We start from the raw sequence: 71024 nt of genomic DNA, 5'->3' as shown, positions 1-71024 counted from the left end.
CACCAGAGGTTTTTATCAGCCGCAGATGGCAATGGGGGACAGTTTGTTTGGATGTTGCCATCATTCTGTTTGGTTTTTTTTTAATCATCTCGATTTGACAGAGGCTTAGGGGTGTGAAATGGAAATTGGGGATAGAGAGTGGGGTGAGGTGGGGGGGGGGGGGTTGGGGAGCATGTTCTTGTTCTTTCTCAGTTGGGGAAAGCCCCCCCTACCCTACCCTAAGGCTCTGCTCGTACGGTCCGCGGTCTGCTTGATGTCAGCTGGATGTAACTGACAGTTCCAGCGGCTCTGTTCCTGAGCCCCCGAACTGCGCAACACGCGTCAAAACAAGACACGCTGTTCCTGAAAAGAAACCAGGCACGGTTTTCTCTTTTCTCCCCTCTCTTTCTCTCTCCTCCCTCTCTCTCTCTCTCTCCTCCCCTCCTCTCTCTCTCCCCTCTCTCTCTCCTTCTCTCTCCCTCTCTCCCTCTCTCTCTCCTCTCCTTTCTCTCTCCCTCCTCTCCCTCTCTCTCTCTCTCCTCCTCTCTCCCTCTCTCCTCCCTCCTCTCCTCTCTCTCTCCTCCTCCTCTCTCCCTCTCTCCTCCTCCTCCTTCGGCAGTGAGCTCAGAGGACCAGCTCGCGTTCCCAGGCGCAGAGCGAGCGCCCGCTTCCAGCACGCTAAGAGACCCCCCCCCCCGTCACCCGTGCTTTTGCACTCCTGCATGCGGGTGTGTGGGCGCATGCAGGCACATGCAGGCACACGCGCTTTTCGCCCCACTGGGGTTCACGGCTGGAAGGGGTGTTCCCCGAGCTGCGCGCACCCCGATTCCTCACACAAAGCCTCACCGCTGCTCAGACAGAGGTGTTTGGCACGGGGACGGGCCTCCTGCACACACGCTCACACACACATTCATTAATGGCTCTGTCTGCCGCTGAGATCATTTTCATATCGCAGAACCAACACTTATCAGAAGGTGTGCGCACCTCTAAGAGGACTGAGGCATTCAAAACTTTCTGCAGCAAAGCCCAGACACACACACACACACACACACGCATGCGTGCGTGCACGTACACACATCCCCTCGCAGCACCAAAGAAGCACTGTTCTGCTCCGGTCTCCTGGTAAAAGGTTATTGTGCTTTAGGGTCCTTCTCTCTCCTGTTTACAGTGCAGCTGCTTATTGCAGGAATGGTGAAACATCTTTTATCTCCATGTTTATTTATTCATTTATTTTACTGATGTTTTTATTGCTGGCACTTAAGGAACCTCCCCCAGTGCTGTGTCCCTCAGCCAGTTTTTGCTCTTGTCTTTCTGGGTTCTACATGTGGTTTCGTAAGCAATGGTTTTTTTTTTTCTTTAATACATGCTGATTAAAATACATGACATGGATGCAAATAAATAAACAAATAAATAAATAAATAAATATATAAATAAACTGGAGGGCAAATCCTTTTCTTTTTTTAAAATGAAATTACACGTCATGACACAATCTGTCCATTCCGTTAATAGTGCTTCATAAACATGCCTTATTCAAACAATGCCTTTGCAAAATCACATCATTTCAGAATAAAAATTCATTTCATTTCCGTCAGGGAACAAAAAAAAAAATTTACACTTAACCGAATCCTCCGCAACCCACAGCCCCCCCCACATCCAAACCCCTAACCACCTCCCATCCCTCTGCTGAGAAGATAAATAAATCTAGCTTTATATATTTCTGAGCTAAAGCATTAAATGATATACAGTAAAGTGAATGGCACAAACTCTCTCGCAAAAAAATAAATAAAAATATTGTGGGTGATATTGTAATAAAAAGTAAATGAAATTGTTTCTCTGCTGCGGTATGAGGGAAAGATTGAGGGTGGGATTAACCTCATCTGTGCACTTCTGACAAATCTGACTCGCACGAGAGAGAGAAATAAGAGAAGAAGTGAGGTGAGAGAGAGAGAGAGAAGAGAAGAGAAGATGAGAGGAGAGAGGAAAGATGAGAGAGGAGAGATGAGAGATTCATTGGAGAGCAGAAAGAGACGAGAGAGAGAGAGGAGAGGAGAGAGAGGGAGAGAGGGAGAGAGAGAGAGAGGGAGAGAGAGGAGAGAGAGAGAGAGAGAGAGAGAGAGGAGAGAGAGGAAGAGAGAGAGAGGAGAGAGAGAGAGAGAGAGAGAGAGAGAGAGAGAGAGAGAGAGAGAGAGAGGAGAGAGAGAGAGAGAGGAGAGAGGAGGAGAGAGAGCGAGAGGAGAGAGAGATGAGGAGGAGAGGGGAGAGAAGAGAGAGAGAGAGAGGAGGAGGGAGAGAGAGAGAGAGAGAGAGGAGAGAGAGAGAGAGAGAGAGAGAGAGAGAGAGAGAGAGCTAACAGGAGAGGGGTGGGGTTTAGGAAGCAGGGGGCACAGTTTGTGCTGAGGTATAGTGTTTTTTGTTGGTTGTTTTTTTGCACCACTTCTCTGGGTTTCTCTGTCGTTTCGTGTTAAAATGGAGGGATGAGGAGGGGAATTGAAAGAAAAGTCTGCTGTTAGTCCGGGGCTAAAAGCGCAGGCCACAGAGGAAGAAAAAAAAGAAAATCAGAGTGAGAACGAATCCCTGCGTTTTAGCGTGTGGACGGGATCCGTTAAAAATGGTACCAGTGCTCTCCTTCCACTTCAACAGAAGTCCCTCGCTTCATAGTGTTTCCTAAATGCGCTTTGATTCTAAAATGAAAACAATGATTTATTTATTTTTATTTATTTTTTGCATTTCCTTTCAAAGGCCAGGGCAAGAGAGGTTTAAACTTTTTTTTCCCATCAGGCTTTGCTGAGTGACACCACGCACCGTCTGGTGCTGTCCATTCAGCTTCCTGTTTGGTTCTCCTCTTCTCTCTGGACGCTGCTTAAGGCCCACGTCCCTCCTGAAAAAGGGCACCTAACAACGGCCTTTTGCCTTCAGCTCTTCCTTTACCTGAAATCCCAAAAATCAGCACCCGTTCCCATTTAAGGGCATTACAGGCAGACCCTTAAATGTGAATTGTAAAAAAAAAAAAATTGGACCGTTGTTTGATTTCCACTAAGTTTCTCTGACACTCCCAGTGAAGTGCATCGTTGCCGTAGGGACAGCAGGGAAGGGACAACAAGCTGATAGGAAGAGAGAGGCGAGGGGCCAAAGCCCTGCCCCTGGTCCTCTCTGGCGCAGGACCCAAATCAAACCCGGCCCCCCGGGCCCCCTCCTGCCCCTCTCCCGTCCCTCCCCCAGAGCCGAGCTGAAATCAAACGTAGGCGGATTCGCTGGACTGGGTCCTGCCCAGGTTGGGGGCGTGTGACAGGTGCGAGACGTCCTTCTTGCGCACCTCGCAGATGGATTTCCGCCGCGCCTGCACCCCCCGGATGGCGGTCTTGATCTTGCGCCAGCCGAGGTGGTTGAGCTCGGCCAGGTTGAGCACCACGCAGATCCCGCTGACCGCGAACATGAAGACCAGGAACACGGTCTTCTCGGTGGGCCGCGACACGTAGCACTCCACCTCCTTGACGCAGGGGTAGCGGTCGCACTCGAAGATGCTGGGCACGTTGAAGCCGTACAGGAAGTACTGGCCGGCCAGGAAGCCGATCTCCAGCGCGTTGCGGAAGACCACCTGGATGATGTAGAAGCGGGAGATGCCCTCCTGGCGCCGCACCTTGGAGCTCTTGGAGTGCGTGAGCCCGCGCGGCGCGTTGGGGATCTCCTTCACCTCCAGGCATTCGGGCTCCTCCTTGCCCCCGCCGTCGGGGCTCTGCACCAGGATGCCGTTGATGTTGCGCAGCTTGCGCGTCGCGTCGCCGCGCCCGTAGTCCTTCTCCAGCAGCGGGTACAGGAAGGAGTAGCGGCGGTCGCGCTGCTTGGCGGACTGGTGCACGGAGTAGGTGATGAAGCACAGGCTGGGCGTGCACACCAGGATGATCTGGAAGACCCAGTAGCGGATGTGGGAGATGGGGAAGGCCTTGTCGTAGCAGGCCTGGTTGCAGCCGGGCTGCATGGTGTTACAGATGAACATGGTCTGCTCGTCCTCGTACACCGTCTCGCCCACGATGGCCACGATCAGGATGCGGAAGATCACCACCACCGTCAGCAGGATCCTGGAGGCCGGGGCGGGGGGGGGGCAGGGTCGGGTGGAACGGAGGTCAGGGAGCCGGTAGATGGGATGGGGTGTAAAGATGCGGTAGAGGAGGGAGAGTGGAGGGAGGAGGAGAGAAGAAAGAGAAAAACATCATATTTTGGTTTTTGCACAATTTATAAAATACAGAGTTGGGCATTGAGGATGTGTGTAAATGCAGTGGTACATAACCACTGAATTACACCTCATGTACACAACTGAAATGGTTTTTATACAATGTGTATGCAACTACTGAATTACACTTTGTGTACGCAACCACTGAATTAAAACTTGTGTACACAGCTAATGAACTACACCCACCTTGTGTACAAAACCACTGAGGTGTTTATAAAATGTATGAATGTGCCAAGGGAATTAGCTATTCAAGTGTTTTTTTCAAGCCACTTCAAACATGGAGAAGAATTACAACTAAAAATAGAAATGCCATAAGTGTTTTTGAAAAGTAGCTCCTTTTTATCTATTTTTGTCATCTTTTAATTCCATCCGCCCACTTGACGTGGAAAGCCATCCACTCAATCGATGCTAAGGTTATTTTTTCTATAATCAAGTTTCTGACTTCCTCCCCCTTTCTTCTTCTCCATGGCAACAGATGAGAGTGCATGCCCTGTCAGTGTGCCTGTGTGCATGTGTGAATGTGTGTGTGTGTGTGTGTGTGTGTGTGTGAATGTGTGTGTGTGTGTGTGTGTGTGTGTGTGTGTGTGTGTGTGTGTTAAAGCATATGTGTCAGTGAATGTGTGTGTGTGTGCACGTGTGTACATATGCGTATGTGTGTGTGTGTATGTTAAAGCATATGTGTCAGTGTGTGTGTGTGTGTGTATGTTAAAGCATATGTGTTAGTGTGTGTGTGTGTGTATGTTACAGCATATTTGACAGTGTGTGTGTATGCGAGTGCTACAGTAAGAGTATATGATGTGTATATATATGGTGCTCTATTGATAGCTGTGGAAGTAGTGCTGTGGGCGGGTGGGGGCAGGGTGCTGGTGGAGGAGGACTGCACACTGGTCTGCACTGTTAGATTATTCAGGCTACATGTACAGTGAAGAGAGCAGCTGAGTTAACCCAGCTGCACTGTGGCTGAGGGCTGCCCTGTGACTCAGACTGGCTCTTAGGCCTCTGAGGGATGCATTCTGGGATGCCTGTCTGGAGAGAGGCAGAGAGGAACCTACTATGCCCCCGTCCCATCCAGTCCTGAGTTCAACCCTCCCTGCCTACTGCCCTCATTCATTTTTAAACAAGAGACTCCGGCACAGTATGTCTCAGAAGGGCACACATACACACACACACACATGCACACACACACACACACGCACACACACACACACGCTCAACAAACATCACACACACACATGCACACACACACACACACATGCACACACATGCACACACACACGCACACACACACATACACACACATGCACACACACGCACACACACGCACACACACACACACACACACACCCCATGTGGGTTTGAACCCCCTGCCACAGCACCTTCTGAGCAGTGATCCTTTCTCTCTATTTATTTCTACCTGTCTGAATAAAGCAAACAGATATGAAAGAGGACAGACTGTCCACTCTCCTTATGAGAAAAAATCAGTCTTCTTAATCTTGTGCAAACCTCACATGAATGAGTTATCGAAAGGCTCCAAGCAAAATAATAGTTCAATCATTTCTTTAGATTACAAAGTGGATTAAACCTTTGAATTAGATTGGCATTAAATCATCCATTTGCTACAGTGCATTCTTATGCGAATTAAAAAGATATTTTATGGTTTCAACTTGGACGGCAATATATGACGACAATAATATTTGGATCTCACCATTACTGTTTGTTATAACACTGCAATCTCTCGTTTTTTGGATGATGCATACCGTGAAACAAATGTCACTACAAAAGGTGCAACACTAAATTAAATTAGATTGGATCTGATTCTAGCTGATGGAATCCACCAATTGGAATGGCTTTATCTGTGTGCAGCTGCTGGGTCAAAGGTCACCATTAATCTGAGTGAAGGTCAGTGCCAATTCCCATAAACCTCAAATCCCCTGTGCTTATTGGGCCAAAAAAATGCTTTATGAATAACATATCGCTAAATTCCCCGCCCACCAATACCAGCACTTGGTAGAAAAAGTATGCGACCAAAGCACTGTTGATTCAGCTCTGTTAATTCACGTGTTGGGATAACCATTGCGTGGAATTGCATTAAAGATGTTGTAGAAATGAGGTGTTGGTGTGAAAGGCTTTAATCTGTGAAAGCGGAAAATGTAATATTACTCTGAAAGAGGAATTTGTTCCAGGGATATAAAAACGCACAGAACATGCAGTAGAGAGATTTTCCTTAAATTAAAAAAAAAATGCCGATGTACAAAACTACGAGAAAAGAAAATCTCATCAAAAAGAATGAATTATATAACGGTGTCCACACACAGACCCACCACCTTAATCTGCACTGGGGCGATGGAGCGATTCTTGCATTAGTAGTTTTTTTAAATCTAAAGCTATTCGGTGGCATTATCTGTGCCCGCACTCCCAACCATTTCTTTCTGTCTCTCTCTCTCTCTTTCAGTCTTTCAACATTTCTCTTTTATCCCCCAGCTCAAACCCTCTACCTCCCTGACCTCTCTCTCTCTCTCTCTCTCTCTCTCTCTCCCTCTCTCCCTTCTCCCTCTCCGCCTGGCAGCGCAACAGCATGAAGTCCAAATAAAGAGATTACATTTTTGTACGGGTTTTGCCACAACCTGCACACAGGGAGAACATGTTCAACATGAAATAAATCACTTTTGAGAATTGAATGAAATGCCACAGATGCTAACTGAGAATCTCCACCTGACGGCCTGTGCGTGAACACAAGCGGGCTGTGCTTGCTTCCCACAAATTTTGTGGAAAATGTCCAACCGGCAGAAGACACCAGTAATTAAGATTTTGTGGATTTGTTGACAGAGCTCTTAGTGGCTTGAGAATGAATGTGCCAGATTTATTTTCAATGTTATTTTCATCATCAGATAACAGTCAGTGGGAGTCTGCAGCATCTTTAAATTGCAGGGGGACATACCCTCATTTCACTGATGTGAAGTGTAACATAACAATAATTTACTGCCCACAGTTAAATATCTATTAAAACCACATAAATGCTAGTCACAATAAAGCATCACTTTGTTTCCACCAGTTGCACTGCGATTAATGTCACTGTTTATGCTCAGCACATAATGGCTGTATCAATAATTCATGGGTGCTATTCTGTAACCACCCCCCTTTAAGGCAAAGTGTCAATCGAAAGAGACTTTGTGTGTCTCTTAACAATCTGTTCCTGGACCCTCCCCCCCCCCCCCCCCATGCACACACACGCAAACACACACACCTCCTGCCGTACTCTGTTTCCCTCACACCCATCTCCCACTGCCAGTTACCATGGCAACCGCATCCTTAAGCATCCCCACACAGTGGTTCAGAGAGTGGGGGAAGGAGAGAGAGAAAAAGAGAGAGAGGGGGGGAAGGAGGGAGGGAGGAAAGGAGAGAGTGAAGAAGGGAGAAAAAAGGGGGGTATTTATGGATGATATTTATGAGGTCTTATTGTGGGCTTTTGAAGTGTGACCATATAAACACGAGGAAACCTCCACACCACACTACTAGATATCTACATGCATGGACATAGGACACAAGGCAGAGTCGGGTACCAGCAGCCTCTGTGTTTTTTAGTCATAATCTGCAAAGCCAGCACAGTCACTAAGCCTGGTCTGCACTGGCCTGTGCTTGGATGAGCAGCCTCAAAGGACAGACAGGTCCCAGTGCCTTGTGATGTAAACTGAGGCATCTATCTGACAACACATTAAAGCGAGTGTCTGCTTCCCTGTGGTATTTAAAAATCCATTGGCACTCATTAAAAAGTATATGCGTGCTACCGCAGGGTACTGTTGTGGAATCCCAGGCTCGCTCTCTTAGCCTGTTGCATGCCTAATCGTCTCCATGGCTGGGACGCCCATGCAGAGTTACTCTCTTGTGGGTAGAGAATGTCGAAAACACTGAAGTGGCTGCTGGTTCATTAATATGGGACACACACACATGCGCGCACACACATGCACACACGCAGACACACACACATGCACGCACACACATGCACACACGCAGACACACACACATGCACGCACACACACACAGAAACGCACACACACACACACATGCACACACACACACGCACACACACACACACAGAAACGCACACACACACACATGCAGACACACACACACATACGCGCACACACACGCACACTCCGCAGACACACACACATGCGCGCACACACACAGAAACGCACACACACATGCACACACATGCACGCACACACACACACCCACGGCTCTTTCTTTCTCGCCTCCCTGTCTGTGTTTCCTGGCCCTCATGTCTGAGATGGGTTTGCGTCGTGCGGCCCTCTCTCCCAGTGCTGTCCGTCTCGCGATGAGGACCCATTATCTGTGACATCGCTCTCTGTTTCTCCAGGGAGGGGAAGAGACCTGGCTCCCCAGCAGGGGCTGTACAGATAATGGTACCGACTCGTGATCCACATGCCCCCCCCCCCCCCCACCCCCCCTCAGGCCATCCTGTCTCTGTTTCTCCTGAGCTGGGCCCAGTCTCACTGGGAGGTAATGGTTTTGACCTAAAAGCTGTGGGGGGGGGGGGGCGGATTAGACACAGCGATGGCAGGAGGTGGTGGGGGCCATTTTGAGGCTACCTTCTCTGTGCTCTCCTGTGGCAGGACTCTCGGCAAATCTACATGTCTGCCTAGTTACAGTCCTGTGTGTGTATGTGTGTGTGTGTGTGTGTGTGTGGTATTAGACAACACACATCAACGTCGTCTTTTCTCTGCCTTACGTAAGACACAAAACTGAAAGTGCCTCTATCCCATTTGCATTCTCACCTTGTTGACCTGACATCGATGCGTGTTCTTACTGGGGAACTTAAACCTGTTAACTCTCCCAGCTGACTTGCAGACTGCAAACACTGTACGTGCTAATGCTGTCCAGGTGCTTAAGAGGATGAATATATGCATAGTTTAAGGCTAAAAAGTTGAAGCTATGTTATGTTGGCTATGTTAGCTGTCTGTCCAGCCCGTAAACGCAGCTGAACTGTGCGTAGATGCGCTGTACAGGGCTTTGGGGCTTTTGGTGGGGATGGCCGGGAAACGAGCAGGGAAATGAGCAGGAAAGAGGCATAATCCAGATTAATTCAGATTTTCTGGGCAATCCCAGGGCCAGTGGAGTCTGCCAAAACTGCAGTGAAAAATCCTGAAAAAGGACAGAGGGCCACATGGGGGAAGAGCTCTGACATTCCTCTTATACCCCGACACAAGTATGGCTCTGCGTATTCGCACACTTATCTTCCAGTACAACAAATGCACTCTCTTTCTTTCTCTTTCTTTTTCTCTCTACCTCTCTCTCTCTCACACACACACACAAACACTCTCTCACGCTCCCTCTCGCACACACACGCACTCTCTCTCTTGTATACATGTACACACACACACAGACACACACACAAACATTGTCACACACCCAGACTCACACTCTGTCTCTTATATATGCACACACACCCACACTAACAGACACACACATGCACACGCAGACACACACAGACACACACACATGCTGATTCACTCACAGCCATTTAGTAATTGATCCCCTTTATCATAATCCACCATTTCCATCGCCATGGTTGTAAAATACTAAAGAACTGCATGAATGCTCAACAAAGGCTTCATGTCTCACTATAATTTGAGGTCAGTTTCCATAAATTGCGTTGTTAATTTTATTACATGTATGCTAGCCATTTTTTGAGCACTTTTCTGTGTGTGTATATATCAGTGTGTCTGTATGTGAGCTCCTGTGCTTTATTGCATGCACATACTATACATAGTATAAATTCTGGAAGCATGCAATGCCAGGATTTTGGTTTGTATGTCTCTGGTGTTCCAGTATTGATATCTGCCACTTCAGTCTCCAGACCGGTCCACTGGCCCTGCTTGTCTGAGCAGGTTTCCTGTGGAAATCATAGTCGTGGAAACAGACCTATTCCTCTCTCTGGATCATCGGGCACACACATACGTACGTGTGTGAGTGTGTGTCCCATAAGGGTGAATTGATTTTTACGCAATATGTGTTTGGCAGCAGGTGTGTACGTAAATTGGAAAACCATGCTGTGCGTGTGTGTGTGTGTGTGTGTGCACTTCTGGAATAAACTGTGTCTCTGTGTGTGTAATACTGCGCCATCATATCATGGCACACGGTCATAATAATATTCTCATGGTACATTGAGGACATGAGTGCTTCAATACTGAGTGGAACAGTGAAAATGTGATATGCTATATAATTAGTATATTTTCCAAGGTGCTACAATGTACGCATTCATTTTCACAGTATATATATATATATATATATATATATATATATATATATATATATATATATATATATGATCTGACTGTGGATTGTTGAGTGTCTTGAGGATTGTGTGTAGGTGTAAGAACATGCGTGTGTCCTTCCTTGGTGACTAATCTCATTACTAGATTACAGATGATTGGCTGGTTTGGTGGCTGATGGTTGCTGCACCCATTAAACCCAATCAGAAACTGTATACACATGCTCACATACACGTGCACAGCACGCTCAGAAACTGTAGATAGACACGCAGAAACCAGTCATGTGCACCTGCCTCACCTCAGAGCTATAGCTATACACGCATGCACTGAGACCACACACACACACACGCACAGACTCACACACACACACACATACACACACACACACATGCACCTCACCTAAAGTTCATACAAGGACACAGAATGACATGTGCTTGTTTGTCTAGCGGCATGTTCAGTGGATTGAAAAGATCCCATTTCCAAATGCGTGAGAGCACAGAGTGGTCCCCTATACAACAATACAACAGCAGATGCACAGGTATCACATAGTAAGTGAAGCATACATGCATATGTTAGCCCATTGGTTCCCAACCCTGTTCCTGGAGATCTACCATCCAGTAGGGGTTCATTTCAACCCTAATTTGGCGCACCAGATTCTACTGATTAGCAACTCAACCTGAAGCTGTTGAATGAGGTGTGCTTTGTTAGGGTTGGAGTGAAAACCTACAGGATGGTAGATCTCCAGTAACAGGGTTGGGAACCACTGTGTTAGCCAACCTTCATCTGCTCTATGCTAAGAGTGCAGGTCGTACAGGGATTTGGGCCTGAAAAAACTCAGTTATACTTATATAACTGAAGTGGTGTTCTAATACTACCGCTTATGTTTCTGCTCCTACTTCTAGTACTTCTTTGTGGCTTGTCATGGGAGCAATATGCATATATATATATATATATATATATATATGCATATTGCATATACACCTGCTGATCTGGGAAGCTGATAGCCAGGTCTGGCACTGTTGCTCGAAAAACTCATATGATGTGGATTAGCATTGTGAGTCCCACTGGACAAGACCATCTGCTAAACACACGTTAATGTAATGTACCATCACCACAACAACATCTACCGTGAATACGCAGAGGCTCATTTTACAGTGCATCCGTTCTTCCAGGATTACGTAAATGCAGCAGTCCTGTATGGGGCGCTGGGGACTTCAGGCACGGCTAAAAGTCTCTCGGTGGTGGCTGTGCACCATCCAGCTGCGGTTGTCACTGTTTTTTGCGAGAAACACGGCTGATACGTGACTGCTACTTCCACGGCTGCTGCACGCCTGACACCATCCTCGTGTTCATCCCATTCATGTAACACATCGTGGTTCCCAACCCTGTTCCTAGAGATATACCATTCCGTAGGCTTTTCATTTCAACCCTAATTTGGCACACCTGATTCTGCTAATTAGCAGCTCAATATCGGTGCGTCATTTATTCAGTCTCTGTGCATCTCGCTGTGGTGAGGCCTGTTATCTGCTGTGGCCCTTCGGACAGGGGCTCCAGGAGGGGCCCGGGGCCCCGCGTTTCTGGAGACGAGCGCAGCCTGCGGCCACAGGGCAAGGATTCGAAATACATTCTCTCTTCTTCTCCATCTCTCTCTCTCCCCCCTCTCTCCTCCTGCAGAAGGTTACTCTAATGAGGTCCTTTTTCATTGTATCTATGGCTACCGCTCATTAGCATGCCACTGCAGATATGGTCGCACCCGTGTGTTATGGTAGGGAGTGAGCAGGAGGGTGTGCCTCGTGTTATGGTAGGGGGTGTTTCCACGTGCGTGCCTGACTGCCCTCTCCTGTATATGGTGAGGTTGTGCTCCTGATGCCAAATACAAGGTTCCTGCCATGCTGTTACCATGATTCATTTGGTTTTATTTGTGATACTACAGGTTTGTCAAGAATGTGTGTTTTTTGCTATTCCAATTTCTTCTCCATTCTACCTCCTTCTCAACCACTTCTTGCTCTCTCTCTCTCTCTCTCTCTCTCTCCCCCTCTCTCCCTCTCTGACCCTCACTCTCACACAACCCCAGGCTCACAGGCTGATTGTATCTCAGACAGCTTGGTTGCAGCATCTCCGCTGGGGGAAAAGGAAGCAGCGACACGTTTGCATGCCCCTCCCACCAGCAGGTATTCCAGCTGCGCAGCCCACTGCATGCACTCACTCTGCACTGTTACAGGCACTGAGACAGCTGGGAGAGAGAGAGCGTGATACTCAGCCACTCCAGCAGGTGTGTGTGTGTGTGTGTGTGTGTGTTCTTGTGCCTGTGTGTGTGCCTGTGTGTGTGTGTGCTTGTGCCTGTGTGTGTGTGTAATGCTGAAAGGAGATAGGTAGACTCAGAGGAAGGAGGGGAGAGAGAAAGAAGAAGGGGACAGAGAAAGATGATGGGGAACAGGAGGAGGTAAACAGACAGTGTGGGAGAGAGAGGTTACAGAAAAGAGGGAAGGAAGGATGGAAACCTACCAGGAGAGAATTTATGTGGGGTGGGATACTTCAGGTGAAACTGCTGAGAGATAGATAGACAGAAAGAGAGAGGGAGATAGAGAGAGAGTGAAGAGAGAAAGGGAGACTGAGAGACTGAGATGGTATGAGAGTGTAAGAATAAGAGAGAGAAAGAGAAAAAAGGGAGTAGAAATTAGACAGAGAAATGAATAGAGGTGTAAGAGAGATGTGGCTGTGACATCACTGAGTCACACTCACAGAGGGTGTTATTCTCACCATCTCTCTGAGGTAGCAGACGTGCCGAACATGCGTGTGTGAGTGTCACCTCAATACATGCCAAAATTAGCCCATAACTACCTTCCCCCTCCCAAAATTAACAATTCATTCAATTAAAACCCCTTTTTTAGTTTCAGGTTCTAATCGGTGAATAAATTAACGTTCCAACACATGGCGCGTGCCCTGTGATGTCTTCACCATCTTTAAATTTTTATCAAACCTGGCACCGAATGGGAGAGATAAGTTGCAACACAAAGGCTTCCACGGTGCTGTAAGGTCACAAATCCGTTACTAAGATACATTCGCTAGGGTTAGCAAGCCTAGCCCCATGCTAATTTGGTTCCTTTATAACCCGTTTATGCCATCTGCCCCTTTGTGGCTCTGCATTCACTTCCGGGTCACACTGTCCAAAATCTGTTGTTGTGTTGGGAGCCATTTTGTCCCTGCCTCACCTCAGGCTCCTCTGGTGAATGATGTAAATTTAGGCTTCCGGGTGCTTTCAGGAGCTAGCTGAGCGTGAAGCAGCCGCACGCTCTTCTGTTTATGTTTTTGTTCATGATTTCTCTCTGATTTAAATATAAACAATAACAGCCTTCTTTCTGGTCTGTGACACAGAGGGAATCACATTGGAAATGTTGGGCATTACAGAACAATAGGAGCTGAAGACCAGAACATGGGATTCTCTGACCAGTCCTGGACTCCATCTCCCATCAGCCCCTTGTGCTGCAACATTCTTTTGCCTAGCGCACCGCAGAGGTGGCTCGGTAAGTGAAAGCTCTCAGCCCAACATCGGGGCCTCTCCATTGTTGTTCTGACTCCTTCCCCCTCCCAGCACAAATCTACGTCTCCGCCTTCGCCTCCGCCTCCTCCCCTCCCCTTCGGCAGTGACCCTGACGTTCTCACTCATTCTCATCACAAAGTGGATTTGCTCTTAAAGTTTATTTTCGCGTGCCCTTAAGGGACCCCAGAGAAAACGACATTTAACAGCCGAGGGGGGTTTTTTATGCGTTTTCTTTTTTATCCTCTCAAGAGAAAATGGCTGATTTGAGAACTGCACCTTTCTGTAAGGGCATCTTCCTGTCTTAGATCACATCACACCCCCGTTGCCTCCGCTGCCATCACTCTTGGTGAGTGCCGCTAACTTAGCAATATTGCGCCTCCTTCCCTCCTTTCTTCTGTAACTGGTTTATATGAAATGGACCCTTGTGACATTTCATTTGGTAGAGAGTGTGTTATATCAAATAAAATTTGATTGATGGGCTTGTTCGATGACTGGGACTCGAAGGGGTTGGACGTGTGCAAACAACTATGTTTGGAACCTAGTGCATACCCTCTACGGAAGGAGAGAGAAATTCCACGATATGCCCCAAATTTAGCTTGCACCGCCACAGGCTCAGGGTCCGACACGGCACTGTGAGAGGGGGTGTCCAAACCTCCCCCCCTCACCCCCCCAGTCTTTAGTGTCCGCCAGCACAGCAGAGGACCCATGAGGTCTAATTTTATCCTGGTTTAATTTGGATTGTGCGGGGGGGGGATGGAGAGTGGCACTAAGGTGGAGAAGTGAGTGTACAGGAGAGAGATGACATGTGCATACACACACACAAACACACACACAGACACACACACACTTGGACGCACCCGCATACACACACATCCACATGAACATGCATACAGGCACACATGCATACATGCACTCACATACACACACAAAACACATACAAAAATATACACATGCACATCCGCAAAAGCACACATAAACCCAACTGCAGTCTACAGGTAAACTACAAAGGAAAATGGATGCACTGTACCACAGCAACACCATCTGGGCATACAAAGCCTGTCACCACGGTGATAGTTTCCGAGCATTCCACCACAACATTGGTTTTTTGTCAGTGTAAATAATGCATTTCAGTAGCCATCAAGCCAAGCGCTGCTCAGTATCACTTGGGCTCTGCATTATTTATTTATTTATTTATTTATTTTTTTGTATTAATTCTGTGATAGACATGTAAACACTCCTCCCCCTCATGCACATTTGAGTCAACAGACATAAAGCTATCAATCAGGAACACAAGGTCTAATTGCTAGAAACTGTTTACCACATCCACACTGCCAGCTGACAGTTAGTCAGAACACGCTGGAGCGTTTCCATCAGCGCCCGCACGCTAGCACGCGCACACGCATGTTCGGGCTTCTCTGCCCGTGATGAGAGTGTCTGTTTAAAAGGCCCCTCATACCTGTAAACGCACACAGTAAACTGACACGTACGCTCCTGTCAGCAGAACGGTCCCGCCTCCCCAAAGCGCATCGGCACTCACGCACACGCCCCCCACTAGAAACGATCAACGCAGGTCACACTCAAATTTTACCCACTCCTTCCTTCTCAGTAAAGGGAGCCCGTTCCTCTTCACTGGAGAGTTCTGTGAATGAGCTGCCCTTCACACTCACCTAAACGCAGCCTGACCATATTTAGTCCTGTAAGGCACGTATATCTGCACACAGGCATGTGTGACTACTCCCCGTCTCTGCTCTCCCGCTCCTGTGCTTTCAGGTTTAGAGTGGGGCGTGTGTGGGGTAATGAGGGGTCCTGGTTGGCCAAACAGAAATATAGGCACAGCCAGCAGGTAAAGGCTGAAGGCCACTTGTCTACCAGCGTGTGAATAACGCTCTCCGCTGCACGCGGATGGCTGATTCGTTGTGGGTGAATGGGTCCGTGAACGGCCTCAGCAGGGTCATTCATAACCCAGCCTTCTCCCGCACGGCCAGGGCCCTCAGGTGGGAGAGCAGCTGGTTCCCAGCACAGCGTAGGGCTCAGGCCACAACCCCAGAGGGGCGCAGGTTCATATCCCTGTATGGGGAAAACTCCCGTCTGGTTCGTTTTTTTCTTCTTCTATGAATCAGCTGGAGAGCTACAACATACCGCCTCCTGCGTGAGTCTTTGTCTGACATTTCTGTCGGCAGTCTAAACTGTGATTTCAGAACAGGCTTCATTGTTTTGTTTTTTGGTTTTTTTTGTGTGCAAAAACCATGCGCAATCAAATTCATCATTTTGAATGGTTAAATTTACACATAAAGAACCAAATAATTATACTGTTCAATCAAGATTTTTTCTTTTTAATCCTGAAAGCAACAGGACAAAAAGTTCTCTTACTACTCCTCATAATACCAGAGTATTTGCTGTTTGCTCATTTGGGGATAAATCTTTACATGCCTTTATCTCACATCAGCGGAAATATTAAATGCAAGAAAAAAAGGCGCTGCACACAACCTTTATATTTATGGTCCTCCCCTCTTTACTATCTGAGCAACACATGCCTTGTGTGTGCACATAATGCAAAGAAAAAAAGAAAAGCACAGGTAAAATGAAAGGCAATGAAATATCTGTATGAATGAACTCGGCATCCTGTGTCTTCCGTGTATATATAGCACCGTCTGGACCCTCACTGGCTGGTCTATTCATAGAGAGAGAGAAGAGAATACGCAACACTGCCCTTGTATTTGCCAGGCTGTGCTAATCTTAGCGCTGTGTGGTATGTAGCCTTAGGTATGAGCATCTGCTGAGCACACAGACGTCCATTATAATAATGTATTCAGCGGTAGGGAATAAAAGAGCAGCACACACACAGGCACATGATCATGCACACACTCACGCACACACACATAAACCTGCGCACGCAAGCAAGGACATATGCACGCATGCACGCAACCACATACACGTGCACACACACACACACACACACACATACACACTCTCACGCACACAAACACAGTCAAAATCCTTTAACTAGCATGTACAATAACATTCATAACATGTCACAAACAGCACACACTCTCACATATATCCATATACAATGAACACTCATCAGTGTCTGTGCATACACACATGTAAAGGAAGGCTCAAAAATAAAGGACACACAAATGACACACATCATCACAAAACCATAAATGTGCATTTACAACATACAACAGAAAGCTTTTTTTATTTCGCAGGAACACGCTGTTGGAGAAACACACACACACACACACACAAAGCTAGCATACAGACACCAGCTCAGTGTGCATAGAAACTGACGCCCACAAACACACACGTACTGTACTTAACACAGTTACAAACACAGAATAACAGAAAGCACTGCAGCTTTGTGAGAAAACATTTGCACTGTTTGAGCAGCGCAAAATTAATTATTCATAGCAAACAGCCTTTGTAATCCGCGCTCCTTTGCATGAACATTGCTTGCTTTAAAAAAAAAAAATCTGCAGAGAAGCGATGAACTAGAATGAAGTCACAGTAAAATGACCCTGTTCTGTAGCACGCTCAAAGAAACCTCCCCCCCCCCCCGCACCCCCAACATACCCCCCCCCTATCTGCACCCAAAGCAGTCCCACTGTGGGCCATCAGCCGCGCAAAACCAGCCCAATCTTTTTAACCCCTGGGGAGGGGAAATGGGAGAAACATGATTACCCACATCGCATTTTTAATGACATTATTGGTCACATGACTGTCAACCTGACCTTGCATTCCCTAACGGACCTTAATTAATGCAATCAATGTCCTCTTCACAGGACTCAATTAGTCTGTCGGCAGCAGAAACTCCACACGAGAAAAAAAAAAAAACATGTTTTGACTGACAGCCTTTCCTGGGAAATCCTTCAAATTCTCTTTACAGCAAAAGCAGAACAGCCACAGACTGTTAACAGCAGACCCAGCAGACCTACATTTATGGAATTTAGACCGGTTGCATTATTGATTTTGTTTATTAGAATATTTTTTCCTATTGCCACATCCTACATCGAGCCCTGAATTTACTGGCAGAAATGGCTACTCTTATACGACTGTCTGTATTTGGCCATTTCCTTCACTGCAGGGCCATTCTGCTACTGGCCCTTGGGCAAAACCACTGGCCTTTTGACCAACAAGAGAACAATTGACCAGAATAAAAAAGGAAAACATCAAAAATGATGATATGCTTAATAAATAAAAAGTAATGATTATTTAAGTGTAAGTGTATCAGGGGCACCAGAAGGGACCAATGGACTCTCTCAATTTTTTATTTTTAACATCAAGTCTTGCAGCTCAGCGCTGATAAATTCAGTGCTATGAATGTGTTGTTCGTCAGAAGGAATTTTATTATCTGATACACCCTCCACCCCCCAACTCCAAAAACAAAGTCTGTTTTGGCATTTAGACCACCCATTTGTAAATTTAAAAAAGGCAATTGGACTACCTGTTTCTGGTGCCCTTCATACACATACATTTTTTATCTAGTTCAAATGAATAAAGACCTGAATTACTGAGCACAGATAATAATTACAGTAACTGTGTACCTATGATAACTCTATACCTGTGATGTTCAGTTACAGGTAAGGCAACTAGGTGCAGAGTTTCTGTTTCCATAGGCATTTCAGACCCCTCTGAGTTCTTCCATGAACCCAGTTCTGTTTTCAATGCCACTTCAGCCAATAAATGATTTTTTCAAAGATTCTCCAGCCACTGGAGGGACAGGAGTTGGAAACTAGCAATAGCTATAATCTCTGAATGCGGTACATCAGTTGCATCAACTTGTTTGTAACGAGTTGAAGTGGTATTATGTTAACTTGCATTGTCCCTACCAAATAAACTATATGAAATGAATGATCATTTCAATGGCTCTTCAACCAATGAATGATCAGCTTCCATAGCCCTACACAGCATTAGTATCACGGCACTGAAACACTAATTTTCACGGAGGCTGACTGAATGGCTCCTCCAACGAGGTACAAAGCATCTGCTCATAGCAGTTCCCAGGAATATGATTATAACCCTGAAACCCAGGCAATCACAATCAAGAGCTGCTACCCCAGACTGTCATCAACAAAACAAAAATCAACAAACCTCCAAAATCAACAGGGCCTGTAGGTGGCACAAACACATGAACAGGTGTTGACTTAGCCCATGCGCTTTAAAATGACCTCCTTAATCACTTGCTGTGGGCCTCGCCCAAGACTGACAGCATTTATATTCACATTCAGTCATTCAGCAGGTGCTTCAATCCAGAGTGATTTACACAGAAAGGTGAGGCAAATGACATTAATGATACTTAATGTTATAGTTGTATCTAATGGCTGTGATAGAGAGAGAGAGAGAGAGAGAAAAGGAAGGGATGGGGGAGAGACAGGGAGAGATGGAGGGGGTGGCATCACACAAGGTCCTGCTGTCCAAAACAGACAGCTGGAACTGCTCCTGACCAATCACAACAATCCCGCCCCCCGCCCACCTCCTACAACTCTGTTGGCAGTGGCGGCCTTGATCACACACATATGCTCAGCCAGCATTCTGTTGGAAACGCGGGAGGGAACAGACCATAGTCCTCAACCCAGTCAGATTCCATAGTGCCCAACTCCCAGCCTACATCCCACTGCCTCCAGACCAGAGGCTCCATCCTTTCAAAAAGTCAGTAGAGCAGCGATAGGGAATCAGTAGAGTGGTCATAGACAGGTGGTAGGGTGAATACCGGGAGACGGTAAAGTAGTCATAGAGCAGTGGTAGAGTGGAGTGGATTTATAGGGAGGGGGTAGTGTGGTCATAGACAGGTGGTAGGGTGAATACAGTTAGAGGGTAGAGTGGTTATAGAGCAGTGGTAGAGTGGATTTATAGGGAGAGGGTAGAGTGGTAATAGAGCAGTGGTAGAGTGGATTTACAGGGAGAGGGTAGAGTGGTAATAGGGAGACAGTAAGACTGGCAGTAGAGTGGTGGTTGAGTGGCCTTACCGTCCGATCATGGTGGAGTGCTGCTGGACTGCTGCCTCCAGCAGGCGCTCTAGGATGGTCCACTCCCCCATGGCTCAGAGCAGGAGGCATCCACAGACTCCGGAAGCTTTGCGGTGCTCTACCGCTGCTGTCCCCGGTCCACCAGGGCGAGGGAGAGAGAGAGAGAGAGGGAGGGAGCCGGGGTCCTCCCGCACCAGCGGCGCTGTCCGGACCTGCGAGCGCCTCACCGACCGTCCATGGTCCCGCTCGCCCCGAGCGCTCTGCTGCCGTGCTCTCGCCTTTCCGTCTGACACCCAAGCTGCCCTTTCCCTCACCTCTGCGAACGCTCTACCTCTGTCACCGCACGCTCACCCTCTCCCCTCCACGCACGGGCACACGCTCACACGCTCCACCTCCCCCCGGTCCCGCCTCCCCCGCCCCGCCCCCCCGACCCTGCCACGAAACGCGCTCGCTCAGCCCCGAACGCCTCAGCCCCTCTCAGCGGGAGACGCTTTCCCGCCGCTCAGCGCTGCGTTCTGGCGCTCCGTCCGTGCGTCTGCGAGCCCGCTGTCCCCCGTCTTTCCTCGACCGCTCCCCTCCTCCCCCGAAGCTCTGGCGCGCTCTCACCGGCCGATGGCTGTGTCCGCCGGTGGCTTTTCGCCACTCACGACGCGACGTTGCGCTCACTCCCTCTCTGCCCGCCGCCCACGGGCTGCTGACCTCAGGACCCGGCCGGCCTCGTGCGCCCTCGCCTCCGCGCGCGTGCACAGACGTTCGCCGCCCGGCGCGGCGCACATCAGCGGCGGCTCCTCGCGCAGACGCGCACTTACGCACCGCGGCGCTCGCCTCTCGCGTCCCCTCCTCCCGCTCAAATCCGAGCCGGCGTCTCCGTCCACGGGCTCACGCGTGCCGGCAGCGGTGGAGAACGGCGCCTCTCCTCTCCTCCATCCTTTCCCCCCCTTTGCTCTGCTCTCTTTCCTCCCTCTCTCTCTCTCCCTCCGTGTCCCCCCCGTGTGCTGCTCTGGTGCCCTGCCTTCTCCTCCCTCCCCGCGGCTGCCTCTGTTTTTCCCTTCTCTGTCGTGCTCTTTGATTTCCTCCGACTCTCCGCTCTGCTCACGAGCTCTGTCACCCTCTCTGAGCGCGCCACTCTCTCCCCCTCCCTCCCTCCTCTCTCTCTCTCTCTCTCTCTCTAAATGTGGTGGGATCGCTTCCCTGTTTGGTTTCTCCTCTAGTAAGAAGCCCTTCCACTCTGCTGCTCTTCCATTTCACTCTCTCTCTCTCTCCGTCTCTCACTCTTTTTCTCTCTCACTCTCTCTTTTGGTGGTATAGGAAGAAGGGAATCTACTGCTCTCCCTCTGTCTTTCTGCTTGCAGTCATCTGTTTTCTTCCTCTTGGTTGGGGGTCCCAGTGGTGATCTCTTTCTATTGACACCTTCCCATCCACCTGGTCTGCCTCCTTCCCTCTCACACAGGCACCCAGCGCTTGCGTGTGTCAAGAGGATTAGAGCTCTGCTCCTCCCTCTATCTCTCTCTCCTCTTTATCCCCTCCCTCTCATCCTCTCTCTCTCTCTCTCAATCTCTCCCTCTCTCTCCATCTCTCTCTCATTCACCTCTCTCTCTTTCATTCAATCTCTCCCTATCTCTGTCTCTCTCTCTCTCTCCTCCACTGGTCCAGTCCAGATATCTTACAGCCACTGCTCAGTACCTTCTTTCATCTCCTCATGCCTCTGTGCTTTCCTTCTCCCCTCTCCCCCCCCAGCTCTCTTGCCTGTGATTTTGTTAACGGTTTTTTGCGCGACCCGCGCGCAGCCCCCAGTCACACCCGCGCGCCCGTCTCGCGCGGTCGCTCCCGCTCTCGCGCACCATCATTCTCTCGGTCCTCATCGATCACAGGACACGCGTGACCCGCCCCGCGCGAGCCTCACCTCCGCAGGGGGGGACGAGCGGAACGCCGAACAGAGGGACTGCAGATCAAAAGAGAGCGATGGAGAAATAGAAGGGTAGAGAAAAAAGAAAGAAAGTAGAGGGATGTCAAGATGGGGGTAGAGAGGAAGGGAATAAGCTGACTCAGTCAGTCACTCTAAATCTCTGGCTTTTGGCTGCCATTTTCCTCTACCCCCCTCCCTCCCTTCTCTCTCTCTCTCTCCTACATGGGAGTGAAAAGAGACAAGAACCAAAAGAGAGGAAGACCAAAGAGTTGGCGAGTCAGATGGGCCCTATTTGTTTACTTTGTGGGTGTCTGTGTATCCTCTTCTCCAACACCTCGTGTTTGCCAGGACTGGAAGCCAAGCGGTCTCACGCATGAATTCACACTTAAGCCCCTCCCACACCTAACGAGGCCTGGCAGCATCTGAAGGCAGGACGGCCCAGAGGTCAGAGGTCAGAGAGCATAGCTGCAGTGATTGAGTAACACCCCCGCTCCCCCCCCCCCCCAACTCAAATCCTATTTGAGATTCAGGAAGCAGCCAATTTGGAAGAGTGAGAAGACACAGTCTGGAGACACCATTATTGGAAGGAGGGGTTTGGGACACCAGCCTTGGGGCTGTTCTCTTGATTGTAGGCGGGGGCGCATCCTTTCGGGGTCATGGCTGAATCAGGGAGACCGGCACTCCTTTTCACGGAATTTCGGCAGCGTGTCCCGGCAGAGAGACGTCACATGGACGAGAGGCACAGGTGTACTGTCGGAATCCCCAAATGGGCTTTCAATCCCCAACGTGCCAACACATGCCACAAACCAACACCCCGTCCCTGTTTCTGCCTCTCTCTGCCTCAATCTCTCTCTCTCTCTTTCTAAAAAAAATAATTTTTTGGCGTTATATTTTTAGTTTTTATTTTTGAAATCTTTGAGTAATAGGAATTGCCTCCTCTAAGTGTTAAAATAATGCCACATCAAAGGTCTCTCTCTCTTACACACACACACACACACACATGCTCATGGGGCTGAGACTGTTGGGATTCTCAACAGTTTCATGTGATGACAGACCTTTTTTCCTTGCTACTGCAGCCATTATATGCCGTTCACTAGCCTTCTCTTCATCCGGCGTCTGACGATGAGAAAATGGCTGGTAGCCAGAGTTTTCATTACTCAAAGAAGCTGCCTCCCTTGGGATTTTATGTAAATTTCAAATGTAGCTGCAATAATTCTTAATTAGAAGGGTTAAATTCCTTTGAAACTTGACTGATGTTTATATCAAATAACCAATCTCCATCCAGTGTGTGATATGCTCTTCCACTGCTGTTTCATTCTGACTGCTGGAAGGAATTTTGAGCTGTTAAAATCATTATATAATTCATAAAAATAATTGTATTTATTTATTTTATTATTATAGACCAGTTGCTGAGTGCCAAAGGATGGCGTTGTTTGAAAATTGGTATTGCTTCTACAAATGTTATAAAGTTACCATTCATACAGTCAAATGTGTGAACTTGAATACACTGCTACACTCTCAGAAAAAAGGTACAAAAAAGTACCTAAAAAGATACAAATGCTTGTCACTGGGGTGATACCGTATAGGTACATAAAATTGTACCTCTAGTTGTACCTTTTTTGCTTGTAAAAGGCACTTAGCAGCCAAACAATACATGATTGTATTTTGAGGGCACATTTTCTGAAAGAACAAAAAATATGTCATATCTTCATTTGTGCTCAGGACATATTTGTCTGGGGTGACACCTAATGGTCATGCAATTCAGAGTCATTCACATTATTATTTTATATTTGCTTGGAGGACAACTTCAGAATTCAGACTTGGGCTTTAACATAAGTGGATTTGAACCAACAAACACCTGGTCCTGGGCCTCAAAACCAGCATTCTAAGCTACTGCCAGGAGCTGGTTCGCATGAACCCAACAGAGGGGGGTGTGCTCCACACTGGCTTGGTGGAAGCTGCTGAGAAACGCGTCAGTACCGCGTTGGGGGGGGGGGGGCGCCAGGATTAGCGAGAGCGCCAGGATTTTCTCCACAGGGGGGCCTACCACAGGTCAGGGGCAGTCAGTACTCTGTTCCTAGGTAAAGATTACATTTCCCCGCCCATTAAGTGATAATGAGATTAGACCAAGAGAGCCACGTCACCTTCAAACAGACAGAGGTAATTAAAGACTCGGCTAATTGGGCAGTATCAGACAGTTACTCCTCAGCCCCTCCTCCTCCTCGTGTTGATGGGAGGGATGGGGAGTGATGAGGCTCAGGGTTTGGTGTGGGCGCTGTGCTCCTGCTGGTCCTTCTGCTGTGGTGACCTGCTGTGGAGATGACCTGATCTCCTCATCCTCAGTATCCAGCCATGTCCTGTAGTCAAGCGGCAGGCCCTGCTTATGCTAAGATAGCCATGCGAAGGCAACAGGGAGCTACTCACCTACCCCAATATCACAGCTAGAGTGTGTGAGGGTTGCTATTCGCCCCCACCCTCACATTACCCGCCCCCCACTCTTCCACCAAAGGAAAGTAATTTCAGCCCCGCTCCTGCTAAGACCCTGCGCTGGCGTGATTCTGGGCAGGAGGCGATCCTCGTACAGACGGCCGTTTCCTGCGAGTGAGAGGGGCACTTGAGACAATGGGATCAGTGTCTCAACAAGCCCTCGTGAAATCAGTTCAGCCACTGAGCCTGGAGTGCTTCATAAGCACCCGTGTGACGGCACAGTGCGCGCTGCCCAGTCTCACTCCCACCAGGAGGGACACGTTCTCCATTACCTCACCAGCACGCCATTTTAATGGATGAGAGCGACACGGATGTCTGCGCAGGACACGTACAAGTGAATGGAAGCAGGCATGAAAATATAATTTAAAGCATCATATCATTCATAATTAATACTTCATATTTGAGAGGGACTGATTCCGTTTTGGTTATCGGATTAATGAACACGTTTCGCAAATGGCTGTGCCGACATGTAAATGTTTGGCTTTCGTGACTACTAATGCAATAATTTTACACACGCTGCACACTATTTTCAATTATGCTCTTGCAGTTCAGAGCCCCCGTTACACCCATTTGCATGCAAATGAAGGGAGCCTTGCGATATTTCAATTAACGCAACCTGAGCCATCAAAACAGAATGACATCGACACAGCTTCAGTCAGACCAGAACCACGAATTACCAAAATAACCCTAAATGTTTATATTGATGTGGATACACACACACACACACACACACACAAATACAATTTTAATTATTTTTTAATTTATTTCCCTGAACATTCTTTTACCATTAAAATGTGTGTGAAGGAGGACCTGGAGCTAAAAGTGGACGATGTGGTGAAAGCAGCGCTCACAGGCACAGAAGGGATATCTCGCTCCATGTACACTCATGGAGGCTGGTCATCTGGGCCAATTTATACTACTCTTTTCCAGGGGAAAGAAACTGTCCAAACTAATGACAAACCAAAACAAAAACCAAAAAGGAACTTGGCTAACATTTCGGGCCATTCAGTAGTCATGGTGCTCATGGGGTGTACAGTGGCCCACCGCTCTACCAATGCATCCAGCTTTCCAAGGATCACAGCTAAACGACCTGCAGACCACTGCACAACCTGGCAATAAGAGCCTTTAGTGGATGAGAAAGACATGCAAGTGGACTGGTCATGGCATGAAGGTATCTTCCTTCATTTTTTAACGCACTGGTCAGACTCTTTCAGTTCTGCTTGGTGGAAACACTTCATCGCCGTCAGTAAAGAAAGGCAGGAGCTTTGCGGTTCAAACATAGATTCATTTATTCCAAACAGAGAGTGGGAGCAGGGAGCAGGGGGTTTGGGGGTCTGGTCTTCAGGTGATGGCCTTGAAGGCTCTTTTCTCCACATACTTCAGTTTGTGTTTCCTCTTGAACCTGCGGGCAGCGAGAGCAGAGGAGAGAGAGAGAGAGAGCGCATGCGTTAAGCTCAGCACACGCACAGGCACATGGTACATACCAGCAGAAATCCCCACTAACGCGTGCAGGTGCACTCATGAAAACCCGACTGCCGTCGACGCCCACACAGGCCTGCATTACACCGAAAGGCGAAAAGTCACTGGGTTCTCTCGGTAAAAGCCCCTTCGGTCCACAAAAAAAAACTCAGCGAAAACTGGCGAAACCCCAGCGATCCAAGGCACAGCACAGGGTTAACGTAACCATGGCAGCCACCCGGGGAACGCCATTAACGAAGCGCATCAAAGGCAGGGAGGAGCCGTCGTGCCGACTCCAGCGCACATCTACAGCCGCGCGCTCGCGCTGGATAAGCGCTATCGCCGCCGCAGCTGCTCCGTCCCATTCACGTAATTGACGGGACACTTCCGACCCCGCCGAGGAGCGCAGCTCGCATTTAAGATGCCGCGAGCCAATTAGCGCGGCCGCTCATCCTACGCCTGCGAAATGTGGAAGGCGCAGCAGGAGCGCTCGCCGCCGTATCTAAAAATTAATCTCCGTACTCGTGCACGCACACGTAGCCAATAATAGCAGCAGTGACACACTGCGGCTAATTATAAGCACAAAGCCGCAGCTCTGAAAAAAGCACTACGTTTAAAAATTGCTAGTAGTCGTAGTTAACGGACGACAGCAAAGAGAGGGACGCAGAACTGCCTGAAACATTCACAACTAGTTACCCTCTCAGCTGGAGTCAACATGACCCCGACTGAGGCGCTTGTACACAAAAATTCCCCTAAAAGCACCGCCTGAATCGGTCACATTCACACACAATGATTTGGGTTAAGACTGGGGTTTCTGAGGGGACTTTTAGTTAGGGGGGAGGGGCTTACTTGGCTCTTTCTCTGGGTTCAATCATGTTCCTCTTCTGCAGGCTCTTGAAGCGGTCCTTGAGAACGCTGCCCTCTGGCTGTAGGACACAAAATCACAGGCGGTCAGGAGCAGGAAGGGAATTCTAGTATGTAAATGTATTTTATCAGTTTATTGCTAGGGACAATGCACATTAACAACATTCCTGTAAATGTGCCAGTATTAGCCAGGCAGGCTAATCATCCTGCCATACAGCCACACAATCTCCATAGACAAACACTGGCAGTAATATGGGTCGTACTGAAGAGCTCAGTGACTTCCAACGTGGCACTGTCATAGGATGCCACCTTTCCAACAAGTCAGTTAGTCAAATTTCTTCCCCGTTAGAGCTGCCGCAGTCAACTGTAAGTGCCGTTACTGTGAAGTGGAAATAAAGAAATGGTTTGCCGAGTTTGGTGCGGAACAACTTGACTGGCCTGCACAGAGCCCTGACTTCAACCCCATCAAATACCTTTGGGATGAACTGGAATACCGACTGTGAGCCAGGCCTTATCACCCAACATCAGTGCCCAAATCCCTGCAGCCATGTTCCAAAATCTAGTGGAAAGCCTTCATTGAAAAGTTATATTATAGAAAAAAGGTGGTACGAACTCCACCTATGCTTTGGAATGATGTTCAACAAGCACATACGGATGTGATGTTCGGGTATCCACGCACTTTTGGCCATGTAGTGTAAGAGAGGGAAAAGCTCTGTAGTGGAGTTTACAGCTTAAAAGTTCCCAGCTGCACTGGCACATGCTGGCAGTGTGTGTGTGTGTTAATGGTGATACAGTGATTTGTGAGGACACTGTGTGTGTGTGTGTTTGTGGGGGGGGGGGGGTGAAAGGAGGGTGAGGAGGGACTGACCCGGAGCAAGCGCAGGGAGCCAGGGACCTCATCACTCAGCTGCACCTCCAGATCAGGAGCCTGGAACCTACACACACACAGGCACACATACAAACACGCACATACATGCACACAAAAGAGAGCACAGATCACACACTTAATACAAGTGCATGCACAGAAGCATAGACAGGTACGCACACAGCACATTGCTGGTGTCATTCACACATGCAGACTCGGGTGTAATGACTCAGAGGCCGGACTGACTTTAGCCGGCCGAGGCGGCGGGGGAGGCTCTTCTGTGCCTCTTGGCGGGCGTGGCGCTTGGCCTGCCTCTCCGAGGTGCGCTGCTCCCTCTTCTTCAGCTCCACCCCGATGGAGCGCAGCTGGAAGAGCTGCTGCCGCCTGCCCGTCAAAGCCTGCTCCGCCCTCTTCCGCTGCTCCTGCACAGAGACCGGGCCCAGAGCAGGGTTATACACAGAGCACACGCACGCACACACGCACACACAAACTTAAATCAACACCCATGCAGAACAAAGCCAATACAGAATGGACTCCAAATGCCCCCCTTTTCCTCAGCTTGTACCTTCTCCTTCTCTGCCTTTTCCCTCTTCCGCTGTCTCTCTGTCTTTTTCTCTCGAGAAGCACTCTGACCGGCTGGTTTGTCTTCCGCAGGCCCCTCCCCTTCCTTCTCAAGCTCCTCCTCCTCCTCTTCTTCCAGCAGGCCTTCCACCTGCTCCTGGAACACAGTCTCCTAGAATACAGAGACAGAGAGGGAGACCCCCGTGGAAGGTCTCAGGTAGGTAAGACGGCCCCAGGTAGGTGAGAAGGTAGGTCGTTGTGTAAGTCGCTCTGGATAAGAGCATCTGCTAAATGCCTGTTATGTAACGTAAAAGTCCCCAGGTGGTTAAGATGGCCCCACCGTGCAGTTTGGGCGGAGGACAGAGGGTCATGCCGTACCTCTGTAGCCTTGTCCTCCCGCGGGACCGCCAGCTGCCGCTCCACCCTCTGCTCTTCCTTCTGCCTCTTCACCTCCACCTCATGGGCCTGAAGCAGCAGTGCCTGCACACACACACACACACGCACCCACACACACCTCGCTTAATCATTATGCACTACATTAGAAGTCACTATACATTACATAATTTTATGGTTTTCATTTATATACAATTTTTACATTTTATTTCCAATCGAGTTTAATTTTAAGCCATCTTAGTTTTTATTTACATTTTATTTTGGATAATTTAATTTCATGCCCAGTTGCTTTTTGTATTATCTAAATTTAGTTTTAGTTTCAGGGGGAGAATGTATGTTTCATTTAAGGTGTTCTAAGAACCAAGCACTTTTGCCTAAACAGGATTCAGTTTTACAGCACATATACACTATTTTCATCAATGCAAATTAATCACCATTTTAAAAATGTCTGACAAATTAGCATGAGCAATAACGTCCATTTAAAACAGGTGACCTCAGCCACAAAAGACAAGGTTAAAAGCTTTTAACAAATAAGCAAAATATAACCACATAGCTAAAAAAAAAAAACCTTTTAGTGAAACAAGGTACTCAAATTAAGAAGTAGAGTACACTGTCAATAATGCATTCAAAGTAATCCCACACTACACTCAGTCTTTCACCTAACACCAGTTTCAGTTTGTAGGCCAGCACCATGATAGCCAACCATGTTTGATCTGTTTTTCTAAACTTCAAAGTTCAACAGTCAGTGATAACGCACAAGGTAGCATATTGCCACCTAGTGGCAGTGACTACCTAGAAGCTTGACAAGCCACAAACCTTCACGGTATTGAAAAATCATTTAGAATCAAAATTCTAAGGAAATTCCAAGTCACAATTTTAGTCTGTTTTTATTTTTGTAAATTTTTTGAGCCAAAGATTCTAGTTTCAGTTTTGTTTCAGCTTCTTGGATGGGAAAGTTTTCTAAGTTTTGTTTCAGCTTCACAAATTACCATGTTTTTCACGGCTAGTTTTTGTTTCGCTTATGGCTAATGACAATATCCTCAACTAACACCACCCAATGACCTCAAGCCGGTGGAAGATCAACCCCACCCCCTACAGCACATAAACATGGCTGCATTCCCCTTACACAGGCACACCCAGTAAATCTGAAAGAGACCGTTTGGACTACATGCGCTAAGAGCTTGACATAAATGTCGGTGGAGGACAGAGAGTTTTACATATTTCATGATACTTAATGATTATTTCAACTAGTTATATTCCACTTTTATTTGAATAATAACTGCTTATGATCATTCTATTAGGTGATCCAATATTCAGATATGGTAACTGTGGTAAAGCAGAGGTCAGAGGACAAAGGGGGTTGGGGGGGGGGGTGCAATGCCCTCAGTGCCCAGGCTCCGCCCACTTGACGGCACCCAGGGTTCCTTGTGTGTCTTCACATTCCCGTGGGAATACTGGGAGCGCAAGGATGAAATCCTCATTGGGCATTTTAGAGCCAAAGATTCTAGTTTAAATTTTGTTTCAGCTTCTTGGATGGGTGAGTCTCTCATTTTTGTTTCAGTTTCACGAATTACCATGCTTCTTCACGGTCAGTTTTTGTTTCGCTTATGGCTAATGACAATATCCTCAACTAACACCACCCAATGACCTCAAGCCGGTGGAAGATCAAGCCCACCCCCTACAGCACATAAACATGGCTGCACTCCCCTTACAGACACACCCAGTAAATCTGAAAGAGACCGTTTGGACTACATGCGCCAAGAGCTTGACATAAATGTTGATGGAGGACTGAGGGGTGAGGGGTTAGTTGTACCTGGTGGGAGAAGAACTCAGGGTTGTAGGAGCCTCCTGGTGCAATAACTTCCACAGCTGGCAATGCGGACGGCTTCTGGTTCAGCTTGTCTGGTCTCTGAAGGAGGGTTTTACACACACAAAAGCCATTGAACATCCCAAGTGTTTGGACAATTGAAATTCAATTCAAACGTATTGTGAATACAATATTGGGACACACGACGTCCCACCCACCTTCACAAGCTTCTTTTTGGTCTGTTCGAGGAACCAGGGGTCTGCAGTCACTTCACCTACCAGAGAGAGGGGTTGAGTCACACCACACTTTTGACAGTCATGAAATCTCTTACCCTCCTAAGACCCAGCAACTCATGAGTCTTAATCTCAAGAAGGCTGTATACTACTACACTGAACCCTACACTAAAAGGGACGTTCAATAAAAATAAAATATTAAAAACTGTTTTTGAAAATATTTTCACTGCAACATGTTTTCTTAATCCAAGAAGTGTATTATTTCAAAAGAATTCAAATACTTTTTTCTGTTGGGTCTCAGGAGGATATAATATCAATCTACTCACTTGGCTCTGTCCACAGGTCATAGAAGGGTCTTTCTGGGTGGTTGTTGGCTGGGAGCTGCTCTTTAGTTTTTGACCCTGCTGCCACTTTCCGTCTCAGAAGTAGCTTCTGTCTCCGTGGCAGCACCCCCTTGGCTGCCAGCTGCTCGGCCTTCTGGGAAATGCGTCTGAGTTTCTTTGCGTTAGGCTGCTGGTGAGCCAAAACACTGGAGAATACAAGCACAGGAGAACATTTATGGTCCATTCCATCTGCTACCTAAACTGACACCTGTTACAGATACATTCAACTGACATTTTTTATTCAAAGAGAAGCAGAATAGAGAATTCTACCATTTCAACCACCAAGAGAAATTAGAAAAAGGAAATACACTTTTTCGTATCAAAGACCCTCCAATTTGTCAGACCCATTCTGCCATTTATATCACAAAAACTGCAACATCTGCCTGCAGAAGAATACAGGACGTACATATCATTAATTATAGGGATTTCCACTATCATTATAATTCATACTTCGTGATACATAATGATTATTTCAACTAGTTATATTCCACTTATTTGAATAATAACTGCTTATGATCATTCTATTAGGTGATCCAATATTCAGATATGGTAACTGGGGTAAAGCAGAGGTCAGAGGAAAAAGGAGGGGGGGGGATGCAATGCCCTCAGTGCCCAGGCTCCGCCCACTTGACGGCACCCAGGGTTCCTTGTGTGTCTTCACATTCCCGTGGGAATACTGGGAGCGCAAGGATGAAATCCTCATTGGGCAGCCAAAGGGACGACTACAACACCGAAAGGAAAATGTGCCGATATTGTCGCCTGATAAACAGGGAATTCCTCCGGTAAAGGGTGTGGAAACAGCCCAAACTGGGGGGGTCACCAAACCTGACCCTAGAGAGCCATAAAGTCTGCTGGCTCACACTGGTATTCAGCACTTCACTGACCAATTACAGCATCCGATTACACAGTTACCTCACCTCACCTATTTTGGTAGGTCTAAACTAGTTATTAACTCTCGTGAAAACAAAAATCAGCAATGCCCATCCAGGACCAGGCTTGGGGACCCCTGGGGTGAACAAAGCTGTGTTCTCCAGCTGGGGACAGTGATCTCAGGACAGTCCGTACGGATGGCAGAGCGCCGATGCCCCACCCGCGGAAGGCAGGGCGTCACACTACTCACTTTGGGCGGGGGAACGAGGGAGTCGTGCTGAAGGATGAGGTCTATCCTCAGGGGCCGGGACCTTCTGCCTTTCTTCTCTGTTCCACCTGCACACCCACAGCACAGACCGTATCAAACAGAGACGAGGTTCCAGACTGCGGTCAACTTCCGCCTTTACTAAAGCGGGGGGGGGGAGATAGTGTGCAGTAGGGGTTTAAGGCTGTGGTTTTGGTACCACCAGATTCTTTTAACTCCTGATAGCGATGTCTGCTTTCACATTAACTTCTGAGAAGGACAGACACTTCATCGTACATTCAAAGCTACTTCGAAGCTGCCTTATGCGCCAAATTATATTTACATTTTGCAGACCGTTTTCTCCAAAGCGAGTTTCACAGCTTACATTCCTTAGATACAATCCATTCATACAGCTAGATATTTTACTGAAGTACCTTGCACAGGAGTGCAACAAGGTGTGGGAGAGATGAAGAATATTAAGTTACATGAAGAAATAAAAAATGGTGATGTACCTTTCTGGATGTTTTTTACATGTTCACCGGTGTCCATAAAAAACAAGCTGTCATCTGGCTTCTCCGATATCAGTCCACTGCAACACACACCATTAATACACAAAACAGTTTCCAAGCAGTCCAAATAAGTGTAGCACCTAAATACAAAAGGCAGAGGTACACTGAACAGAGGTTGGTAGACATGGTGGATATATCGCGGATATTACGCGTCCAGCTATTAAATTCGCGAAATTAGCTGAATCGTGGCAACGAACAAGACCTGAATAATTTGATCTATTTTACGATGCAGCACAGCAGCCATTACTATGTACACCATATAGTTTTTCGTTGGCTAGCATGTGCTTGTCATTAACATGTGAGCGAAAACATACTGGTGGTAAATAACATTACCGTCATTAGACAAAAACAAGGAGAGCCAATCTAACGGGGACAACTAGTGATAAAGTGAGGTATACTCTCTGATGATGGTTTTCGCAACATACATCCCAGGTGAGAAGTATCACAAACTTAGAACGCAAGCTAGTACCTAACGTTAGCTACGTATACCGAAGCAACGTTACACTCACCCTGTGGATCTCTCTTGTAGTCTAACATCGTCCAGGAACTCTTCAACATCCTGTATGTCGCTGTGCTTGTTCCAGTTCTTTTTCTTATTTTTGTTGACACGCTTTCTCCGTGTATTCAACTCATTATGGTCAAGACTTGCGTTTAGTTTTAAAAAGCCAGACTGGGTGGCCGCCACGCGTTTGTTCCTCCTGGCCGCCGCCATGTTGACTACTGAAAAGAACGGCACAACAAAATAACGTCAGTAACGCCAGCTCTTCTTCGTTGGTGCTGTAGCACAAAGATCGTGGAGTTTACGACAAGATAGACATGCTGGATTCTAAGTCAATTGGGAAGTTGTCTGCAAATTATTGGTAGTCAGATGGATATAAGGTAATTTGGAAGTCTGTGTTCTGTAGCAATAAAATACACTTCAAGGTAACATCAAAGCAGCTTGTTATGTCTTGATTACTTTTTAAAATACCTACACGTTCATACAGATGGATATTTACTTATGAAATGCAGGCTAAGTACCTTGCACAAGGGTACAACCGTAGCACCTCATCTGGGAATTAAACCCACAACAATTAGGATAATGCCAGTTCCCTAACCATTATAGCAGGGCTGTCCAACCATAACAAAGCACATCATATTCAACAGCTAGCGATCTCATTGAGCTGCTATAATTAGAAGAATTGAGTGTGCCAAATTAGGATTGGGTCTGACACGTACCCCCCAAAAAACGACCTGGGCCATTTGAAAACATACACTAAAATAAATAAATAAATAAAAACACACAGACAATGTACTATCCATTTATCACTGGTGCTGAAGTAGCCTACTCCCAGTGCTTTCTATTCCAAACTTAACTAAATTAACTTAATTTACTAATGTGTAAACCTACAGCTGAAATCAGTTAAGTCTTAAATGTGGAAAGTAAGGACACCTGGACAAACCAACTTTGAGGTAAAAATGTAAATTTCATCTGGTCTATTTTTTTGGTTAGCAGTCATGGTATTGTATGTAAAATGGTTTACCTATCATGACAGCAAAAAACATTTTCTCTAGTCAAACGGGGTGCTTCAAATTCATGCTAGCTACAACCCCACATGCAAAAATAGCCGGCTGCCTGGGATGGGGATGGTTTTAACACTTATTTCTCAACTGTTACAACCATCCCCCAATAAAAACTGATTTTTGGTATTAATTTCTCAGCCTGCTTAAACGTGTCCCAGTAGATATACAGCAATCTTGTATGTACAAGGGCAATCAGCTGACGTATTTACTCACACACAGATACACGCACATACACTGTCCGACGTACCTGCCACATCCTAGCCAACTGCTTACAGTACTAGCTCCATACATCTAATTTGATTTGATTTAGCACAATTAAAATATTAAATACTAAAATATTAAAATACTAATACAGAGTATGGCTGATTGAAAATTATATAGGATAATCTGATACAGGAAATAAGTATGTGTGCATTGTTATTCTTGGCCAGTTCACAAGTTTTCAATGTTTATTTCCAGCCAAATAAAACCAACTCTAAACACCATCTTGCCATTGTAGTATTGTGGATAGAGAATCAGGCTTGTAACACCATGGCTACTATGGAAGCAAGCCTACTTAACTTGAGAACAACTTGTGCAAATGTCCAGCTGCATAAATGCATTGTATGCAAAAACATATCTTCCCTTACAAAAGATTACTGCAGCTACTGCAGTTATACTGTAGTTTAACTGAAGTACAATGCAGTATAAAAGAGTTCTACTTCATGTACTACACATGAAGTTGTGAAACAGCATTATAGCTGCAGTAATACGTTCGTGTCTACCAAATATAACGTTAATAAGGCTATAAGAATGCAATATTCCAACTTTCTAATAAAGACTACGATGGAAAGCCTCGAAAAGACGTATTTGAACAGCTGCCAAAATTAGGGTCCCTTATTGTCCCAAAAAAACGGGGCAAAGTGTGCCAAAAAAAGCAAAGACTGGTCTACTAATCAGAAATGAATGTGAAACCAAAAATAATGAAGTCTGGTACCAGAGGTGAGACACATAGGCCTATTGCATCATCGTGCGATTATATAGCTTCATGGATGAAAATCAAATAACCCCCTCCAAACTTTGAAAAAATTGCCAAATGAACGTAGTCTGGACAACTTCGTTTATAATAACCATTTAAAATTGCTGGTTGATTGCATGCCTATTTTCTCCCCACTTGTATAATAAAACTATAGTGATTATATATGTTACGGTACATTCCTAAATGTATGTTTTAAAAAACAAACTTCTTAACTAACATGCTCCCGTCCCGATAATCAGAGTAAAAATGGAGTCTATTATGAACTGTGGTGCATTGTGGGAGAATAGTGACTGACACAGCCGCCATTTTCCCGCTGGACGCTCGGCTCCCATTGTGTGAACGACAGTAAAAATACTGACACGGCCAGAATAGCCAAACATTTATTTCACCATCTGTAACCGCCCTTTTCACAGGTAAGTGTCCACAAATAACACGATTTTTCGTCATATATAATTTGTTAAACATATATGAAAGTTTGAGATGTCGTTAATGTCAAAGTATCGTTCGAAATTACACCGTTTTAATCGGTAGAGGAAAAAACAAACGCGACTATCGAAAACGCCAGAGAAAACAGTCTTGGGACTTCTAAGGAGACCTGAAAATCGGCTCCGTTTTGATGGGTTACTTTCGCGTCTCATAAACAGAGTTGTTGAGCGCAGATTCCTGTTCTGGGTATTTTGTTTGTGTTCCACAGGGTGTTAACTTTTGTTTAATCTGGTCGGTTCTGTTGTTAATACAGCGTTTATTGTACAATTTTTGTAAATTTTAACTCTCACCCTCTATCACTTGCGTTACACAGGTCTCACCCTAGCTTCGTTTCATATAGCAGCCATCGTTTTCTCTCTAGTGTAGGCGGGGTTTGTTGAGGCGGGCGCAGTGATGGCGTTAAACGCTGATTGGTTCTGAGGGAGAAACTCTGTAATTTCATTGGTTTACATAGCTGTTGCAATGGTGCGTTGTCCTCATTTTTTATTTTGATTGATGATCTGCCCGCGAGTCGGATTGTTCAGAAAGCATCTGGCCTCGCCTATGCTTTGTACTTGGATGTGGATTGGCTACAGCCTTTGTCCTTAGGCTTGCTTTGATCAGGGTCCCCCCTTTTCTCTGATTGGCCCACACGTTTCCCTAGATTAGCTGCATACCATTTCCGATGGCCAAACCTGAATCTGTTGTCGTCACAGAACAGTCCTATGGTTGTCACACAGTTTATAGTAATTATTTTGGTTAATTACGCTGATATTCCATAACCTGTATAGTCGGCACAATGTGTTTATTCACAGAAAACAATTGGTATAACAAGGCTTTTATTTCAAATGACACATACCAGACAGCAGCACATTTATTTATTACACAACTCTTCTGTCTTTCACTATGAAATTGCAATCGAACACTGATCATTGTGTTGTTTTAGATGGCTTGTTGATGTTGTTGGCATAACAAATTTTAAAACCTTTTTCTCTTGTCTTCTCAGGTGATCTTCAGGTGCCATGGCCCGTACCAAGCAGACCGCTCGTAAGTCAACTGGAGGCAAGGCCCCACGTAAGCAGCTGGCCACCAAGGCTGCCCGCAAGAGTGCGCCCTCTACTGGTGGAGTCAAGAAGCCCCATCGCTACAGGTAAGGGTCAGACTTGTCACCAGTAGGGCTGTCCAATTTAGATTCAAAATGCAAATATTCCTTGAACAGGTAGAACTTTTTTTAAAAATTTTGTTAATAACATTCAAATGCATCACTTTTATGATCATAAGTACACGCTGAAAACCTAACCTGTTCTGTGTTACCTCTTCAAATTCTGCAGTAAATATTCTAATAAGATCAAATCAATTATTGATTTGTCTAGTTGATAGCCATAATCACCAGTGCATCATAAACTTGAGCCCAAGATTGGAATTTAGTAGCTGTTACTTAGTGACAGGTCTGTTCTGTGGTGGTTCCCAGCTAGACCATGGCTGCGCAGACTGGGTCAGTACCCTATGATGAGTCATGTGGGGGTCAGGACAGATCAGTGAGACATGACAAAACAGGAACTATACACTTATAGATATTCCTTTTGCACTCAAACCAATTAAAACGTATACATTTTCATTTGTAAAATTAATGGATTACAGAATTCAGATTCCACATTTGAACATGTTAGGCTGTTATTTAAAAATAAGTTATTTAACTTTACACTTAGGTACTTTATTCCAGAGGGACTTAGAAAGGTGCATTTGCACATAAACTATTTGAATTTGATCAAATATCTGAGTATTCCACTTGGACATTTTGGAAACATTGCTGAGCCATTTGTATATTAATTCATTGAATTAATTCAGTTAGTAAATTGTTAAACATAAGATTTCAGTCAGGCACAGTGAGTGCAGTAAGGCCATGTACGGCTTGCCTAATTGCAGGCTCATCACTCACTAGTCCTGAAGCTGACCAGACCAAGACCGAGGGAGGCACGGAGATTTAACAGGCATATACTGGCCACATATAAATTAGCCGTGTGATTTTCCTCACTGTGTGTGCGTGTGTGTCCTGCAGGCCCGGTACCGTGGCCCTGCGTGAGATCCGTCGGTACCAGAAGTCCACTGAGCTGCTGATCCGTAAGCTGCCCTTCCAGCGGCTGGTGAGGGAGATCGCCCAGGACTTCAAGACCGACCTGCGTTTCCAGAGCGCTGCCATCGGGGCCCTGCAGGTCGGTACCCGGCCGCCCCTGTCCCATGGGCCTTTGCTGTTTTGCGTCCTCTCTCAGATGAAGTGACAGTGAGACTCCCACCCATGCTGGTGTTCTTTGTCTGTTTTGCTGTGCAGGAGGCCAGTGAGGCGTACCTGGTGGGGTTGTTCGAGGACACCAACCTGTGTGCCATCCATGCCAAGCGTGTCACCATCATGCCCAAAGACATCCAGCTGGCACGTCGCATTCGTGGGGAGCGTGCTTAAATGCCACCCTCTTCTCCTTCTCCCTGTCCTCACTGAGCTAGTCTGTCTTCCCCTCCCTTTATTAAGCTCCCTCTCCCCAGTCCCATTCTTTCGTTGGTAGTGTGTAGAGCAACAATAATTATGGCGAGAATAAAGTGTATAGTTGTGTCTTTCTTAGTGCTGTTGGCGGCAGACCTTTAGGGTACCTTTTTGTGCATGTACCTGCTTGGTGCTGATCAGATTCACAGACACACAGAAACATGAAACTGACCAATCCTGTGCTTGCTTGTCCATCTGTCTGTCTGTATGCAGAGGGAGTTGGTGAGGTCAGCTCTTTCAGTTACAAAGTAGGGAGTCATTCAGAGAGAATGGGGCAGTTTGACAGACAGGAGGGTTGAAGTACAGACAGGTGGACGGAACAGGATGGAGGCGGTCAGGGTTTATCTGCTGAGGCGTGGCAACTGCCTCAGCAGGGTGCTAGAAGAACTGCCCTGGCCGGTCCTTCTTGCCCCAGAATACCTGAGAGAGATCTGTCAGGGGCATCAGTGCATTGGAGGATGGTCTTTATTTCTGTGTGTGGGTGTATGTGCTGATCAGCGCAGCAAATTGTATTCTACTGCAAGTATCTCTTGGTTGAGAAAATGTTTATTATATTGATGATTATTGTTGTTATGGTGGTTTTTTTTTCCTTTTTTTAATGCATACATGTCTGTTTTCACAGCTGCAAAGAAGAATTTTACGATGCAAATTTTTTACAAGTAACAGTGACAATGCAGAAAAAAAATGTTTTTAACGAAAATGAGGAAATATTAAAACTTAAATCTCCGCTCTACTCTGTCGACCAGTTGGGGACACTGTATGTCAGCTCCTTATTTTATTGCCAATAATACATCAATACTCTGCACCCTTTTCTTTCCTGTTTTATTACAAAATTGGCTTTAAATGGCATAATGTAAATTTGTTGCCAAAGCATTTCGAGACATAGGATAAAATTATGTAGCAAAAATATATCTTGGCATCATTTTCACTCAAATGTAAACTCCTTTTCCTTTTTTTTACCTCCCTGATCTCTTCCATCCTTTTCTGTTTAGTTTCTCCCTTTTCTCAGGTTGGTGTGATGCCCTTCTAACTTATCGTTACTTCTTATTTTGATTGAAAAATGTTCAAATGTTTAAAGCAGATCTTTGTAATTTCCAGATTTCTCATATAAGATGGTAATAAATAGATGTTACACAAATATTTTGGTTTCAACATTATTGTTCTAAGCATTTATTTGCCCAGTTCCCATTTTGAAACACATTGTTGGTAATTCCTTACGCGGTGTTATAAAAACTGTGTGCAGTGCATCACAGTAACTACTTACGGGAGCTCCTGGCCACCAGAGAACAAGGCTTATGCGCAGAGGTAAACAAACTAAGTGGTGCGTGTGTGTGCTATTTGAGAACAGACGTGTGATCTTAAGAATCGTCTGTCTTGTGCGATAATCATTGGCTTCCATGCTATTGTTTTCTGGCATAATGTTTTTTTTTTTGGGTAAATGTTTACTGTAAACCTACTTTGTGTACCAGATGGTAAATTTAAGATAACTCCCTTGATAGGTATGAACTTTAATTTTAAATAAGTAATGTAAAATCATAAAAAAGAAAATTTTCTCAAGATACATACTCAGAACACATTAATATGTATTTTAATACACAAGGATAAGTCCAGTTATCCAAGTCTTTCTACTTAATGTGGTCATTGGTTTCACATTGGATTTTTATCTGAGTATGGCAGTGGGGGTACCCTATAGCTTATTTTCTAAACAAATGATGCAGTCGACTTACCAAATGGAGACCCCAAATGACCATAGGCCATTTAATAGAAATATCCTGTGTCTTTTTCCTGGAATAACTGCACCTCTTAGCTCAGTGATTTGTAAGTATTTGTGGAATACTGAATGGCATAATAATAATAATAATTAATAATAATAAATAAATAAAATCCACCGTAGTTGTGAACTCCCAATTCACAAGCTGAAGAGATGACAATAACTAATATGAGTTATTGTTCGGCTGAAAATACAGGATTGACTCGGGTAGGAGACAGGCATAAAGTAAAAAAGCATTATCCAACTTTGTTTCCCTTACCAGGTCCTCCAAACATCATGGCTATGCTTCTACGCTTTTAGCTGGTAACTTGCTTTTAATTATTGTCGTTCTTGTGACATGCACTTCATGCATCTTTTCAGCCACGGCCTTGAGAAACGGATTGAAAGTGCTTGTTAAATAACACTATAAAATATAAAAAATAAATTATTTAGCTTAGCCTCCTTCTCACATGCTTAGCTAGTAACATGGTTATGTATTTTCTCTCGCAATGTGGAGCGTGTTTTTGGCTGCACATTACCACCGCAGTACAGATTCCAAATGCTTTGCGCAGTTTTATTTCGCAGAGCAGTGTGTGACTGTTTGTGTAAAATGTTAACTGGTTTTATAATATGAGCTTTATATTGATTACTTCCGATGTACTTAGCTTGCCAAAATAAGTTGTATAAGTATGTCCGGTTATCTATATACTATCAGTGAGTTACTCGTGGTGGGGTATCAGACAATAATAGATTTTTAAAATAATAATAATCATCCACATTAACGAAATTATCTAATTACTCTGTCTTGCAACCAGTAAACCGTAACGTGTATAAATACAATTTAAGCAACCGCCGCATATTAAATGTCATGTCGTCTTGCGTAATTGCAGCGCAGTCATATTTCTTTAATGTTTGATAGTCATATTACCTCCATATTATATCGTTAGCTATGAAAGTAAGGCTTAAAAGCGGTCGTAAAAAATGGTGACTATGGTGAACTCCAGTGCATTGTGGGAAGAATGATTGACACGGCGGCCATTTTCCTGCTGGACGCTTTGCTTCCATTGTGTGAACGAGACTGTAAATACTGACACGGCCAGACAAGCTAAACATTTATTTCACTCTAATACGACACTTTTTCGCAGGTAAGTGTCCACAAATATTATTTTTCACTGACTAAATTAATTGTCCACGTCTTTATTAAAGTTTGATATTTGTTTGATTTCAGTATATCTTCAAAATGTAATTTATTTTCATCGGTACAGAAAAAGAAAAATTGACTGACGAAACGCAGCAGAAAACCCGTCTTTCTACTTCTTGCAGTGGCTGAGGGAAAAATCCGTTTCAGTATGATTCGGTTGTTTTCGCATCGGTTAAACATAGTTATTGAGCATCAGTCTCCGTATTTAAATAACTTTTTAGATTCCGTAGGGTGTCTACTTTGATTTCCGATTGGTGGTTTCGGATGTAATAGTGTAGATTTTTATTGTTTATTAAAGTTTTGACGCCAGTCTGTTCGCATAATACAGGTCTTTAGCCCGGCTGTGTTTCAAACGGCGGCCATCGTCTCCAGGGTGGAGGTGGGACTTGTAGCTAATGGGAGAAATGGAAGGCTTGGACCCGCCCCTTTGGAAGCTCGTTCTATGGCCTTATTGGGCAGTGCGGGCCTTGACTACAATTTGATTGGTGTGAAGCCTGTTGTAAAGTAATGTTTACAAGCTTTCTTTTTGATTGACGACCTCTCGGCGAGTTGCAGTCAGGCTGTAACGATTTTTCATCGCTTCCCTCTGCCGCCTGAAACGTGGATTGGCTACCTGTATTTTTATGCCGCGAGCAAGTTAAGATTTAAAATGTTTATTATCGGCACTTGGTGTCGGTTAATCTGCGCAGTTTAGTTTGATATTTATTACAACACTTCATGCATTCTATATCCCAATTCAATCGTTTCCTAAATGGTGTAATAATAGTAACTACACAAAACTATTACCAGTACTACTTTATCAAACATACGTAAGCAATACTGTACGATTCATACTAATATTTGTGCTGTTTTGCAACCATTAATGATGCTTCTGCTACCACTAAGAATAATATGTATTCCATTGACTGAATTTATGAAGCTTATGTAATACGTTTATTTTGGTATAATTTCATTTAAAGCGTTACAGCTTTTTTAATGCTAAAATAAATGTGATACAACTTAAAAATACGGTTGTAATCAAATGCACTCATTTTTGTTGTGGATGTTGGTTTAAGATGGTATTAACAAAGTTTGGAGTTAAAATCTATCTTTTTCATTTCTTTCGTCCACTCAGGTGATCTTCAGGTGCCATGGCCCGTACCAAGCAGACCGCTCGTAAGTCAACTGGAGGCAAGGCCCCACGTAAGCAGCTGGCCACCAAGGCTGCCCGCAAGAGTGCGCCCTCTACTGGTGGAGTCAAGAAGCCCCATCGCTACAGGTGAGGGGTCGGGCAGAGTCACACATTCATATATACACAGATGCAATAACGTCAAATGGATTCCATTACCATAGAACTATATTTTTACAATGCAAATGTTTATTATGTACTGTTATCTATTATTCAGTACACTATATCTTTTTATGGTATTATGCTACAGTTTATCCAGAATAATCACTTAACATAAATCCAATGCATGTGGTTATTGCAACTCATCACCACTAATCTTTGTAGGCCAATACGTGCATATACTGTTGGTGTGAGCAGTGTGATTTTCCTCACTGTGTGTGCGTGTGTGTCCTGCAGGCCCGGTACCGTGGCCCTGCGTGAGATCCGTCGGTACCAGAAGTCCACTGAGCTGCTGATCCGTAAGCTGCCTTTCCAGCGGCTGGTGAGGGAGATCGCCCAGGACTTCAAGACCGACCTGCGTTTCCAAAGCGCTGCCATCGGGGCCCTGCAGGTCAGTACCCGGCCGCCCCTGTCCCATGGGCCTTTGCTGTTTTGCGTCCTCTCTCAGATGAAGTGACAGTGAGACTCCCACCCATGCTGGTGTTCTTTGTCTGTTTTGCTGTGCAGGAGGCCAGTGAGGCGTACCTGGTGGGGTTGTTTGAGGACACCAACCTGTGTGCCATCCATGCCAAGCGTGTCACCATCATGCCCAAAGACATCCAGCTGGCACGTCGCATTCGTGGGGAGCGTGCTTAAATGCCACCCTCTTCTCCTTCTCCCTGTCCTCACTGAGCTAGTCTGTCTTCCCCTCCCTTTATTAAGCTCCCTCTCCCCAGTCCCACTCTTTCGTTGGTAGTGTGTAGAGCAACAATAATTATGGCGAGAATAAAGTGTATAGTTGTGTCTTTCTTAGTGCTGTTGGCGGCAGACCTTTAGGGTACCTTTTTGTGCATGTACCTGCTTGATGCTGATCAGATTCACAGACACACAGAAACATGAAATTGACCAATCCTGTGCTTGCTTGTCCATCTGTCTGTCTGTATGCAGAGGGAGTTGGTGAGGTCAGCTCTTTCAGTTACAAAGTAGGGAGTCATTCAGAGAGAATGGGGCAGTTTGACAGACAGGAGGGTTGAAGTACAGACAGGTGGACGGAACAGGATGGAGGCGGTCAGGGTTTATCTGCTGAGGCGTGGCAACTGCCTCAGCAGGGTGCTAGAAGAACTGCCCTGGCCGGTCCTTCTTGCCCCAGAATACCTGAGAGAGATCTGTCAGGGGTATTTGTGTGTTGGAGGATGGCCTTTGTTTCTGTGTGTGGGTGTATGTGCTGATCAGCGCAGCAAATTGTATTCAGCTACAAGTATCTTGGTTGAGCAATGATTACTCTTATCATTATTATGTGGTGTCTTTTTTTTTAACTGCAGAAACATGTTTTGTTCTTTTATAGCCAGAAAAAAGATTTTAGTAAAAAAGGAAACAAAAAATCACAACAATATGAAAAAAAATGTTACTGGCAGCAGAAATTTGTGTGGAAAATTTTAATGACAACTGAAGTGAATTCTCATTTTCAAATGAACGCTGATTAACACTGGCAACCAGAGAGGGGCGTACAATAAGCCTTTCCTTACGTTATGGCCTGTAACCTATCAATGCTTTTCACACACTTTATACTTCCTCACTCTCTGATTTTAAATTGGCTTGAAGGGCATAACAGAAATGTTGCCAAAGCATTTTAAAGTTTTAAAAATACAAGTGTGTAGCTGAATTATACACCTTCTGATTCTAAATCTCCTGGGTGCTTATTATTGGGGATTTATGGACAGCCAGTGTTACGGATATTGTTGAAACGACTCGTGTTCCAAGAAGCATAAAAATTCAGAGTCACCCAGCAGCTGTATTAAAAGCTACAAAATCTCACAGTGAGGCTGAGCGTTAGAAGCTGCTGTGGGCATTGTGGGTAATTGGAACCGTCTGTAATGCTTCACATCGCTTCGTGAGAAGGGTCGCTGTCCTTCTTTTCCTTCTATTTCTCTTGTTTTTACACCTACCTCCATCTCACTTTTTCCCCAGTAATGCTTTGTTTTTTCCACCCCCAGTTTCTCAGGTTGGTGTGATGTCCATTATAACTATCATTATTTCTTGTTTGATTAAAAAACAAAAAAAAATGTTCAGGTGTTTAAATGATCTGATCTTTGTAATTTCCAAATTTCTCATATTAAGGTGGTAATAAATCTATGTTACACACTTCTTTTGGTTTTCTTTCAGTCATTCTGCTTTCCTCTCTCTTTGCCTTTACACTAATTAAAGGGGAAGTTGTTGATGTGGGAAACGAGGTAGAGATGAGATTGATACATTTTTAAAACATTCTTGCCCCATTACCAAATGGGCTCTATGATCATTGTCATTAATGGTTATATTTAGTCAGACGGTACTCTTCTGAATGGTGCACAAGGCCATCATTTTAAGATTTTAAATGGAACCAAGAAACAAGAACTAAAATATAAATATGCCACAATAATTGTTCAGAGAGAATGGTCTGTCTTGATAAGATAAGGTGCTTGTAGACCCGACTAAACGATTGTTTGGGCAAAATTGCCTTTAGTTTTCACATGGTTTTAAAGTGATCCAGTGTTGGACAAGCTAAAATGTAGCAACGAGAACTACCAGTTACTCACAGGAAGAAAATGTAGCTCTGCTACATGATACAATGAGCTTTGATGAAATTCTGCATGTGTGCATACAGTGCCATGAAAAAGTATTTCCCTTCCTGATTTCCTCTATTATTGAAAATGTGTCACACTGAATGGTTTTGGGTGTTTTGACAAAAAGTAATGTTAGACAAAGGGTACCCGAGTAAACCCAAAACACATTTTATAATTATTCAATTAATGCAAAAAAGTGTCAATCACTCATATTACCTGAGTGAAAAAGTAATTGCTGTCTTAGTTACTCAGTCAATCAATTAACCAAGTTTTATTGATAATTAGTTTCAGCTGATTGAACACAGACAGGTTTGATTGCAGCTAGCCCTGTTGAATCTAAACCTCACTCATACCTTACCATCAGAGTGGTCTCCACAAAGTTTCTACAAGCACACTCTGCCACGATCAAAGGAAATTCCAAAAGAGACAAGAAAAAAAGTGGTTGAAATATATCAGTTAATTGATTAATTGGCTTAAGGATTACAAAGCCATTTATAAGGCTCTGGGACTCCGCCGAACCACAGTGAGAGCCATTATCTCTAAATAAAGAACACGTGGAACAGTGGCGAATCTTCCCCAGGAGTGGCCGGCCAGTCAAAAGTTCTCCAAGGTGGCAGCAACAACTCTTCCAGAAGTCACAGAAGATCCCAGAAGAACATACAAAGGATTGCAGCCTTCTGTAGCCTCAGGTAAGGTCAGTGTTCATGATGCCATGATGATGGGATTCATGGGAGAGAAGCAAGGTGGAAACCTCTGCTAACCAAGAGAAACGTCAACGCTCATCTCACATTAGCAAAAAAGCACCTGGGTGATCCCCAAGCCTTCTGGGACAATGTTCTTTGAAAAGTGGAACTTTTTTTGGACAACACAGGTCCCAATGACCCATGATTATGTCTGGCGTAAAACAAATACAGCATTTCACAGTAAGAACATCATGCCCGCAGTCAAACATGGTGGTGGTAGTGTGATGATGTGGGGTTGCTTGGCTGCGTCGAGACCTGGACGATTTGCCATTGTTGAAGGAACCATGAATTCTGATCTGTACCAGAAAATTCTTAAGGAGAATGATCATCTGTATGGAAGCTGAAGTGTAATTGGCTTATGCAGCAAGACAATGATCCAAAACACAGTAAGTCCACGTCTTAATGGCTGAAAAGAAATTTAAAGTTTCTGAGTGGCCTTGTCACAGCACTGTAGATACATGACTCGGACAAAATAACACCACATCCTTTTTTCTCTCTCAACACAAGCAAATTTCTCACCATAAATCAATCATATGCATAAAAAAAATAACTTAATGTACAGCTTAAAACAAATGCATAGATTACGATTTTCCACCCACAAAAAGTTAGATCAGTTTACCTCAAAAAAGTTCCAGTGGAATAGATCTCACAAAAATGGTGAGCCAGAAGAAATGTCGAAATTAACAGGACCAGAGGCATTTCGTAAATGTGTTGGGATGAACTTTAGCTCAATTTCTTGGTCAGGAAGAAATTTATCTTACCCCAGGTGGCAAATTCCCCCAAATTTACCATATAATAATAACAATACTAATAATAGTCTTATTAGTAATAAATGCTACTGAAAGTAGAGAACTGACTTCAAACAGCTAAGAAGTAGAATTGTGGAGATGACTAGTAGCCATTCTAGAAAATGTAGGATAGCCCATAAGTTTTTGCTCTCATGTCCTGAATCTGTTCGTCTATCAGCGTATTGTAAGAATGATAAATTATTTATTTATTATTTTTACTTTGAGTCCGTATTAGGTATGCGTACTTCTTCCAATCTAATTCAGAAAATTAGAAAAATGGTTACTACACGGTAGGGAAAAGTAACGTTCGCGGTTTAAAATTTGAGTGCAGATTTTTTTATTTCAAGTCGAGGAAGACAGCGCGAACTTGAATTCACTGTCTGCTGGTGTCAAAGCGAACGCAAGGTGGAGTCATTGTACAACTCGTCTGGAGATCTCTAACCGCTGAAAATAAAAAACCAGTGCGCGCTGTTCAGTTCATTTTTTGAATGTGTGTATATATATATATATATGTATATTAGTTCGTTCATTTTAGAAAGGGCGATGTGTGCGTTCCAAAAGTACAAGACGGGAGAACATCGATTTTTATTTTATTTTTTTAATTTGGAATCTCATTTATAAAATATTTCTATTCTGAATTCGCAATTGATAATGAAGTCAAGCCATGGTCATCAACCTATTTTTCACTCAAATTCCCAATATTTTAAGTCATTTACATATGCTTTATTTTATTTAACTTTTTTTTGTATGTTGTAGCAAGTGTATTACTTTAGCACTGTACCAGAATTCTCATTATCAGGGGACTGTGCTCACTTTGCACTTTATTAGCAGTTATCACAACCAACAGTGTGCCCTAATGATGTATACATGGATGAGTAAATAAATACACACTCAAAACAAAGTATGACAACAATGACAATAACAAGTTTAATGATCCTGAAAGGCATGGCACATTTATCCTTTGTGCTGTCTCCATTTAACTGTAATCCTTGCCTCTTCCTAACTATCCCCACCACTGTCAGCATCCCTCATCTGATCTACCTCCTCTGGGCAACACTGGAAACAACACATCAATCAAATCTTAGCCACAATTATTTTTCTATGTACTTTATCTTGGACTATGTAATGACCAAACAAATTCATTCATTCATTTTTAATTATATACTGGCCTCTAAATTCTGCGAGTCAGGAACTCCACCTTGCCCTAAATAATTTACATATTAATTTGTATTTTATTCTAATAATTCCTTCAAATTGTATTAGACTCTACTGGATCTGTTCTGAAAGTGCACTCATGGCTGTGTAGATTTTTATTGAGACACAGTCCACAGAATTGTTGTTTTAGCAATTTACAACATTTTACATGCTAAATTTCAGCCCTGCTGAAATTGTCATGCTTCACCTAAATATATTAATCTACTGTTAATATGTAAATTGCTACCTGATTTTCACCTGGGATATGTATGAACACTAGCTCAGTATAGTATGAAGCGTCCCATATCTGTTTACGATGGAGATGTGATCTGTTCATGTTCTCATGTCGAAAATCTTTGCTCCAACACAAAAGCTCTAGCCAAGAACTCTAATGGAGTAGCCATAGTAGTAGTTCACACTAAACCCATTTACAGAAATACTTGATAATGGCAAGTGCTTTACAATAATCTTAGTCCTGGGGCTGTGAAGATCCAGATAAAAGATCTGGCAAAGCCGATGCATAGTGTTGTGTCATGTGGCTTCGATTCAATCATCATGTATGCTTTGACTCAAAAATTATACAGGTGTTTGTTGATTTCCATACACAAATTGGTAAATTATGACATGAATTAATTAAACAATTGTGACAAAAAAACTACTAAAACTTCTATGTAATTGTCAGACAAGTCAACATTCAGAACAATGTTGACTGAATGCAGGGCTGTGTGTGTCTGTGCTGTTGATGGATTCTTCCGTGCCCAATTTTCAGTTTTTCTCTGTATGTTTATAAAAAAAATGTGACAAAAACCGTAAGGTTGTGGGCAGGTTTTAAATGAAGTGGGTATAGTGTCAGTTACTTTGCCAACTAGTTAGTTAGCTAGTGTTCTTCTTGCTTGAGAAATTGTTGACCGCTTTGAATAAAAATAAATTGAGGATTGCTGAGGAAATGTGTTCTTAGCCTTTATAGCCTTTGTATTGCTACACAATAACAGATCTCCATCAGGATAGGTTACCGAAGTCATCATCTTTGAGGAAAAACAGTGAAATGAATGTGTTTAAACTTGGACTTGGTACTGTACGAACCACTGAGAAGAAGTTGAGCACTTTCTTTTCATTTTCGGGCTCTTGTGATAGATTGTCAGGAGTGGAGTGGAAAATCTGCTTCTACCGTGTGTCACTTACTCCTAACACATCCAGCTGTGGGCCTTGTGTCTGTGTTTCTATGGGCAAATGTGCTGTTCCTGTGAGTTAAAGAAGTTGAAGAATGGTCTCCAACTGATGTATCAGTGATGACTGTTACATATGTCAAATTGGCAAGAAAAAATTAACCAAAACTTTTCTCAGATTAGTTTTTGTACAAATAGTCAAGCTACTGTGATCTACTGAAGTGTAATTTATCTACACTGATCATTAGCACTGTGTATGTGTGTGCTGTATGAGCATTCTGTTTGTTATCTCAGGCTGGGAAATTCAAGTCTATGAAGGTCTTTTTGGATAATTGTACATGGTGGGGTTGGCATTTGTGCTAGTTCGTCTGAGCCTTTTGTATGTGCATGTCTTTGAGACTCAGTGAGCAACAAGGCTTACGGTCTGCCTATGTGGGTGAGTCACGTCTGCTACTATCCCTTGGCAAACATGCCTGTTCTGCGTGTCTTAATTAAACAGGCATGGACCTGTTGTGTGTGTGTTTCTCAGGGCAGTGTGTGTGCTTGTTGCATGTCGCGTGTGCATACATTTGGAGCAGGAGGGAGCGTTGTGTGTTTGTGTTCACCTTCCCCAAGGTCTGTGCAGCGCTGGTCCATCTGTGCCGCTCTGGGGGATTACAGCCAATCCGTCTGTCTGTGGCTCAAAGTGCTGACTGACAGATCACGGATTAGCACTGCGACAGAGTGAGAGAGAGGGAGAGAAAGAGAGAGAGGAAGAACTGAGAGAGATTAACAGCAGTACACTCAGATGGAGGGAGGGGAGATTAGCACAGAGAGAGAGGGAGAGAGATTAGAGCATAACGCAGGGGAGGGGGTGAGGCAGCCGGGGGGGGGGGCGGGGCCAGGGAGATTAACCTTGTACAGCCACAAGCACAACCTGGCGCACAGCGACCAAGCTGAACCACACTCCCGCACAATGGCACCGCACACATAATCCCCCCCAAGCGCATAACCAATGATGGCTGCGCGCAACTCTACGAACGCGTCGAGGATGAGTGTGAAGTAACCCACAAGCGCTCTGATCATGGGCCCATGATTGAACACCGCTAATGTGGGTGCACCTAGATCAAGCGCGTTCACTCTGTACCCAGATTTAGATGCACAGCGACTTTTTGAAATTATTAAAAATAGCTTGTGCCAGACAGCAGTGTACAGAACAGCGGGTGCAGACGGTGTGGAGTGCTGCGCCCTGCCTGTGCGTGTCTGATCACACTGTCCCACTGAGCTGGGTGGAGGTGAGGGGTCAGGAACAGCAACGTGCAAGAGCTTTCAGCGGCTATCCACAGCAGACACCGCACCCACCCCCACCTCCTTATATCTCTCTCTCTGTCTCTACCCCCCCCACCCCACACTCTCTCTCTCTCTATACATCCTGCTCTAGGACTCCCTCTAATGACAGCAATCAATATAAAAATTAAAAATAAAAGCTCTTTGTATCGCAATTTAAAATATTCTGCTTCTTTGATTATTATTATTATTATTATTATTATTATTGTGACAATTGAACTATATGACCTATTTCTAATTTAGATATTATTTATTTGGAATGGGCTCCAGCACCCCCCATGACCCTGCCCAGGATAAGCAGGTATAGATAATGGATGAATGGATGGATATTATTTGTTGGCTTTTGCCGGTCAGTTTGTACAGTTCAATTTTTTTGTCAACAAGCGAAGGCCCTTACCTAAATGAGTGGCCCAACTAAAGTAAGGGAAGTCCCTTTGTGTTCCCAGTAAATACAAAAATGAAGGGAATCCACCACAGAGATCAACTCTCTTTGAGACTTCCTGTTCATGCTCTTGTTTTCTATTGGATGGATGAATACAGTAGAAGCAGTGGTCCGTCCTTAGTTGCTAAATATGCCTGTTCAGCTTGTCTTAGAACTCTAAATTTAACCTCTTCCATAAGCCCATTCCAAAATATACTGAAGGTTGTTTTGAACTAGTTAGCGATTTTTACATCTTTTCCCTATGTTACACTGAAGTGTATCAATATCAGCAGAAGATCATAAAAATGGCTAATAGTTATTTGTGTGAATTTTTGTGGAATCCATTGGAATCTTCTTGCTAAGGTTTCCTAAGTGTGTCTCATAATAAAATGCTGTGCGCCTGGTTATGGAAGAATTTCTGACAACCCTGATTTCCTTAAATGGTCTCCTCAGCATGTTCACTTCTTCATTGCGATGAAACTCTGGAACATTTTTAAAAATTTTGACTTGCATGGCACTGTTGCTAACGATTTTTCAGATCTGTTCTGGGACATGGGCCTTCCTTTCCTGACCTCATAGCCACAGCCCCTCCTTTGTTATAGAACAGTTACAAAGCGATAGGAGATTAAATTTTTGAATTGATTTAAATTGAATTTGTTATCTGTGTTGTGCATTCTATGGTCTCTGTGATTCTGAATCTTTTATAGCAACACCTGCAGTCCCCTGGTGTTTTATCGCACATGGCTGGCACCCCCAGAAAATCCCTCTCCCCCCCTTAGACCGTTTTCTGTCTGGTGGGATAACGTTGCTTCACAGATTGGTTGTTCCTGTTGAACGTGACAAAAAAACAATTCAGTATTCTGTGACAAAAACAAAAACAGTGGCCATGAAAACAGCATGTTAAAAAGGGGAAATTCTCCATTCTGATATATGAAGCTAAATGGAAATAGCCCCCCCCCCCCTTCATCTCCCCCTATCCCACACGCTTTCCTTGTGCATGATTGGTCCGCTGCATTCCCGCAGTTGAGATTAAAGTCTTGTTTCCCTACATTACCTCCCCACTCCCTTCACGGGGTCACATGACCCATTACATCACTGGATTGAGGTCAACAGTGGATTAGGAAGCTACTAGTGCTGTGGAATTATTGAGAGTGTGTGTGTGGGGGGGGGGGGGGTTGATATGAGGGGCAGAAAGAGACGTAGGACATAGGAGGGGGCAATATAGGAGACTGCGGGAAGGAGAGCAAAGGGGAAAGGGAAAAAGAGAAGGGAGAGAGTGTGGAAGTAGATGGAGAATTTAAGTAGACGGAGAATGTCTAAACATGCGTACGCATTATCACTTTACACACATTGTAAGGCAGACTTCAGAAGTGCTGGGCTTTACAGCTTTAAAGAGTCCATTAAAGTGTTTTAGTGTGTGTGTATTTGCGTGTGTGTGTGTGTGTGTGTGTGGCCGGAGGGTATTTTCTCCTGATTAAGTTGTGTGAGCGGCAACCCCCCTCCCAACTTACATGTGGCTGTCCTATGCTTACATGGAGATAGTGATGCAATTCTCCCACGCCCCCTCTGTTTGGTCTTGTTTTGATGGTCTTTTTTAATTTATCTATTTGGGTTTTTTGTTGTTGTTTTTCCCCATAGCCATATGGCTTTTTACATTCCCTTGCTCTTCTCCTACATCTGTCCCTCCCCCAGTCTCTCCTTCTCCCTCCCGGAGTAGATTAGGTCCAGAGATTGTTTGTAACGTTGTTTACGACATTGTTTATGATGAACAGGTCCTACACAACAGCCATGGGTCCCTGTCCAGGTACCGCAAGGCTGTGATTACTCTGGGTAGGGTCCCAGGTGACCCCATGTAACACGTGTCATACTGGCAGGAACCTGACATGGTATCACCTGCTTGGCTCACTTGGTCCTATAACAACTGGCTGTCCATGGTTCTTTGTGGACAGGAAATGTATACTGTATTTGCGTATTCCATGATTTGTGGAATGAGCATTTTTTATAATATTCCGTTTGGAATGAACATGATGTATAATACGAGGATTCAATGCACAGGCTGAACTTGTGAGGGGTGTGGCTGTGTGCTGGTGATATGGATTCACTCTTTGTTTCATGTTAGGATTAAATCAGTGCTAACAGGTTCATTGTCATGTTATAGTAAACCTGAAAGCAGGTTGATTTGTGTTGCAGTGAACCATGACAGTAACCAAAGCAAATTTATTGGGAAGTAATCATGAGACAGAGGCGTCACAATCACAGTTGCACCAGACACACGATTCGACATTGTCGGTGTTGTAGTAAGCTTCATGGACATAACGACAATGTAGAAAGGAGAGAAATAGAAAACCTCTTGTGTAGACACATAAGTGTGTTACATTGCCGGGACTGTAGCATTAGACAAGCAAATCAAGTACACTAGCTACATATTGACAGAATTTCTGACATACAGTGATCCATGTAGTGTTCTCTCATTCAGACTCAAAAAGTCTTAAAGATACGGTTTGAGAATAAAGCACTTTCCCTTTTCTTCAAAAGGCACCCTTTCCTTGTTGTATTTACCCTTTGAAGAGTAGGTTTTTTTCTAAATTTTATGGCAGTGTTGTAAAACTTCACTGCTTTCATTTACCAGTTACATTGGGATTATAATGTTTAGTTAAGAACATTCTAATCACATATTTCTGACTTTACATCTTAAAGCAGGGGTCCTCAATCTTATCCAGAAAGGGCCAGTGTGGGTGCAGGCTTTCATTCCAACCAAGCAGTTACACGCCTGATTCTACTAATCAAACACTGGAGTCTTTGCTAAGGACCTTGATTAGTGGAATCAGGTGTGTAACTGCTTGGTTGGAATTAAAGCCTGTGCTCACACCGGCCCTTTCTGGATAAGATTGTCTTAAAGGGTTAAAAATGTCAGTTGCCATTGATTCTTGAAAGTAAAAAGTTTAATTACACACTGAAAAATGGATACATCATTTTTCATGATGTTTTTATGCATTCATATACAAATCGGGCTCTGAACACAAGCATGCATAAGGTATTGAGAAACAAATCGGAAGCAGAATTAAGAACTTAAAGCTTAAGCCTGATAAAGGTGTGAAGTTTCAAATGGCACCAGCGAGAGTTTTCAAAATCCTATGGGACATGCTGGACATCACAGGGACAGCATGTAATATGAGAAAATAAGTAGTCATCTAGATTAATACCCTCAGGATATGTAATTTTATTTGTCTGACATTTACATCCTGCACACCAAGCAAGTTATCATTTACATGACATTCAGTCAGTACCATAATTGGACTTAGAGAAAAGGTAAAATTAAGCTTGTATCAGGTTTAGTCAAAATCCATGCATACAATTCCTAGGTATGGTAACTTTTGTCACCAAAGCAAAGAACCTTGGAAAAAAAGGAGAACTTCTGAAAAATACCATTCCTTTCAATTTCGGTGTGGGGCCAGCAATGAAAACCATGGCTTAAAATAACTTTTAATTCAGTACTAAATTAAAGTAAATGAAACCAAGTAACAGCTGGGATAGGAAGCAGCCTGTAATGTATTTCATGTAATGTGAGAAACAGCAGCTTATTTTTGTGTTATTTTCCACTGACCATCATGCCTTTTTTCTGTTTTTGTTGTTCCTGCTAGTGCTGACAATGATGATGATGATGATGATGACGATGTTTCTATCCTTGCTCGCCATGGGGCGGAGTTTAATTAAAGTTTGTTTCCCAGCATGCTTTGCGGGGGCAGCTGTCATGGGTAATGTTGGAACCAATTTGTCATCTGGGTGGAGAGAAGGCTGTAATCCTAGCTGCAGAGAGAGGAAGCAGGAACGAGGGACACAGTGAGAGATAGAGAGACAGCAGAGAGGAGGTAGAGAGGAAGAGCAGGAGAGAGACTGTAATCCTGACTAATTCACTTAGTGAAGTGCTGAGGGGGCACTGCGGTAAGAGGATTGGGACATTCTCTAAATTAGATCAGTAAAAATAACAAACTGCAAGGAGGGTGGGAAGTAGGAGCTGGAGGGGGACAGGGGGACAGGACACAAAGACAGACTGATAGACACAGGGTTACAACAGAGACAGACATAGGGTTTACGACAGAGACAGACAGAGAGACACAGGCTTACAACAGAGACAGACAGGGAGACACAAGGTTATGACAGAGGGACACACAGTTATGGCAGAGACAGACACAGGGTTACAACAGAGACAGACACAGGGACACAGGGTTATGACAGAGACAGACACCCCAAACACACTTCCACCTGCCTCACTGTCTCTAACATACCTGTCAGCCAGGGATGTTAGGCCTCCTTAACCATCCATTCTTAACCTCCATCCACGTTCTGACTTTTACCTTAATTCCAACCCCTTCTAACCCTAATCTGAATGCTGACTTTATGTCCAACACTGGCTTCTTCTGCAAACTCTAATCCTAACCCTAATCTTAACCCAGGGCCACAGCATTAATCCAAAACTCTGACATTAACTTTTACTCACAAACCTACTTTCTAATTTCAGGTGTTTGCATGAATGAAGTAACTGCGGTAAGCAGTCAGGTCTTGCTCTGACAGCGCAGTATTATGGTGCCTGTGGTGTTAAAAAATAATTCAGTCACACTATTCAGTTTTGAATTTCGTGATTCTTGATTGCTCTCCTTGATAATAATGGAACATCAGATCCCATTTTTGACCTACAGGACTGCTGCTGCCCATCCAGAAAGGACATTGTCTTATCAATCAAGTTTTCATTCCTATCATACTGCTTAAACTACTGCCATCAGGATGGGTCAGCCAACTGACAGTACTACTAACTGACATGAAATTTGACAGGAGTGTATGGACATATATAGTGAAATTAAATGTGCAGCAGCAACATTTACAAAGGCGTATACCCATGAAGATGTACACCAGTAGTGTATTGCCAACATTCCCTGCCCAGTTTAGAAATAAATAGGTCCTTTACAAATAAAATGCACTGGTATTATATTTATGGAAATTCAATACCAATACATGCTGTGGTGCATACTAATTATGTACGTATAGAGGTGTGTATAGCTATGTCTAAATATGTATATGCAAGGAATATTCACTTCTATAGGCCTATGTGTAATGTTTAGAGAGGTATATATACCTCTTTAATTGTTTATTTATTTATTTTACCAAGGAATATTCCAGAAATCCTTACCCAGGTTAGGATTCCTTGAGTATATTACTTTCCTGGCTGTTGAGTGCTAGTCCACTCCTCTTTCCCTGAAGCACTTCTACCAGCACTTCTTTATAAGTTTTTTTTGTTTTGTTTTTGAAGTACATTTCATTACTCCATTCAAATACAAAGTCAAAATGACAAAGTAGAATTCTTAAGTAACTGATTAACTGATACCACTTTTGAGCTTTTATTACTCAATTCAAAGACAAAGACAAAATTGTCTTCGTTACAAGTTAATGTAACTAAGAATTTGACACTGGGCCAACATAATAAATAGGTGTTTGTGGGGACAAAATAAACAAGTCATGGCAAAATTCCATCCATCCAACCATCCATACTACTTACTCCTGGTCAGGGCTGTGGTGGGCCGGAGCCTATCCCAGCATACACCAGGAGGGGCCAGCCAGAACTTGAGCGTTGGTACTTTCTTGGAATGAGACACAACTCGATTTACAGCACTACTGCCCATGGCAGAAATTGCTTCTATTTTTTAAATAATACTCAAGAACAGCCCAATATGTGTTAATACAACATAAAAGGCTTGTCACTAGAGCTTAGAATCTGTAATCCACAGAACCTTGAACCTTGAAAGCTGAGCCAACTCAAATGTGGTATTGTAATCAGTTACTTATATGGGAGAATCCTTTTTTTATTTTTTTTATTTTTAGTTCAACCAATATTGTTTTATCAGAAAAAATGGGAAATGTCCATCAATTCAATTCAATATTTGTTCTTAAGAGAGTTAAAATTCTTAAACAATGGAGGAGTGTAGCTTGGTATTTGAGAAACACTGGTCATCATCGGACACTGAAATCCTTGTCTATATTCTGCATTTCTGTCCTCTCCTGTGTTTATATGTAGATAGAGTCCTCAAAAATTAGAAAAATAAATGTTTTAACACAAATGTTTTTGTCTAACCTCATGTGCGTGGTGTAACTGGACAACCATTTTAAACTAATGTTAAGCTGCTTTGTTTTACCCAAAGAATCATGATTATTCCAAAGTTTGCATACATTGACTGAAGAGATTGGGCAAGCAAAGAAAAATGTAACATTTATTTCCGTTTGTAACTCAAGGATTGAGGCAAAGCATAGTCCTGAAGCACCATATCCTGTGGTGGATATGGAGGCATCAGCAGCTCCGTTGAACAAACCTTAAAATATCTTTGGAGACGACTTTAACTTCAGACAATTTTATGTGTATTGTATATAGTGTTATTGCTTTTTAAAATTAGTTTCAAATCGGCTTTTTCCTAATAGCCTAATATTTCCACGGCCTGTTGGTCCTGAATCTCTGAATTTTGATGAGAAATCTGGTCCCACACAGACAATTGGCTCTTCCAGCTCCTCTGTTGTGTACATAATTTTTCCAAAATAATAATAATAATAATAATTACATTCCAATCTGAACTGTAGATTTTTTATTATGTACTTCCCCACACCCCAAGCAGGAAAAAGTAGGGGGAAACTGGGATTAGAAATCGATTTGAAGGGAAATTGGAGTGAAGGACCCCAGTACTCCCTGGTTGTCCTAGTGATTGCTGCATTTACCAAACAGCCTGGTGGCCAGCTTGTTTGCCAGGGATTAGGAAAAAGAAATGAATCATATTTTAAGTCCTAAGTGTATCTGTGTCTCCCGCCCTGTCTCCCTGCTTTAGAGTCCATATGTTACACTCTGGGATTATTCAGACGCACTGGGGCAAGCTCTGTCCCTCTGTTTCCCAACTTCCTGTACTTTAACTTTAAATGGTAATAAATCAGTCCATTGTTTATTTTTTCCCCTAAATAAAAAAAGGCTTTTAGAAATAAATAGGAACATTCTTTATGGGTTTTATGTATACCGACAACTCAACCATACACAACACTGTGAAGAAAAGTTCAGAATACTCAATATTTCAAGGCAACTTACTTCACTAATTTTTTTAGTTTCAGCTTAACTTTGATTTTTTAATTATGAGCTCAAGATATGCCAACTAACGTTCATTATTTCAGAAACTTTGCATTTCTTTGTTGAAAAAATGGAGAACTCAATTTGACACTAACAATGAAATGTAAGATTTCTGAACAAAACAATGAATTTTAGTTGGCATGACATCTTAAATATCTAAATGAAGCTCGAAACTAAAAAATCTAGTGAATTAAGTTGCCTTGGAATTTTTCATTTTCTCAGCTTTTTCGTTTTTTTCATAAGATGCACCATCTTAGACATCTACTATAACAGCCACTGAATCATGTTATTTTAAATTTTTGATTTAGTTATCTTCGACGACTCAGAGACATCTTTTTCATTAATATTGTTAGTATTGTTTTTTCTACAATGCAATGTCTTAAATGTGTTTCATTTCAGAAAATTGACCATGACTTGATGGTAGATGATGTTGAGATGGTCAATTGCTGTAGACATATGAATCCCCTTTTCTTCTTTCCAAAACATTTTAGGAGATCTGCATTTACTCATTTTTTTCAAATGAATAATATCAAGGAATTAACAGACCAGTCCATCTGTTATTATATGCAATGTTTCTCCTTAATTGATTTTTTTGTGGATTTGTTTTGATACATTTTTTGTGTACGTATTCAAATATTCAAATATTATCAGGGTCTATTCCATTTCAGTTCAGGAAATTATCTGAAAACAGTAACCATTTTAAATTAATTTCAGTGAACTGAACAACTTAAATATAATTGACCATGCTTATCACATGGTGAAACATGAAAAAAATGAACTCTTTTTTCTGATATTTGCAATTTTATTTTACTGTGCATATTTAATGTTAAGAAGTGCACCTGCTTATTAGTCTGGGGTTCAAATATTTATTTAAAATATTGCTTATATACTAGTAGATTTTAAAGACTGATTTTCCTCATTAGCCTATGCAAAAAAAAATTTGCACCTGGAAGTTAACTAATAACGCACTGATTCTGAATTTCTGTATATGTTCTTTGTTCATTTTCTCACACAATTACATGCATTAGCTATGTAATAGGCTATCAATATGGGGATCATTTATATTTGTTATATGTTACATTACCTATTATTCTTAGTGTTAGAAAAGTGAAGTATTCATATCATGAATGATCCCATATGATACTTTTCTGTGGTCAACCTTAAAATTTCTTAAATGTTTCTAAACCATGACTGATCAACCTAGGTTGATAGGCTTACCTCATCAGAAATATTTATATAACTGTTGGTTACAGTTACAGTGGCATTTGGCTCCAGGGCTAAAAAGTAGAATACAGAGAGTGGTGGAGTCCTTCATGTTGTCGGAAGGTGATAAACTGAATCACACAGCATGACAACGGTCTTCTTTGATGTTGCCAAGGTGATGAATATATTTTAAAATTTGTATTGATCAAATGATAAAAACACTCATGACAAGCTATGGTCAGTTAATCTCCCAACTTCATGTACAATATCATTTTCAGGCACGCTTCATAAAACTGCAATCAAAAATAAAAATATAAGAATCATAAATTCATGAAAATGGAAATGTATCTTGTGCTGTGTGGGGGGTTTGTGTGTTTGTTTTCTTATACATGGTGCTAAGCTGGCGCTCTTTGGCAAAGAACAGTAAGGTGTATCGGCGAGTACACTGGAATAGGCTGAAAAGCATTCCAGTAAATATACACTAAATCTGAATACATCATGCATCTGTGCAAGTTAAATGATCGTGCCTCAGAGATGGATATATCTGGATGTATATTCAAGAGAAACATTTAAGATTATAGAAATGTGAGACATCTTAAGTGCGCATGTCTTCTATAATTACCGAATCTTTATAGCATTCAGATTTTTTTCTTCTGACAACGAACTTTCCTTCAGCTCCTAGTGGCATGTAGTGGCTACACCCTGATCATGAAGCACACTAAACTCCAAAGTCTTTTCATCGTTTTTTAATTCCTCAAAATTAATTGGTTAACTTTCAAAATCTACCACCAGGGAAAACTAACAAGCATGTTGTTGTGGATGAAAAGACAATAAGAAATTGGAAAAATGGGCATAGGTTCAATTTAATGATTAACAGCTATTACAGCATTGTTTACCTAATGTTGCTATCTATATTATTATAAACCCCTGAGTTTGAAAAACACTGCTTGGAAAAGAAAGATTAGAAACCATAAAACAGAAAAATAAAAAGTTGGCAGTTTTCTAGACATTACGAAAAAGATTCTTGTTCAGTTGTGTGTTGTGTCTTGTCTGTGTAACATTGTTGAGATGATTGCATTTTTTTTTTCAAGTCAAGTTTAATATTCACAAAATTAAACAAAAAAGAAATAACAGTAATTTTAATGAAAGTTGTAGAATATTACTAGTAATAATAATAGTAATAACAATAATTATAAGAATATTAACTTCAAACAAATGATCACAATTTTACTCAAAAGGACTCACAAATTTAAAGTAACATGAAACTGTTAAAAGACTAAAAAACTTAAATAATACATTAACACGTAACAGTGCCCCTCACTCATTTGCTGGTAGTGACTTAGAGAAACTACACACTTTCTGTGCAAAGGTAAAGCAGCTATGGCTTTTCCCTTCTCTTTCATCATGATTTCTGTCTAGCAAACATTTCATAAATACAGTGTTCGGCAGCAGGGTTATTTAAGTCATCAAGGGTAGATTCAGTACTTAAGTATGGGACGCTTCAGAGTTCTGAAACATGGGATGTGATGGAAGCATGAAAGGTGCTTCTTTTGTCCTCCTTGGGTATCCCAGAATGCTGTGCAAATACACTAGTACTTCCACTGTGTAATGCATCAAAGCGTCTGGGACAAGAGGCTTACTCCCTTCCCGCACACCTCCCTCCCCCCCCTCCTCCTCCCCTCCATCCCCCTCTGGAGTTCATGTTGGTCCAGGGCGATGCAGTAAAAACAGTCACACTGTTCTCTGTGCCACTCTGTCCCAGAGTATGTCCCATCAGTTTTTCACCCTCTCTTGAGTCCTCTCTTGCTAAAATAGGAGGACCTGACCACCCCCCCCTTCCAGCCCCCAGCTCTTCCATGCACATGGCTGTCTACCAGTGCATTTGGCTCATAGCTGTATCACTATATATAATCAAGAAAAGCAGCTTTGTACATAAACAAACCAACACAACAAAATTTGACAAATGGAATGTAAGACATTAAGAAGACCTAGATGAGAGCAGGACGTGAAAGCACTGATCATGTAAATGCTGATCTCATGTAAATGCTGATCCTTTACAGCTGTATGCTCATTAAAAAAAACAAAAAAAAAAGCTTTTCTATCATGTCCTACCCTGCTTTCACCTTTTACATGTCTATTGCATGTACACTGTGATTGACCAGTTTACTCTATAAATACAAAACTGCTTGGGCTTCTTAGTCATAATTACGCACATAAAGATCACGTATAAGGATAACGTTCATTTTATTTGGTGATGAAAATGTCCTTGTTTTCACCTTTATAATCTATATATAAGTTATAAATTATAAACCCCTCAGTCCATTGGAGGTTTCTGTACTGAAGTCCTGTTCTCCACATTTGCAATCCTGCAAATATCTAACTGATCCTGCTGATTTATGCTTTTTCAAATGTTTATATGGATTATATGGTTGGTTGAAAGCAATCAGTGTATGCTGAAAAGCATATTTCAACCTTGTGCTGATGATTTTGCTTTCATATTCTATTTTTAATTGTATTATTGCTAATTGTTCAAAAATGTGATGTTTCTAGCAATCTTAATCGTGGTAAATGTGTTTTTTTTACAGCTTTTATCTTGCAAAAAAAATTAACTATCCCTACAAACCAAAACTAATATTCAATAGTCTATTTGCCTGTTGTTGAAAGTACAGTTTGATACAGGTCTTTTGGAAAAGAACTTGTAGAGTCAAACTGCACAAATGTCTTTGTCTTCTATGTAAAATAACACACCCAGGCATTTTAACACTTATGCATAGCAGTTATACAAAACAAAAACTTTTTTCAAGAAAAGTGTACTCAGTCTGTGGCGTTCATGGACTGAAATAATTTGTCAACCCTTTGCCAGTCTTCTGAGTATTTTTGCTTGTTTTATTTTTTCCAGTTGTTCTCTTCTCTGCTCTTCACTTCTCTCCTGCTCTTCTCCTCTTCCTCCCTTCATATTTCTCTACAAGACCTGGAACTTCCAGGAGTTCTGGTCTTTGTAGTCCAGGCAGTCTGCCGCATTGAAGTTGAGCTTCCAAGAGGCAGCTTGGTCCTTGTAGTCCAGGCAGTCGACGGCGCCGAAGCCCAGGGAGGCGGCAGTGTAGCCCTGGGAGGAGAGGGAGGCCGGAGACTGGCTCAGGGGCCCGCCCATAGAGGAGGCAGAGATGGGGCTGAGGGCGCCCCCTGTGGCAGACAGCTGCGGGTGCATGGGCGAGAGGTAGGAGCTGCAGTCCAGGCCGGTGAAGTAGGAGGAGGAGCCTCCGTAGCTCTGGCTGTAGGCCGGCGCCTGGCTGTAGGTCATGGGGTAGGCGGTGGAGCGCTGCATGCAGGGCGTGGTGGAGGCGGACAGCGGGTCCTGCAGCGGTGAGATGGAGGCCGGGCTCCAGATGGACACGGTGGCGCTGGCGCTGCTGGAGCTGGGGGTGATGGCGGTGCCCGGGGGAGGCGGCACTGGGCTGTAGGGCCCGTTGGCGGAGGCGTTGGGCTCCGAGCCGGCCTCCCGGGCTGGGGAGGCTTTCTTTTTGGGCGGGCGGGGCTTGGACTGCCCGCTGCTCTGCTGCTGCTGCTGGCGGCATTTGGCGCGTCGATTCTTGAACCACACCTGAGAAAGAGAAAGAACACTACGGTCAATGAGGCCAGTGCTACAGTCGCTGTGAGCACCAAGACCAAGGTGCCAGCAAAGCACCGCTCTGGAGAGGTACACTGGCCATTAGATTTATTCAATCGATCCTATTTTATCGTGCATTGTGATCAACTGGGAATCAGTTCCACTCAATCAAAAATATACCAATGTACGAACAAGATGAGAGAACTGAGGTACAGCACGCCCCCCCCCCCCCCCATCCTGACACCCCAAACTCACCTGCACGCGGGATTCGGGCAGGTTGATTTTGAGGGCCACCTCCTCCCTCATGAAGATGTCAGGGTAGCGCGTCTTGGCGAACAGCGCCTCCAGGATGTCCAGCTGCGCGCGAGTGAAGGTGGTCCGCTCCCGGCGCTGTTTCCGCGGGGTGTCTGCAACGCACGGAGAAGCACAGCCTCCATTTTAGCAGCTTCTTACTCCTGCCAGCCACCGGTTCCTATCAGAACTGCTGTTTTCAGTGTTTTTATTTCCCATTAAAGAACATATTGGCAGCTGAAGCTGTAGTGTTTGCAATGGAAATTAAAAGTGGTTTATATTGTTGATGCATTCAAAATAGTTAATGTGATATCGACATTAAGGAGCAAGAGTAGTGCTGATAAACAGTCATGTCATTATATTTTTCTGATTTTTAATGGGCCAGCCAGGAAACTGTGGACAGTTCTATAGGCATCGGTGTTACAGAAGGCCTGTCATACCTATAGTGGAATAGACTTAACACAGCGAGACGAGAGAGAACATACAGTCGGGTTAATAAACGCAAATGGATATTTGTGAAACTTTTCCAGTGCCGGACGTTTGGTTAAATTCCAAAGAGATCTGGGCTGAATTGATAATGAATTTGTGGACAGTTACGTTTACCGTAATGCGCGTAAATGTCGAAATAGTAAGAATAGAAAGAACGCAAAAAGCGAAGGAGACTCCGCCTAATGGAGCGTAAGCGAATATGAAATAAAAACTAAATTCAATTTGTTGAGATTCGTGTTGCTAGTTCAATGTTTCTTCACGAAGTATGCCTTTATCTTTACTTAAAACATACTCAAGTTATAATTTATGGGGCAAAGTAACATTACCTTTGACTGTTGTTACTGTTAACTCCCTACGCGGCTTGTTTTCAGTTTAATTGAGGTTTAATGTTCAATTCAACGTGTAGAAATTTTGAATTAAAAATGTAAGCGGTAGATTTATGCTTTATATACAACAGGAATAATTCGGTGGACATTGCCTTTTTTCTGTACGCCAAAAAGTGTGTGTGTTGGGGTGGGGGGTGGGGGGGGGGGGGTTATTTAGTGACCAGCATTTAGACTCAATCAGAGTAGGCTATAGGTAATATTAAAAGTCTATAGTGGGCTAATGAACAGGATTGCGTTATATTTTTTTATACAAAATAAAACAGGCCTTTCATTTTATTTTGCTTAAATTATATTTTTATTTACTGGACGTTGATGTCATATGACAGCTACAGCGATACTCAAAGCGCACACCTCCTCCAGTTGCTTTTAGCAAGTTCAGGGCATATCAATCTTTCGCGCGTGTAATGGGCTATGATTTGACCAAGATTTGGGAACTCCATCCATGGACTTTGCTATTCATCCTTTTAATGACAGGATGAACAAAAAGACGGACACACGTGGGCTGTCACACAACCACCACAGCGAACGATATATAGCCAATTAGAATTTTTTAATCGAAGATGTATTCGTTGCAATACTGTGGATCTAAAACGTAAACCTATTGTTATAAATACCTAATTTTCTGAGAAATAAACAATTAGCTGTGTGTTGTTAATCCAAAAACATTTTTTTCACTACCAAATCGTATTTGTTCGATTTATAAAAATATTTCTCGTTTGCAACGAAATTGCTTGCATTAGCATTCAGTGATCATTTTCGTTCCGCCCTTACAACAATAAGTGAATGTGTGTTTGTTTGCACCATGCTGTTCAGATTTTTTCAGAATTAGGCCGACATATTGAAATACTTTTAATATGTTTTATCTTTCCTTTAATAATATGATATACAGTATAATAAGGGAGAATATAGCGTCTTTAAATGTTCCTTAAATTATTTTAACTGCAGGTCCCGTGGATTAGTGGGATATTTCGTAAAATTTAGCAGTATAGAACTAAATAGTTCACAATTTCGGGAATTTTACAATGACTATGTAAAAATGGAGCCACAATGCCGTGCAAAATACGAATGAATAAATAATCCATTTGTTGTCAAATTATTTTTTCCTAAAAGAGCCCATGGAAGCGAAGTAGTGTTCATATAGTCGATTACCGTATACCTGCGTATTCCTTCACATGTTCAAGCTAAATTTCCTCTCGCTTTGCTTCCGAAATTATAGCGGAGTTTTAAGATTGTTCCGTTATTCATCGAAATATCGCTGCGAGAAGAAAAACTGAGGCGTCTGTGACATGATTTTTTTAAATTAAATGTTTTTGGTTAACGGTTTTGAGTGACATCATTTTGGCATTTCCTTATATATTTAGTATATCATAGCCTATTACCAAGACTGCATCTGTACACCTGGCAGTGAACAGGTGTACAGATGCAGTCTTGGTAATTAACGAGGTGGGCTACTCCCAGTGTTTCCTCCATGGACTGCTTGTATTGATGTGTCTGCATTTCACCTTGAGAAAAAGACTTCTTGAAACACCTGCGCTGTCCGATAACTCTTTTATAAAGTTCGCATTGGTTATCTTTAGTTTTGCAGATAGTATAATTGTTAAAATAAACATTTCTTGAAAACTATTTTAAAAATCTCATCACATGACATTGCTTCGCTTCAAATCCCCTCCCCAGACAGTTGAGATTATGAGTTTTTGTGGACGTCGTGTTTTGCTCTTTGAAACATGCAATGCAGATACTCGCACGCACACACAAGTACACAGACTACACGCACTCACAAACACGCAATCAGTATTATCGTTTGGAATTCAGGTGCATCGGCAGCGCAAATGTGGAGAAAGCTGTTGCGTCCACTGTTCAGTTCAGTCAAGCCTCTTTTCTTTGAAATCAAAAGTATCTCACTGCCCATATATAGAATCACGGCCTCTGTGAATACCTGACGGGGCTGAAATCGTATTGTTGTATTATTTAATTTTCGTTTATTGTGGTTAAATGTTGAAAACATTTCCACGCCTGTATCTCCCTCATGGCGCGTAAAAGTCTGATCTTGGCCAGTTTCTGGGGACCACTACCACACAATCCCAGACTGAAAGAGAATAACACTCGACCAACGGTCAAATGACCACATAGACATACTAAAAACAAGGATTTCCATTTTGTAGCAGTTTGGTTATCATGACAGCTATTAATAAAGACTTACACTCAAAGCAACAGGACAAGTACGCAAAAAAAGTATGTTACCAACCAGAATGACAATATTGTATCGTAAATTAACACGGTTATACATATTAGTAATACAAAATATAATAATAAATGCGATACTTACTCGGGTATCCTACTGCGGAGTGTAGCAGGTCCATGCCCGTGCCGGACAGAGTTAACCCGTTCACGGCGTAATGAGGCTGCTTAATGTAAGACATCATGCCTGTGCCGGCTCTATTAAACGCTCTCTCTCTCTCCCTCTCTCTCTCTCATACACTGTTACGCCAGGGGCCGGGTTTTCCTTCACCGAATGGAGTCTCGCGGGTTGCCTGTCCCTTTCTGTCTCTCTGTCTCTCTCTGTCTAATTTTGTTGTTTTGTCCCCCTCTCCGCTGTGTCACGATTAGCCTGATTTGGGCGAGCGGTCGCAGAAGGCGAAGTTGGACTTCGGGTCCTCGGCCAAGAGCAAAGGTGCAATGCACAGCTGCTGCCTGTGTCGCCCGTGTAGACACCTGTAGAACTTTCCAAGAGGAGGTGTATACTGTTTTTTGGTTTTGATCTGTTTACTCGTTCTCCCTTCGCACACAGAATCGCATGAACTAGGCTATTGCTGACGCTTTGGTTCGGGGTATTTATTCAAGCAGATACGTGCGTTTTAGATTAATGCCCTTAATAGCGCTGAAGAGGGAAATGCCTCTTCTCTTCCTTCCGCGAATCTGTCGGTCCCTTGGCAGCACTCTACTGTCCGTGTCTCTCGGCGCTGTTAAGACGGGTCTCCTTCTGCGAGTGTTGCTGAGTTGGGGTGAGACCACTTAACTGCGAGCATCAAGAAAGGGGTTGGCTAATTAGAGGCAAGTTCTTACTGAGTGGACACGCTGACCCCTCCCTCTCTCCCTTTTTTTCATCGCGAAGGGTTGGCCCTTGTGCGTTTCTCTTCTCCTCCCCCTCCTTTTCTTTTTCCCCGATACTGCGCTGTATTGCGCCGTTAAATGTGCGCGTGTCTTTCTTGCACGGGTACTGGGACTAATTACCCTGTACATGTTAAAAATGAATATCACTTATTTAAAATGAACGGCAAATCACTTTCCAATCAAATGTTCAATTAGTTACCTGTCCTTAGCAGAGAGGTAAAAGTTTAGGCTACATATAGCCTACTGTGAAATGCGCGCGCATGCATATACTGTATGCTGAATTTATTTCAACTTTGCTAATGCAATCTCTTGGAGCGACTGCGATTAGTATGACCTAGTTGTTTCTTTTTCACTTTATATACTTTTTAAAATACATTGACTTTCTTTAAGACGGCTACTTTCCCGTGTGCTGAGAATAACACCAAACTGTCTTCTGGCCTTTTTTGCATTTGCGATTTTATGTTTGTGTCTGTGGATATGTCAGGGGTTTCCTTATTCTTCAGTGTTTGTTTTATCCCACTAACACAATTAATTACAATTCATTACTGTTTATATGAACAATTCTTTCATTGTACAGGCTATTTGCAGACCCAGACCTTAAAGGCAATGTGGTCATTTTCGAATCCTGCGCACACATACCACACCAACTGTGTCTCATACGTGCTTCACTGAATAAAACAATTGAATGCACAATTAGATTAGACGCCAAAGAGTTTATAACACCTTCATATTTATTTCCGTTCAGAATCGCCGGGTCTGATACTGGTCGAACTCGAAGGAATCTCCACGTGATTCTTTTCCTTTTTTTTTTTTTTTTGGAAGCAGTCCGACACAGCACGTACAGCCCTAAAGCTGAATAGGGCAATATTTTCGACTCGTTCAAATGTGGAAATAATATTTTGATTGTACTATTGGAAATATGTTCTCCTTTTATTGGGCAAAATCAGTGCAAACTATTTTACTTCTCCCCTTGAACTCACAATTTAATTAATTTCTTGTGAGAACGTGTTTATGAGTACATGTTGCCAAATCCTAAACTATTCGATGTAAATAACGGATTTCCTATTTAGTAATAACTCTTAATTACTAACGTAATCTCACGAATTAAACAAAACCAAGAGGCAACAGTTGCTCATCCGTATGCCAATTTTCATCCTGATGCCAGGTTGGGACCAAAATGGCGTTGGTAAGCGAAAGCAAGTTCAAGTCCACGTAAGGGTTTTCTTCACTGGTCTGTAAAAAAACAAATTTCATGAATTTCATCCGGCTTGCAAAATACAGAAATAATTGGGTGGCGAGGTTTTGGGCGGGGGGTGGGGGGTATGGTGGGGGGTGGTTGTGCGAGTCGCAGTGGGATTATAAAGACACAAAGACCGCGTTGTTCTGAACTAAATCCCCTGCTGATCCCTAACACACTCCCCTTTCCTCTTTCCATCATTGTGTGCATATTATTATTATTATTATTATTATTATTATTATTATTATTATTATTATATCTTCATCATCTTTCTTTCATTATTATATGAAAGAAATACACTGTGCATTCCAGTGGTAGGTTCGCAGTAGGTGTAGTTAATTAGGCAACATTATACTTGTGCTGTTTGCAAGCAAACTGATTTATTGTCTAAATGTATGGGCAGTGAGATATCCTGTTTTTTATTGTCGTCTTGCCCAAATCATGGACGTTTTGCCAGGATTATAGCACTGTTTGTTTAATGTCATGTTCACGGCAATATGTACCGTACATATATGCAAACAGGTCAAATGTACCGTCAATTAAAGATGTGTGCGTCATTTAAGTATTGACATTTGAGCCTATGTTTGCCAATTTGCAAGAAAACCTGTACATTTCGTATATTCTTTCAGTGAATTTGACTGCGAAACAACACAATATATAGTTTTTAATATCAGACATTATTTATTTATTTATTATTATTTACATTTTTAAGATGGCTAAGTCTCATGATGCGGTTTTCAACACCAAAATCACAGTTCTCATAGATATGATTATATTCATTACGTTACAGTTATAGTTGTTACTTAGTCATCAGTCATTAATTTCTTATGTTATTAGGATTGTAATAATTATTTTACTGTCATTTTGCAACTACCAGTAATGCCATAAAGTACTTTTCTTCCTGTTTAAATTAAATTAAAAATTAAAAATTAAAAAACACACTGTGGAACACGCTGATTAATACTGCGTATGAAGTTATGTCTTAGTTATTGTTATAATGGTAACATTTTGTACCGTTGTATCTGTGTTTAGTTTCTAATAATATTGGTATTAATTTGTAATATATTGCAACTTGGAAATCAATAAATAAAACTCTAGTTGTTGACCATTGCGATATAGCTTGCTGCTTTGCTGCGACCGGGCAATTTCACAGTATCTAAAGCCGATTCTCTGCGCTTGTTAATTGAATCGGATTTCTTATAGTTTAAAATCCACACAGACCCATGTACAGCCCAAACTGTATAAGGGGTTTATCTGAATCTGTAAAGCCAAAGCGGAGATATAAAGAGAGAGAGACTATACTGGCGTGTATTTGAACAATTTAAATCTCAAATAAATATCTTTACCTGTGGCGTCTGCCACTGTGCGGTAGCCTATGTGTTATCTGCGGAATATACCTGTTGCATGCGACTGCAGCACCTGCTCATCTTAAAGGTACGGTTCGGTCTTTACACTTTTATTTACGCACACTGTGAATGTTCTTTGTACGCGAACTTATCTTTCTTTTCTTTGTTTCTTCTTTTGTTAATAATATTTAATAATATTTTAAAGAAACCTAAAATGACGTGCAAAATGAAATCATGACTAATGAGCGCAATCAAATGGAAATAGAGACCTGAAAAGTTGACATTCCCACATTCTGAAGAATTCTATAGCGCGCGCGCACAACACAAGCGCGTACACGCACGCACACGCGCACACACGCATACACACACACACCTGTTTGTCTAGCCATCTGTACTGGTCCTCTCTGTATGTTTTTTATTCCTCTTTCTCCGATGCCACGCGTTCCTCACGTAAATGGAGTCCAAATGTATGGAAACAACAAAACAACATTCAAATTAATTTAACATTAATTAAATTTAATATCACATTAATCAAATTTAAGATTTATTGTGGTTTCTTTACCTGTGTAAGCTTACAAATATGCTATATGAATTACAGCAATTGCATTTTATCGGCTATATTCAGCCTATATGTATTAGCCAATTTGCTTTTAACGCGTGGAACGGAAAATAAATCCTTGCTACCCAAACACAACTTATCTTATACTGTTAACCGACGGGTGCATTATTTTGTATTACACTGATTATAATAGATCAATCGAAGGGGATGTTTGAGTACTTCATTTCTTGTAAGACATAGGCTTTCTAGATTTTGTCATTTTCTCGCACTTAGTGATATATGTTTTGTTTGCGCAAGTTCTGTTACCAATTACTTATGGTAGTAGGCCCAGTTCTCTTTGACTATTTGTGTTTATCTAGCATTTGACACAAATCGCGCTGTGGATTTCGTAATGATGAATGGCCGACTGAAGCATAAAATATCTTTTCCGTGAATATGAATTGATTTTCCTTAAAAATAGAACGTTGCACATATTTGGCTATACACTAAAACATGAAAAAGATTTGTTTTCCACGGCCTGGATTGTTTGTTCATGTAGGCTAATTATTTGATAGCTCCTGCGTATGCATTTGCACTAGTCTTTATCCCATCCTGTGAAAATTTCCGGCGTGGAAGGGCGTGTCCTGAAATCTATCAGTGTTACAAAAAAATTCCAAAACTTGGCAAAAAGCCACCATCCATATGTTTTAGAAACTAATAATCCTGGCACCTGACTATGTTGTTTTCAAATTTAAGCTATTGTGAGTTTTGTAAATCAGCTTCGTTTGGAAATCTTTACAATTTATAGGCCTGCATGCGTCTTACAATAATTTCATGAATTAATCTGGTGAATCTAAATAAATAGTTCTTTTTGCGGTGATATTTCACACAGAAATTAAACAAACGAAGTACCTACATAATCTTTATCTGTCAGTGTTA

At 43.3% G+C, this 71024-nt stretch overlaps 5 protein-coding genes across 6 annotated transcripts; 2 read left to right on the top strand and 3 right to left on the bottom strand.

Moving 5' to 3' along the window:
* Positions 1 to 2292: 2292 nt before the first annotated feature.
* On the bottom strand, positions 2293 to 21496 carry LOC135237045 (gap junction delta-2 protein). Its single transcript, XM_064303782.1, has 2 exons — positions 20008 to 21496; positions 2293 to 4055 (listed from the first exon to the last, which is right to left on the bottom strand). Exons 1-2 carry the CDS (start codon positions 20076 to 20078, stop codon positions 3212 to 3214), a joined length of 915 nt encoding a protein of 304 aa, XP_064159852.1. The 5' UTR covers positions 20079 to 21496; the 3' UTR covers positions 2293 to 3211.
* A 4175-nt stretch (positions 21497 to 25671) lies between these two features.
* Positions 25672 to 33367, bottom strand: nop53 (NOP53 ribosome biogenesis factor). The gene is made up of 12 exons (XM_064301495.1): positions 33157 to 33367; positions 32591 to 32667; positions 32085 to 32170; positions 30908 to 31160; positions 30567 to 30622; positions 30355 to 30450; positions 28527 to 28628; positions 28153 to 28320; positions 27834 to 28009; positions 27591 to 27657; positions 26708 to 26784; positions 25672 to 25802 (listed from the first exon to the last, which is right to left on the bottom strand). The coding sequence occupies exons 1-12, from the start codon at positions 33357 to 33359 to the stop codon at positions 25742 to 25744; spliced, it is 1422 nt and encodes a 473-aa protein (XP_064157565.1). The 5' UTR covers positions 33360 to 33367; the 3' UTR covers positions 25672 to 25741.
* A 2136-nt stretch (positions 33368 to 35503) lies between these two features.
* LOC135237008 (histone H3.3A) lies at positions 35504 to 39367 on the top strand. Its single transcript, XM_064303712.1, has 4 exons — positions 35504 to 35641; positions 36700 to 36843; positions 37753 to 37906; positions 38023 to 39367. Exons 2-4 carry the CDS (start codon positions 36716 to 36718, stop codon positions 38149 to 38151), a joined length of 411 nt encoding a protein of 136 aa, XP_064159782.1. The 5' UTR covers positions 35504 to 35641; positions 36700 to 36715; the 3' UTR covers positions 38152 to 39367.
* Positions 35568 to 44631, top strand: LOC135237009 (histone H3.3A). 2 transcript variants are annotated; one of them, XM_064303714.1, is made up of 4 exons: positions 35568 to 35641; positions 42295 to 42438; positions 42745 to 42898; positions 43015 to 44631. In XM_064303714.1, exons 2-4 carry the CDS (start codon positions 42311 to 42313, stop codon positions 43141 to 43143), a joined length of 411 nt encoding a protein of 136 aa, XP_064159784.1. In that variant the 5' UTR covers positions 35568 to 35641; positions 42295 to 42310; the 3' UTR covers positions 43144 to 44631. The 2 variants fall into 2 exon arrangements, with proteins under 2 accessions (XP_064159784.1, XP_064159783.1); XM_064303713.1 differs by lacking the exon at positions 35568 to 35641 and adding an exon at positions 40967 to 41124.
* A 15292-nt stretch (positions 44632 to 59923) lies between these two features.
* Positions 59924 to 66886, bottom strand: LOC135236352 (homeobox protein otx5). Its single transcript, XM_064302655.1, has 3 exons — positions 66180 to 66886; positions 62943 to 63094; positions 59924 to 62681 (listed from the first exon to the last, which is right to left on the bottom strand). Exons 1-3 carry the CDS (start codon positions 66274 to 66276, stop codon positions 62043 to 62045), a joined length of 888 nt encoding a protein of 295 aa, XP_064158725.1. The 5' UTR covers positions 66277 to 66886; the 3' UTR covers positions 59924 to 62042.
* Between the last annotated feature and the right edge of the window lie 4138 nt (positions 66887 to 71024).

The sequence above is a fragment of the Anguilla rostrata genome, chromosome 12, assembly GCF_018555375.3.
Source record: "Anguilla rostrata isolate EN2019 chromosome 12, ASM1855537v3, whole genome shotgun sequence".
Taxonomy (NCBI): Eukaryota; Metazoa; Chordata; class Actinopteri; order Anguilliformes; family Anguillidae; genus Anguilla; species Anguilla rostrata.
Note: the sequence above shows the minus strand (reverse complement) of the source record. Positions and strands in the feature narration are given on the sequence as shown.

Coding starts and splice junctions, on each gene's coding strand:
- LOC135237045 (XM_064303782.1), bottom strand. CDS start 20,078: ATGGGGGAGTGGACCATCCTAGAGCGCCTGCTGGAGGCAGCAGTCCAG. Junction 4,056..20,007: donor CACTCCACCATGATCGGACG/GTAAGGCCACTC, acceptor CCCGGCCTCCAG/GATCCTGCTGACGGTGGTGG.
- nop53 (XM_064301495.1), bottom strand. CDS start 33,359: ATGGCGGCGGCCAGGAGGAACAAACGCGTGGCGGCCACCCAGTCTGGC. Junction 31,161..32,084: donor CCCTCGTTCCCCCGCCCAAA/GTGAGTAGTGTG, acceptor GTGTCAGTTTAG/GTAGCAGATGGAATGGACCA. Junction 30,451..30,566: donor CCAAAAAGAAGCTTGTGAAG/GTGGGTGGGACG, acceptor ACCCTCCTTCAG/AGACCAGACAAGCTGAACCA.
- LOC135237008 (XM_064303712.1), top strand. CDS start 36,716: ATGGCCCGTACCAAGCAGACCGCTCGTAAGTCAACTGGAGGCAAGGCC. Junction 36,844..37,752: donor AAGAAGCCCCATCGCTACAG/GTAAGGGTCAGA, acceptor TGTGTCCTGCAG/GCCCGGTACCGTGGCCCTGC. Junction 37,907..38,022: donor CTGCCATCGGGGCCCTGCAG/GTCGGTACCCGG, acceptor TTTGCTGTGCAG/GAGGCCAGTGAGGCGTACCT.
- LOC135237009 (XM_064303714.1), top strand. CDS start 42,311: ATGGCCCGTACCAAGCAGACCGCTCGTAAGTCAACTGGAGGCAAGGCC. Junction 42,439..42,744: donor AAGAAGCCCCATCGCTACAG/GTGAGGGGTCGG, acceptor TGTGTCCTGCAG/GCCCGGTACCGTGGCCCTGC. Junction 42,899..43,014: donor CTGCCATCGGGGCCCTGCAG/GTCAGTACCCGG, acceptor TTTGCTGTGCAG/GAGGCCAGTGAGGCGTACCT.
- LOC135236352 (XM_064302655.1), bottom strand. CDS start 66,276: ATGATGTCTTACATTAAGCAGCCTCATTACGCCGTGAACGGGTTAACT. Junction 63,095..66,179: donor CTCCGCAGTAGGATACCCGA/GTAAGTATCGCA, acceptor CGTGCGTTGCAG/ACACCCCGCGGAAACAGCGC. Junction 62,682..62,942: donor TGCCCGAATCCCGCGTGCAG/GTGAGTTTGGGG, acceptor TCTCTTTCTCAG/GTGTGGTTCAAGAATCGACG.